The sequence below is a fragment of the Pelodiscus sinensis genome, chromosome 14, assembly GCF_052426305.1.
Source record: "Pelodiscus sinensis isolate ZL-2025 chromosome 14, ASM5242630v1, whole genome shotgun sequence".
NCBI classification, from domain to species: Eukaryota; Metazoa; Chordata; order Testudines; family Trionychidae; genus Pelodiscus; species Pelodiscus sinensis.
Window position 1 is genome coordinate 179,229 of NC_143065.1, and position 70,510 is coordinate 249,738.

Sequence of the window (70,510 nt, forward strand, 5' to 3'; positions counted from 1 at the left end):
CCTCCTGCCCCCCCAGTGCCGAGCACCCCCCCCGGCCCCTCACCCCCTCCTGCCCCCCCAGTGCCAAGCGCCCCCCCCGGCCCCTCACACCCAGCCTGCTCCTACACCTCACCCCTGTCCAGACACCCCACCCCCAGCCCGCTCCCCCACCTTCCCTCGCGCCCCCTCCTCCCCCGGGCCAGACACCAACAAGGGGCGGGCTGGGGGCGGGGCAGCTTCGCACTCGGACCCAGGATTCGCTCGCGCCCCCGCGCGCTCCTCGGACCTTCCTGTCATGGCGGCGCCGGCCGCCCAGTCAGACAACGCCCCCCTGCGGCAGCCCATTGGCCGAACCAGAGGCAGGATCCCCTTTGCTGACAGCCCATTGGGCGACACTATCCTCCGCCAAGGCTGTCTTCCGAAAGCCCATTGGCTGGCACACAGCCAGGAACCACCCCTAAGTCACAGACAATTCCAGGACAGAGCAGCCCATTAAGATCCACCCCGGACAGCCTATTGGTCGAGAGCAGTGGCAGGTCAGTCCCCCTAGTCACACCGCATTCGCAGACAGAGCTGTCCGTTAAGATGCAGCCGGGTCAGCCTATTGGGTGCCTCTGATTCAGAACACGCCCCTTAGTCACAGCCCATTCGCGGACAGAAGAGTCTGTTATAATCCACCCCGGACAACCTATTGGCCGCCAGCAGCCCCAGAACACGCCTTGAGTCACCGCCCATTGGCGCACGGAGCAGTCCGTTAAGAGTCACCTCGGACAGCCTCAGATTGGGCGCCACAGATTCCGAACACGCCCTTTACTCTCAGCCCATTCGCGGACAGAACAGTCTGTTACGATCAGTCCGGGACAGTCTCTCGGCCAGCCTTAGTGTAGGGATAACAGAGTCAAGTATGAAACAGGATTCCCCAAGTGGAAGTGACTCCCCAGAATTTGTTCCCCACAACTAAAAGTCTAAGGAGGAGAAGTTTGTTAAGTAGAAGAAGCATAGAAGTGTTTAGATTTATTCTTGTGAAAGTGTTTAGATTTAGTGTTATCAAGCTTGAGAATAATAATAATAATTATAAATCTAAACACTTATTATTTGTTAGGATTGTTTAATTATAAATCTAAACATTTTTGCCCCTCTAGAATATAATTGGTTAGGAATGTAATATTAGGTCATGTAACTTCAAACTGTTAAAAATATACTACTATGTAGCCAGAAACAGCTCCCCTCGCTGTGCGCCAGGGCACGCTCAAACTTACTGTTACACAATTGACAACCGTTCTCTTCAAAGCATTGTGAAGCACTTAACCCTAATCGCAAAGTGAAGCATTGTAACTATAACAGTAACTAACTCAGCGCTCAGAGAGAGAATGTTTTAAGAAATGCCACCCAGAAACTTTTGTAACTTTTTGTAACTACAACTCTTGTATTATTATGCAAAATACTGTATGGGAAACATTAATTAGGGAATGTACATAAGAGAGAGAGTGCTTGGACGATGAATGAATGGTTGTGAGAGGTGCCAGCCTGAGAATGCAGCAACAAAGGGCTGAAGAAGGCGTCAGGTGCCAGTGCAATTGGCTCCCCGTAGCCGTTTCTAACACACACATGAGCCGCTCTGATTTGGCTTCTAACACTTTTAGCTGCTCGGTTCTGCAAGCGCGGAGAGGAAGCCGCGTCCGATAGATGGAGGTTCTCCGCGACACATTTGGCAGCCTGGACCCCCTGCCTCTGGTCCAAAGAGTCTCAACCAACCCCCGACCCCATGACCCTTGTTCTCAGTGATTCCGCCAGCTGCTTGGTGCCTTTAGTACCCGGCCCCGCTTGCAAAGTCCCCCCCCAGCAGCATGACCCGAGAGCGAAACAAGAGACCCCCCCCCAGCAGCAAAACCCGAGAGCAGCGCGAAAGAACCCCCCCGGCATTGCGACCCGAGAGCGAAGCCAGAGACCCCCCCCAGCAGCAAGTCCCGAGGGCGGCGCCAGAGACCCTCCCCAGCAGCGTGACCCGAGAGCGAAGCCAGAGACCTCCCCCAGCAGAGTGACCCGAAAACGGTGCCAGAGACCCCCCCCAGCAGCAAGACCCGAGAGCGGCACCACAGACCCGCCCCCAGCAGTGCGACCCAAGAGTGGCGCCAGAGACCCTCCCCCCAGCAGCATCACCAGAGAACGGCGACAGAGACCTCCCCCCCCCCCCAGCAGCACGACCTGAGATGGGAGCCAGAGGCCCCCCCCAGCAGCATCACCCGAGAGTGGCGCCAGAGACCCCCCCCAGCAGCATGAGATGAAAGTGGCGACAGAGACCCCACCCCCAAGGAGCGCGACCCGAGACCGGCGCCGGAGACCCCCCCCAGAAGCATTACCCGAGAGTGGAGACAGAAACCCCACCCCCAGCACCGCTACCGGAGAGCGGCGCCAGAGACCTCCCCGAACAGCATCACCCGAGAGCGGCCCCAGACACCCACCCAGCAGCAAAACCCGAGAGAGGTGCCAGAGACCCCCCGCAGCAGCATCACCTGATAGCGGGGCCAGTGACACCCCCCGTCTGCAGCATGACCGGAGGGAGGCTCCAGAGACCACCCCCAGTAGTGCGACCCGAGAGCGGCGCCAGAGACCTCCCCCCAGCAGCGCGACCCGAGAGTGGAGACAGAGACCCCACCCCCAGCACCACTACCGAGAGCGGCACCAGACACCCCCCCTAACAGCGCGACCCGAAAGCGGTAACAGAGACCCCCCCCCAGCAGCACGACCGGAGAGCGAAGCCAGAGACCCCCCCAGCAGCATGATCCCAAGGAGGCGCCAGAGACCCCCCCAGTAGCGCGACTCGAGAGCGGCACCAGAGATTCCCCGCAGCAGCATAACCCGAGAGAGGCGCCAGACTCCCTCCCAGCAGCACGACCTGAGAGTGGCCCCAAAGACCCCTCCCCCCCAGCAGCGAGACCCGAGAGCAGCGCTAGAGACACCCCCAAGCTGCACGACCCGAGAGCGGCACCAGAATCCCTCCCTGCAGCGAGATCCGAGAGCGGCGTGACTGAAGAGACCTCTCACTCACTAAGGTCTGTGGCTGTGGGAATTCTATCCTTTAGCCCTTCCCCCCCGCCCCTCGCCTATGTATAGGGCCCTCTACAAGAACACTGAGTCAGTCAGCCATGACGCACCACCGCTCTCCCTTGCGCGACTGGCGTACCTGCAGAATTCCCGTTGGCTCCTGAGCCCTTAACCCGTGGAGATGCTCACCTGGAATGCCTGCACGTGAGCTATACAAGGACACGGCAGAAGCAGAGCAAGGACAAAGACACAGACAGAAACAGACAGACAGAACGTCTTGGCCAATACGAGAGAGCAACAAGAGAGAAACACATGAGAGGCAGACGGAAACCTTACCGCCTTGCGTCTTCCTCCTCGAGCCAAGCGTCTGCTGAGAAGGACACCGTGTTCCAGAGAAATCAGCACCCCTGACAAACGGAAGCCCTGTTTCTCCCACTACCAAGGAATCACCTCGCGAACCTCCGCTCGGACTCGCTGTCTAAGCAAACCTGACTTCCCTTCCTAGACCCGAGTGCGCCGTAAGCCGAGAGATTTCCAAACCCGACACTTATCTCCCTGTCAGCGATGGCTGCTCCGCTCCCAGCAGGACGGTTCTCGCCTCGCTTCGACCAAGCTCCCGAGCTCGCTGTTCTCGTTTCCGTTCCATCCCCAGACGGGAGGACACCGGGAGGGTTGACTTCTTATCGCTCGCTACCGAACACAGCAGAGGGGAAAAAACAAACAAACAACTTAGCTTTTCAGTCCGCAAGGACGCGGCATCGCTTCTCCTCCCACCATCGGCCACCCCCTCCCGCTGCCACTCCAGGAACTCGGAGAGAACGGAGGCCTTGAATATCTATCCACGCACTGTTGAACCGCCTACTGCCCCTTCACCAGTCCCCAAGCCACCAGGCTCCGTGCCCCAGCAGGAAGCTCTCTGCCTCAGAAGAAACATACTGCCAGGACGCTTGAAGATTTCAAAGCACGCACCTCTTACTCACACAGAGCCATGGGAAGGCCGAACGCTGAGGACCCTTCACGTGTTCCGAGAATCACGTCCAGGCAGCTCAAGTCCATCTCGGACGGTATCTTCTCAGCCCACTGCCCAGCCAGTTTCCCAGCTGTTACCCAGTCTGGAGCCAGCAAAGCCCTCGGGCAGGAGTGACAGCAAAGGGCTAGGACCCAGAAGCCGTGTCCAGGGGTCAGTCTGGAGTGCTGTACAAAGCCCAGGACCATCCACATATCCTGTGTGGTGCAACCTGCTGAGTGGAGACAAAGGCTCAGGGCTGCTCTCATACCCTGATCAGACACTTTACTGAATGTGGTGCAGGGAAAAGGTGGACTGATGGCTCCCATGAATGGGCGTGCAGACTGGAGTGAGGAAGGGCCCCGGGATAAGAATATGGATGGGGGTGCAGGCTGGGGGGAGGAAGGGCCCCGGGATAAGCATATGGACGGGGGTGCAGGCTGGGGAGAGGAAGGGCCCCGGGATAAGAGTATGGACGGGGTGCAGGCTGGGGTGAGGAAGCAGGAGGGGAGGGGGCTGCGCGGAGCCTGGAGTGCGGGATGAGGGGGCCATGGGCAGGAGGGGAGAGGGCTGTGCGGAGCCTGGAGTGCGGGATGAGGGGGCCGGGGGCAGGAGGGGAGAGGGCTGCGCGGAGCCTGGTGTGTGGGATGAGGGGGCCGGGGGCAGGAGGGGAGAGGGCTGCGCGGAGCCTGGAAATAACGAGCTTCTTACTTTGCCTGCTGTCAAAGGGCAAGACTGGGGCCACGTGGCGTGCGGAGCAGGGACAGCAGCTGGGGGCGATGGAATTACACGTGCATTACCTGCAATGACCACCGAGCGGCACTGTGGAGGCGCTACGGAATTACACGTGCATTACCGGCAATGACCACCGAGCGGCACTGTGGAGGCGCTTCGGAATTACACGTGCATTACCCGCAATGACCACCGAGCGGCACTGTGGAGGCGCTACGGAATTACACGTGCATTACCCGCAATGACCACCGAGCGGCACTGTGGAGGCGCTACGGAATTACACGTGCATTACCCGCAATGACCACCGAGCGGCACTGTGGAGGCGCTTCGGAATTACACGTGCATTACCGCCGGTGACTACCGAGTGTCACTGTTGCTCTGCTAAGGGCCGTTATTTCCTAATAAAAAAGATTGTTTTTAGGGTAGAAATGCCCCATTCCGAACTAAGAACACGCTGGGCGGGGCTATGCCGGGGGGCGGGGCTATGATAGGGGCGAGGCGCGCTGCGACGTGCCCCGGGAGGCCGCACTATGAGAACTACAAGTCCCAGGATGCGTCGCTAACACTTGGAGTGACACGAGCGCGGGACCAACCGCGTCGCTCCCTGGTCAATGCCCCGTTGTGATGTCACTTCCGCTGCACCCGCCCAACCGAACAGCGCCGGGCCTGCCCTGGCCCTGCAATGGCCGATGGGAGCTGCGGACAGGGGCACTCAGTTTCCCACAAGCCACTGCGGCTACTTTCCCTACTCCCCCTCAACCCGCCCCTCCCCATTGCTGGGCGGGGCTCCTGCCTCAGAGACGGCAGCGTCCGCAGCTGATGCTCCGCCCCCACTCGGGAGAGGAGACTCCGCGGCAACCCTTCCCCCCCAAACTCCTCCCAGCCCCGTGCAGTCTGATCCCCCCAAACTCCTCCCCGCCCCGTGCAGTCTGATCCCCCTCAAACTCCTCCCCCCCGTGCAGTCTGATCCCCCCAAACTTCCCCTCCGTCCCGTGCAGTCTGATCCTCCCCCCCGTGCAGTCTGATCCCCCCAAACTCCTCTCCCCCCGTGCAGTCTGATCCCCCTCAAACTCCTCCCTGCCCCGTGCAGTCTGATCCCCCCCCAAACTCCTCCCCCCCGTGCAGTCTGATCCTCCCCCCCGTGCAATCTGATCCCCCCAAACTCCTCTCCCCCCGTGCAGTCCGATCCCCCCAAACTCCTCCCCGCCCCGTGCAGTCTGATCCCCCCCAAACTCCTCTCCCCCCCGTGCAGTCTGATCCCCCCCACACTCCCCTCCGCCCCGTGCAGTCTGATCGCCCCCCCAAACTCCTGTCCGCCCCGTGCAGTCTGATCCCCCCCAAAGCTCCTCCCTGCCTCGTGCAGTCTGATCCTCCCCCCGTGCAGTCTGATCCCCCCCCCAAACTCCTCCCCGCTCCGTGCAGTCTGATCCTCCCCCCCGTGCAGTCTGATCCCCCCAAACTCCTCCCCGCTCCGTGCAGTCTGATCCCCCCAAACTCCTCCCCGCCCCGTGCAGTCCCATCCCCCCAAACTCCTCCCCGCCCCGTGCAGTCCGATGCCCCCCAAACTCCTCTCCGCCCCGTGTAGTCTGATCCCCTCCCCAAACTCCTCTCCGCCCCGTGCAGTCTGAACCCCTCCCCAAACTCCTCGCCGCCCCGTGGAGTCTGATCCTCCCCCCCGTGCAGTCTGATCCCCCCCAAACTCCTCCCCGCCACATGCAGTCTGATCCCCCCAAACTCCTCCCCGCCCCGTGCAGTCTGCTCCCCCCCCAAACTCCTCCCCGCCCCATGCAGTCTGAACCCCCCCAAACTCCTCCCCGCCCCGTGCAGTCTGCTCCCCCGCAAACTCCTCCCCGCCCCGTGCAGTCTGATCCCCCCCAAACTCCTCCCCCCGTGCAGTCTGATCCCCCCCCTACTCCTCCCCGCCCCGTGCAGTCTGATCTCCTACCCCCCACGAAACTCCTCTCCGCCCCCTGCAGTCTGATCCCCTACCCCCCTAACTCCTCTCCGCGCCATGCAGTCTGATCCCCCCTCACCAAACTCCTCCCCGCCCCGTGCAGTCTGCTTCCCCCCAAACTCCTCTCCGCCCCATGCAGTATGATCCCCCCTCACCAAACTCCTCTCCGCCCCGTGCAGTATGATCCCCCCTCACCAAACTCCTCCCCGCCCCGTGCAGTCTGCTTCCCCCCAAACTCCTCTCCGCCCCATGCAGTCTGATCCCCCCTCACCAAACTCCTCCCCGCCCCGTGCAGTCTGCTTCCCCCCAAACTCCTCTCCGCCCCATGCAGTCTGATCCCCCCTCACCAAACTCCTCCCCGCCCCGTGCAGTCTGCTTCCCCCCAAACTCCTCTCCGCCCCATGCAGTATGATCCCCCCTCACCAAACTCCTCTCCGCCCCGTGCAGTATGATCCCCCCTCACCAAACTCCTCCCCGCCCCGTGCAGTCTGCTTCCCCCCAAACTCCTCTCCGCTCCATGCAGTCTGATCCCCCACCACCCCCAAACTCCTCTCCGCCCCGTGCAGTCTGCTCCCCCCAACACCAAATTTCCCAGCCGGCTTGTGCAGGGACTGGCAGCGGGACAGGCTGATGCTGCTGTTGCCTTCGAAAGTGCAGCGGGGAGCGTGAGGCGGGTGGGTGGGGAGGGGGGCGGCTGCCTCTGCTGCGTCCCGTTCACAAGCCCAGAGGGGCCGTGCGAGGATTTTCCGGAGACCCCGAGGAGTTTTCTGCCGCTCACTTCTGTGTCCCAGCTGAGTTCCTGCCAGTCAGTGGCCCCGCCCCCAGATCAGGCCCCGCCCCTGCCATTAATGACGGAGCCTGGGACCCGTCTGTGTGCCACACAAACCCACGTGTCACTCGCCCGGGAGCCGATAGAACGTGCCCCGCGTTCCATCATTTGCATGCACCGCTCTCCCCCCGTGCAGTCTGATCCCCCCCAAACTCCTCCCCCCCCGTGCAGTCTGATCCTCCCCCCCGTGCAATCTGATCCCCCCAAACTCCTCTCCCCCCGTGCAATCTGATCCCCCCCAAACTCCTCCGCGCCCCGTGCAGTCCGATCCCCCCCAAACTCTTCCCCGCCCCGTGCAGTCCGATCCCCCCAAACTCCTCCCCGCCCCGTGCAGTCCGATCTCCCCCAAAACTCCTCCCCGCCCCGTGCAGTCCGATCCCCCCCCAAACTCCTCCCCACTCCGTGCAGTCCGATCCCCCCCAAACACCTCCCCGCCCTGTGCAGTCCGATCCCCCCAAACTCCTCCCCGCCCCGTGCAGTCTGATCCCCCTCCAAACTCCTCCTCCCCCGTGCAGTCTGATCGCTCCCCAAAACTCCTGTCCGCCCCGTGCAGTCTGATCCCCCCAAACTCCTCCCCGCCCCATGCAGTCTGATCCCCCCAAACTCCTCACCCCCGTGCAGTCTGATCCCCCCCAAACTCCTCCTCGCCCCGTGCAGTCTGATCCCCCCCTAAACTCCTCCTCGCCCCGTGCAGTCTGATCCCCCCCAAACTCCTCCCCGCCCCGTGCAGTCTGATCCCCCCCCAACTCCTCCCCGCCCCGTGCAGTCTGATCCCCCCCCAAACTCCTCCTCGCCCCGTGCAGTCTGATCTCCTACCCCCCACGAAACTCCTCTCCGCCCCCTGCAGTCTGATCCCCTACCCCCCTAACTCCTCTCCGCGCCATGCAGTCTGATCCCCCCTCACCAAACTCCTCCCCGCCCCGTGCAGTCTGCTTCCCCCCAAACTCCTCTCCGCCCCATGCAGTATGATCCCCCCTCACCAAACTCCTCCCCGCCCCGTGCAGCCCCTAAGTTTGCCCCCCAATTCTCAGCCACTCCCCCCCTCTCCCCACACGCCCCCCACCCAGGACGCTCTCGGCCTCTGCAGGAGGCACAGCCGGGCACTGGGCAGCACTGCGGGCAGCCAGGGCCAGAGCATCGCCCCCCGCCGAACTGCCCCCCCCCCGGGCACAGGGGGGATTCAGCGGGCACCCGGCCCCGCCCCCAGGCAGCGAGCAGCGCGGGGAGCAGGGCTCAGGCCGCCCCCCCCCCCGCGTGCGGGACACGTTCTGTGCGTGCCCCGCCCGCGGGAACCACCCCTCGAGGGCGCGCGGCTCCCCGGCGGGGGGAGGGGGCACGTGACACTCCCGCGCCCCGGTGGCCCGCAGCCCCCCCTCCCCGAGACACCCACGTGACTGGAGCCCGGGTCAGCTCCCGCGCCCCAAAGGGGGGGCCACAGCCCCGTTCCCCCGGCACCACGTGGGGGGGGTCACAGGGGCGCTGCTCCCCGGGGAGGCTGCAGCGCCGGGGGGGGGGCAGAAATCGCCCCCCCACCTCCGCCAGGGGCCGCCCCGCCGATGTCCAGCCTGGGGCCCGGAGAGAAGCAGGCGGGGGGGGCTCCACGTCACTGCCAGCTCCCGCCCCGCCCCCCAGGCTCCGCCCCTCAGCGCCCCCCGCAGCGTTTTCCCGCCCGCCTCGTCAGCGCGAGCGTCCCGGGAGTTTCCCGCCCAGCCAGCGCCGCCCGCGCCTGCGCTCTCCCGCGCCCTGTCCCCTCCTGCCCCCCCCCAGTGCCAAGGCCCCCCCCGGCCCCTCCCCCTCCCTCCTGCCCCCCCAGTGCCGAGCACCCCCCCGGCCCCTCACCCCCTCCTGCCCCCCCAGTGCCGAGCACCCCCCCCGGCCCCTCACCCCCTCCTGCCCCCCCAGTGCCAAGCGCCCCCCCCGGCCCCTCACACCCAGCCTGCTCCTACACCTCACCCCTGTCCAGACACCCCACCCCCAGCCCGCTCCCCCACCTTCCCTCGCGCCCCCTCCTCCCCCGGGCCAGACACCAACAAGGGGCGGGCTGGGGGCGGGGCAGCTTCGCACTCGGACCCAGGATTCGCTCGCGCCCCCGCGCGCTCCTCGGACCTTCCTGTCATGGCGGCGCCGGCCGCCCAGTCAGACAACGCCCCCCTGCGGCAGCCCATTGGCCGAACCAGAGGCAGGATCCCCTTTGCTGACAGCCCATTGGGCGACACTATCCTCCGCCAAGGCTGTCTTCCGAAAGCCCATTGGCTGGCACACAGCCAGGAACCACCCCTAAGTCACAGACAATTCCAGGACAGAGCAGCCCATTAAGATCCACCCCGGACAGCCTATTGGTCGAGAGCAGTGGCAGGTCAGTCCCCCTAGTCACACCGCATTCGCAGACAGAGCTGTCCGTTAAGATGCAGCCGGGTCAGCCTATTGGGTGCCTCTGATTCAGAACACGCCCCTTAGTCACAGCCCATTCGCGGACAGAAGAGTCTGTTATAATCCACCCCGGACAACCTATTGGCCGCCAGCAGCCCCAGAACACGCCTTGAGTCACCGCCCATTGGCGCACGGAGCAGTCCGTTAAGAGTCACCTCGGACAGCCTCAGATTGGGCGCCACAGATTCCGAACACGCCCTTTACTCTCAGCCCATTCGCGGACAGAACAGTCTGTTACGATCAGTCCGGGACAGTCTCTCGGCCAGCCTTAGTGTAGGGAGAACATAGTCAAGTATGAAACAGGATTCCCCAAGTGGAAGTGACTCCCCAGAATTTGTTCCCCACAACTAAAAGTCTAAGGAGGAGAAGTTTGTTAAGTAGAAGAAGCATAGAAGTGTTTAGATTTATTCTTGTGAAAGGGTTTAGATTTAGTGTTATCAAGCTTGAGAATAATAATAATAATTATAAATCTAAACACTTATTATTTGTTAGGATTGTTTAATTATAAATCTAAACATTTTTGCCCCTCTAGAATATAATTGGTTAGGAATGTAATATTAGGTCATGTAACTTCAAACTGTTAAAAATATACTACTATGTAGCCAGAAACAGCTCCCCTCGCTGTGCGCCAGGGCACGCTCAAACTTACTGTTACACAATTGACAACCGTTCTCTTCAAAGCATTGTGAAGCACTTAACCCTAATCGCAAAGTGAAGCATTGTAACTATAACAGTAACTAACTCAGCGCTCAGAGAGAGAATGTTTTAAGAAATGCCACCCAGAAACTTTTGTAACTTTTTGTAACTACAACTCTTGTATTATTATGCAAAATACTGTATGGGAAACATTAATTAGGGAATGTACATAAGAGAGAGAGTGCTTGGACGATGAATGAATGGTTGTGAGAGGTGCCAGCCTGAGAATGCAGCAACAAAGGGCTGAAGAAGGCGTCAGGTGCCAGTGCAATTGGCTCCCCGTAGCCGTTTCTAACACACACATGAGCCGCTCTGATTTGGCTTCTAACACTTTTAGCTGCTCGGTTCTGCAAGCGCGGAGAGGAAGCCGCGTCCGATAGATGGAGGTTCTCCGCGACACATTTGGCAGCCTGGACCCCCTGCCTCTGGTCCAAAGAGTCTCAACCAACCCCCGACCCCATGACCCTTGTTCTCAGTGATTCCGCCAGCTGCTTGGTGCCTTTAGTACCCGGCCCCGCTTGCAAAGTCCCCCCCCAGCAGCATGACCCGAGAGCGAAACAAGAGACCCCCCCCCAGCAGCAAAACCCGAGAGCAGCGCGAAAGAACCCCCCCGGCATTGCGACCCGAGAGCGAAGCCAGAGACCCCCCCCAGCAGCAAGTCCCGAGGGCGGCGCCAGAGACCCTCCCCAGCAGCGTGACCCGAGAGCGAAGCCAGAGACCTCCCCCAGCAGAGTGACCCGAAAACGGTGCCAGAGACCCCCCCCAGCAGCAAGACCCGAGAGCGGCACCACAGACCCGCCCCCAGCAGTGCGACCCAAGAGTGGCGCCAGAGACCCTCCCCCCAGCAGCATCACCAGAGAACGGCGACAGAGACCTCCCCCCCCCCCCAGCAGCACGACCTGAGATGGGAGCCAGAGGCCCCCCCCAGCAGCATCACCCGAGAGTGGCGCCAGAGACCCCCCCCAGCAGCATGAGATGAAAGTGGCGACAGAGACCCCACCCCCAAGGAGCGCGACCCGAGACCGGCGCCGGAGACCCCCCCCAGAAGCATTACCCGAGAGTGGAGACAGAAACCCCACCCCCAGCACCGCTACCGGAGAGCGGCGCCAGAGACCTCCCCGAACAGCATCACCCGAGAGCGGCCCCAGACACCCACCCAGCAGCAAAACCCGAGAGAGGTGCCAGAGACCCCCCGCAGCAGCATCACCTGATAGCGGGGCCAGTGACACCCCCCGTCTGCAGCATGACCGGAGGGAGGCTCCAGAGACCACCCCCAGTAGTGCGACCCGAGAGCGGCGCCAGAGACCTCCCCCCAGCAGCGCGACCCGAGAGTGGAGACAGAGACCCCACCCCCAGCACCACTACCGAGAGCGGCACCAGAGACCCCCCCTAACAGCGCGACCCGAAAGCGGTAACAGAGACCCCCCCCCAGCAGCACGACCGGAGAGCGAAGCCAGAGACCCCCCCAGCAGCATGATCCCAAGGAGGCGCCAGAGACCCCCCCAGTAGCGCGACTCGAGAGCGGCACCAGAGATTCCCCGCAGCAGCATAACCCGAGAGAGGCGCCAGACTCCCTCCCAGCAGCACGACCTGAGAGTGGCCCCAAAGACCCCTCCCCCCCAGCAGCGAGACCCGAGAGCAGCGCTAGAGACACCCCCAAGCTGCACGACCCGAGAGCGGCACCAGAATCCCTCCCTGCAGCGAGATCCGAGAGCGGCGTGACTGAAGAGACCTCTCACTCACTAAGGTCTGTGGCTGTGGGAATTCTATCCTTTAGCCCTTCCCCCCCGCCCCTCGCCTATGTATAGGGCCCTCTACAAGAACACTGAGTCAGTCAGCCATGACGCACCACCGCTCTCCCTTGCGCGACTGGCGTACCTGCAGAATTCCCGTTGGCTCCTGAGCCCTTAACCCGTGGAGATGCTCACCTGGAATGCCTGCACGTGAGCTATACAAGGACACGGCAGAAGCAGAGCAAGGACAAAGACACAGACAGAAACAGACAGACAGAACGTCTTGGCCAATACGAGAGAGCAACAAGAGAGAAACACATGAGAGGCAGACGGAAACCTTACCGCCTTGCGTCTTCCTCCTCGAGCCAAGCGTCTGCTGAGAAGGACACCGTGTTCCAGAGAAATCAGCACCCCTGACAAACGGAAGCCCTGTTTCTCCCACTACCAAGGAATCACCTCGCGAACCTCCGCTCGGACTCGCTGTCTAAGCAAACCTGACTTCCCTTCCTAGACCCGAGTGCGCCGTAAGCCGAGAGATTTCCAAACCCGACACTTATCTCCCTGTCAGCGATGGCTGCTCCGCTCCCAGCCGGACGGTTCTCGCCTCGCTTCGACCAAGCTCCCGAGCTCGCTGTTCTCGTTTCCGTTCCATCCCCAGACGGGAGGACACCGGGAGGGTTGACTTCTTATCGCTCGCTACCGAACACAGCTGAGGGGAAAAAACAAACAAACAACTTAGCTTTTCAGTCCGCAAGGACGCGGCATCGCTTCTCCTCCCACCATCGGCCACCCCCTCCCGCTGCCACTCCAGGAACTCGGAGAGAACGGAGGCCTTGAATATCTATCCACGCACTGTTGAACCGCCTACTGCCCCTTCACCAGTCCCCAAGCCACCAGGCTCCGTGCCCCAGCAGGAAGCTCTCTGCCTCAGAAGAAACATACTGCCAGGACGCTTGAAGATTTCAAAGCACGCACCTCTTACTCACACAGAGCCATGGGAAGGCCGAACGCTGAGGACCCTTCACGTGTTCCGAGAATCACGTCCAGGCAGCTCAAGTCCATCTCGGACGGTATCTTCTCAGCCCACTGCCCAGCCAGTTTCCCAGCTGTTACCCAGTCTGGAGCCAGCAAAGCCCTCGGGCAGGAGTGACAGCAAAGGGCTAGGACCCAGAAGCCGTGTCCAGGGGTCAGTCTGGAGTGCTGTACAAAGCCCAGGACCATCCACATATCCTGTGTGGTGCAACCTGCTGAGTGGAGACAAAGGCTCAGGGCTGCTCTCATACCCTGATCAGACACTTTACTGAATGTGGTGCAGGGAAAAGGTGGACTGATGGCTCCCATGAATGGGCGTGCAGACTGGAGTGAGGAAGGGCCCCGGGATAAGAATATGGATGGGGGTGCAGGCTGGGGGGAGGAAGGGCCCCGGGATAAGCATATGGACGGGGGTGCAGGCTGGGGAGAGGAAGGGCCCCGGGATAAGAGTATGGACGGGGTGCAGGCTGGGGTGAGGAAGCAGGAGGGGAGGGGGCTGCGCGGAGCCTGGTGTGTGGGATGAGGGGGCCATGGGCAGGAGGGGAGAGGGCTGCGCGGAGCCTGGTGTGTGGGATGAGGGGGCCGGGGGCAGGAGGGGAGAGGGCTGCGCGGAGCCTGGAAATAACGAGCTTCTTACTTTGCCTGCTGTCAAAGGGCAAGACTGGGGCCACGTGGCGTGCGGAGCAGGGACAGCAGCTGGGGGCGATGGAATTACACGTGCATTACCGGCAATGACCACCGAGCGGCACTGTGGAGGCGCTTCGGAATTACACGTGCATTACCCGCAATGACCACCGAGCGGCACTGTGGAGGCGCTACGGAATTACACGTGCATTACCCGCAATGACCACCGAGCGGCACTGTGGAGGCGCTACGGAATTACACGTGCATTACCCGCAATGACCACCGAGCGGCACTGTGGAGGCGCTTCGGAATTACACGTGCATTACCGCCGGTGACTACCGAGTGTCACTGTTGCTCTGCTAAGGGCCGTTATTTCCTAATAAAAAAGATTGTTTTTAGGGTAGAAATGCCCCATTCCGAACTAAGAACACGCTGGGCGGGGCTATGCCGGGGGGCGGGGCTATGATAGGGGCGAGGCGCGCTGCGACGTGCCCCGGGAGGCCGCACTATGAGAACTACAAGTCCCAGGATGCGTCGCTAACACTTGGAGTGACACGAGCGCGGGACCAACCGCGTCGCTCCCTGGTCAATGCCCCGTTGTGATGTCACTTCCGCTGCACCCGCCCAACCGAACAGCGCCGGGCCTGCCCTGGCCCTGCAATGGCCGATGGGAGCTGCGGACAGGGGCACTCAGTTTCCCACAAGCCACTGCGGCTACTTTCCCTACTCCCCCTCAACCCGCCCCTCCCCATTGCTGGGCGGGGCTCCTGCCTCAGAGACGGCAGCGTCCGCAGCTGATGCTCCGCCCCCACTCGGGAGAGGAGACTCCGCGGCAACCCTTCCCCCCCAAACTCCTCCCAGCCCCGTGCAGTCTGATCCCCCCAAACTCCTCCCCGCCCCGTGCAGTCTGATCCCCCTCAAACTCCTCCCCCCCGTGCAGTCTGATCCCCCCAAACTTCCCCTCCGCCCCGTGCAGTCTGATCCTCCCCCCCGTGCAGTCTGATCCCCCTCAAACTCCTCCCTGCCCCGTGCAGTCTGATCCCCCCCCAAACTCCTCCCCCCCGTGCAGTCTGATCCTCCCCCCCGTGCAATCTGATCCCCCCAAACTCCTCTCCCCCCGTGCAGTCCGATCCCCCCAAACTCCTCCCCGCCCCGTGCAGTCTGATCCCCCCCAAACTCCTCTCCCCCCCGTGCAGTCTGATCCCCCCCACACTCCCCTCCGCCCCGTGCAGTCTGATCGCCCCCCCAAACTCCTGTCCGCCCCGTGCAGTCTGATCCCCCCCAAAGCTCCTCCCTGCCTCGTGCAGTCTGATCCTCCCCCCGTGCAGTCTGATCCCCCCCCCCAAACTCCTCCCCGCTCCGTGCAGTCTGATCCTCCCCCCCGTGCAGTCTGATCCCCCCAAACTCCTCCCCGCTCCGTGCAGTCTGATCCCCCCAAACTCCTCCCCGCCCCGTGCAGTCCCATCCCCCCAAACTCCTCCCCGCCCCGTGCAGTCCGATCCCCCCCAAACTCCTCTCCGCCCCGTGTAGTCTGATCCCCTCCCCAAACTCCTCTCCGCCCCGTGCAGTCTGAACCCCTCCCCAAACTCCTCGCCGCCCCGTGGAGTCTGATCCTCCCCCCCGTGCAGTCTGATCCCCCCCAAACTCCTCCCCGCCACATGCAGTCTGATCCCCCCAAACTCCTCCCCGCCCCGTGCAGTCTGCTCCCCCCCCAAACTCCTCCCCGCCCCATGCAGTCTGAACCCCCCCAAACTCCTCCCCGCCCCGTGCAGTCTGCTCCCCCGCAAACTCCTCCCCGCCCCGTGCAGTCTGATCCCCCCCAAACTCCTCCCCGCCCCGTGCAGTCTGATCTCCTACCCCCCACGAAACTCCTCTCCGCCCCCTGCAGTCTGATCCCCTACCCCCCTAACTCCTCTCCGCGCCATGCAGTCTGATCCCCCCTCACCAAACTCCTCCCCGCCCCGTGCAGTCTGCTTCCCCCCAAACTCCTCTCCGCCCCATGCAGTATGATCCCCCCTCACCAAACTCCTCTCCGCCCCGTGCAGTATGATCCCCCCTCACCAAACTCCTCCCCGCCCCGTGCAGTCTGCTTCCCCCCAAACTCCTCTCCGCCCCATGCAGTCTGATCCCCCCTCACCAAACTCCTCCCCGCCCCGTGCAGTCTGCTTCCCCCCAAACTCCTCTCCGCCCCATGCAGTATGATCCCCCCTCACCAAACTCCTCTCCGCCCCGTGCAGTATGATCCCCCCTCACCAAACTCCTCCCCGCCCCGTGCAGTCTGCTTCCCCCCAAACTCCTCTCCGCTCCATGCAGTCTGATCCCCCACCACCCCCAAACTCCTCTCCGCCCCGTGCAGTCTGCTCCCCCCAACACCAAATTTCCCAGCCGGCTTGTGCAGGGACTGGCAGCGGGACAGGCTGATGCTGCTGTTGCCTTCGAAAGTGCAGCGGGGAGCGTGAGGCGGGTGGGTGGGGAGGGGGGCGGCTGCCTCTGCTGCGTCCCGTTCACAAGCCCAGAGGGGCCGTGCGAGGATTTTCCGGAGACCCCGAGGAGTTTTCTGCCGCTCACTTCTGTGTCCCAGCTGAGTTCCTGCCAGTCAGTGGCCCCGCCCCCAGATCAGGCCCCGCCCCTGCCATTAATGACGGAGCCTGGGACCCGTCTGTGTGCCACACAAATCCACGTGTCACTCGCCCGGGAGCCGATAGAACGTGCCCCGCGTTCCATCATTTGCATGCACCGCTCTCCCCCCGTGCAGTCTGATCCCCCCCAAACTCCTCCCCCCCCGTGCAGTCTGATCCTCCCCCCCGTGCAATCTGATCCCCCCAAACTCCTCTCCCCCCGTGCAATCTGATCCCCCCCAAACTCCTCCGCGCCCCGTGCAGTCCGATCCCCCCCAAACTCTTCCCCGCCCCGTGCAGTCCGATCCCCCCAAACTCCTCCCCGCCCCGTGCAGTCTGATCCCCCCCCAAACTCCTCCCCACTCCGTGCAGTCCGATCCCCCCCAAACACCTCCCCGCCCTGTGCAGTCCGATCCCCCCAAACTCCTCCCCGCCCCGTGCAGTCTGATCCCCCTCCAAACTCCTCCTCCCCCGTGCAGTCTGATCGCTCCCCAAAACTCCTGTCCGCCCCGTGCAGTCTGATCCCCCCCAAACTCCTCCCCGCCCCATGCAGTCTGATCCCCCCAAACTCCTCACCCCCGTGCAGTCTGATCCCCCCCAAACTCCTCCTCGCCCCGTGCAGTCTGATCCCCCCCTAAACTCCTCCTCGCCCCGTGCAGTCTGATCCCCCCCAAACTCCTCCCCGCCCCGTGCAGTCTGATCCCCCCCCAACTCCTCCCCGCCCCGTGCAGTCTGATCCCCCCCCAAACTCCTCCTCGCCCCGTGCAGTCTGATCTCCTACCCCCCACGAAACTCCTCTCCGCTCCCTGCAGTCTGATCCCCTACCCCCCTAACTCCTCTCCGCGCCATGCAGTCTGATCCCCCCTCACCAAACTCCTCCCCGCCCCGTGCAGTCTGCTTCCCCCCAAACTCCTCTCCGCCCCATGCAGTATGATCCCCCCTCACCAAACTCCTCCCCGCCCCGTGCAGCCCCTAAGTTTGCCCCCCAATTCTCAGCCACTCCCCCCCTCTCCCCACACGCCCCCCACCCAGGACGCTCTCGGCCTCTGCAGGAGGCACAGCCGGGCACTGGGCAGCACTGCGGGCAGCCAGGGCCAGAGCATCGCCCCCCGCCGAACTGCCCCCCCCCCGGGCACAGGGGGGATTCAGCGGGCACCCGGCCCCGCCCCCAGGCAGCGAGCAGCGCGGGGAGCAGGGCTCAGGCCGCCCCCGCCCCCCCGCGTGCGGGACACGTTCTGTGCGTGCCCCGCCCGCGGGAACCACCCCTCGAGGGCGCGCGGCTCCCCGGCGGGGGGAGGGGGCACGTGACACTCCCGCGCCCCGGTGGCCCGCAGCCCCCCCTCCCCGAGACACCCACGTGACTGGAGCCCGGGTCAGCTCCCGCGCCCCAAAGGGGGGGCCACAGCCCCGTTCCCCCGGCACCACGTGGGGGGGGTCACAGGGGCGCTGCTCCCCGGGGAGGCTGCAGCGCCGGGGGGGGGGGCAGAAATCGCCCCCCCACCTCCGCCAGGGGCCGCCCCGCCGATGTCCAGCCTGGGGCCCGGAGAGAAGCAGGCGGGGGGGGGGGGGGGGGCTCCACGTCACTGCCAGCTCCCGCCCCGCCCCCCAGGCTCCGCCCCTCAGCGCCCCCCGCAGCGTTTTCCCGCCCGCCTCGTCAGCGCGAGCGTCCCGGGAGTTTCCCGCCCAGCCAGCGCCGCCCGCGCCTGCGCTCTCCCGCGCCCTGTCCCCTCCTGCCCCCCCCAGTGCCAAGGCCCCCCCCGGCCCCTCACACCCAGCCTGCTCCTACACCTCACCCCTGTCCAGACACCCCACCCCCAGCCCGCTCCCCCACCTTCCTTCGCGCCCCCTCCTCCCCCGGGCCAGACACCAACAAGGGGCGGGCTGGGGGCGGGGAGCTTCGCACTCGGACCCAGGATTCGCTCGCGCCCCCGCGCGCTCCTCGGACCTTCCTGTCATGGCGGCGCCGGCCGCCCAGTCAGACAACGCCCCCCTGCGGCAGCCCATTGGCCGAACCAGAGGCAGGATCCCCTTTGCTGACAGCCCATTGGGCGACACTATCCTCCGCCAAGGCTGTCTTCCGAAAGCCCATTGGCTGGCACACAGCCAGGAACCACCCCTAAGTCACAGACAATTCCAGGACAGAGCAGCCCATTAAGATCCACCCCGGACAGCCTATTGGTCGAGAGCAGTGGCAGGTCAGTCCCCCTAGTCACACCGCATTCGCAGACAGAGCTGTCCGTTAAGATGCAGCCGGGTCAGCCTATTGGGTGCCTCTGATTCAGAACACGCCCCTTAGTCACAGCCCATTCGCGGACAGAAGAGTCTGTTATAATCCACCCCGGACAACCTATTGGCCGCCAGCAGCCCCAGAACACGCCTTGAGTCACCGCCCATTGGCGCACGGAGCAGTCCGTTAAGAGTCACCTCGGACAGCCTCAGATTGGGCGCCACAGATTCCGAACACGCCCTTTACTCTCAGCCCATTCGCGGACAGAACAGTCTGTTACGATCAGTCCGGGACAGTCTCTCGGCCAGCCTTAGTGTAGGGAGAACATAGTCAAGTATGAAACAGGATTCCCCAAGTGGAAGTGACTCCCCAGAATTTGTTCCCCACAACTAAAAGTCTAAGGAGGAGAAGTTTGTTAAGTAGAAGAAGCATAGAAGTGTTTAGATTTATTCTTGTGAAAGGGTTTAGATTTAGTGTTATCAAGCTTGAGAATAATAATAATAATTATAAATCTAAACACTTATTATTTGTTAGGATTGTTTAATTATAAATCTAAACATTTTTGCCCCTCTAGAATATAATTGGTTAGGAATGTAATATTAGGTCATGTAACTTCAAACTGTTAAAAATATACTACTATGTAGCCAGAAACAGCTCCCCTCGCTGTGCGCCAGGGCACGCTCAAACTTACTGTTACACAATTGACAACCGTTCTCTTCAAAGCATTGTGAAGCACTTAACCCTAATCGCAAAGTGAAGCATTGTAACTATAACAGTAACTAACTCAGCGCTCAGAGAGAGAATGTTTTAAGAAATGCCACCCAGAAACTTTTGTAACTTTTTGTAACTACAACTCTTGTATTATTATGCAAAATACTGTATGGGAAACATTAATTAGGGAATGTACATAAGAGAGAGAGTGCTTGGACGATGAATGAATGGTTGTGAGAGGTGCCAGCCTGAGAATGCAGCAACAAAGGGCTGAAGAAGGCGTCAGGTGCCAGTGCAATTGGCTCCCCGTAGCCGTTTCTAACACACACATGAGCCGCTCTGATTTGGCTTCTAACACTTTTAGCTGCTCGGTTCTGCAAGCGCGGAGAGGAAGCCGCGTCCGATAGATGGAGGTTCTCCGCGACACATTTGGCAGCCTGGACCCCCTGCCTCTGGTCCAAAGAGTCTCAACCAACCCCCGACCCCATGACCCTTGTTCTCAGTGATTCCGCCAGCTGCTTGGTGCCTTTAGTACCCGGCCCCGCTTGCAAAGTCCCCCCCCAGCAGCATGACCCGAGAGCGAAACAAGAGACCCCCCCCCAGCAGCAAAACCCGAGAGCAGCGCGAAAGAACCCCCCCGGCATTGCGACCCGAGAGCGAAGCCAGAGACCCCCCCCAGCAGCAAGTCCCGAGGGCGGCGCCAGAGACCCTCCCCAGCAGCGTGACCCGAGAGCGAAGCCAGAGACCTCCCCCAGCAGAGTGACCCGAAAACGGTGCCAGAGACCCCCCCCAGCAGCAAGACCCGAGAGCGGCACCACAGACCCGCCCCCAGCAGTGCGACCCAAGAGTGGCGCCAGAGACCCTCCCCCCAGCAGCATCACCAGAGAACGGCGACAGAGACCTCCCCCCCCCCCAGCAGCACGACCTGAGATGGGAGCCAGAGGCCCCCCCCAGCAGCATCACCCGAGAGTGGCGCCAGAGACCCCCCCCAGCAGCATGAGATGAAAGTGGCGACAGAGACCCCACCCCCAAGGAGCGCGACCCGAGACCGGCGCCGGAGACCCCCCCCAGAAGCATTACCCGAGAGTGGAGACAGAAACCCCACCCCCAGCACCGCTACCGGAGAGCGGCGCCAGAGACCTCCCCGAACAGCATCACCCGAGAGCGGCCCCAGACACCCACCCAGCAGCAAAACCCGAGAGAGGTGCCAGAGACCCCCCGCAGCAGCATCACCTGATAGCGGGGCCAGTGACACCCCCCGTCTGCAGCATGACCGGAGGGAGGCTCCAGAGACCACCCCCAGTAGTGCGACCCGAGAGCGGCGCCAGAGACCTCCCCCCAGCAGCGCGACCCGAGAGTGGAGACAGAGACCCCACCCCCAGCACCACTACCGAGAGCGGCACCAGAGACCCCCCCTAACAGCGCGACCCGAAAGCGGTAACAGAGACCCCCCCCCAGCAGCACGACCAGAGAGCGAAGCCAGAGACCCCCCCAGCAGCATGATCCCAAGGAGGCGCCAGAGACCCCCCCAGTAGCGCGACTCGAGAGCGGCACCAGAGATTCCCCGCAGCAGCATAACCCGAGAGAGGCGCCAGACTCCCTCCCAGCAGCACGACCTGAGAGTGGCCCCAAAGACCCCTCCCCCCCAGCAGCGAGACCCGAGAGCAGCGCTAGAGACACCCCCAAGCTGCACGACCCGAGAGCGGCACCAGAATCCCTCCCTGCAGCGAGATCCGAGAGCGGCGTGACTGAAGAGACCTCTCACTCACTAAGGTCTGTGGCTGTGGGAATTCTATCCTTTAGCCCTTTCCCCCCCTCTCGCCTATGTATCGGGTCCTCTACAAGAACACCGAGTCATTCAGCCATGATGCACCACCGCTCTCCCTTGCGTGACTTGCGAACCTGCTGAATTCCCGTTGGCTCCTGAGCCCTTAACCCTTGGAGATGCTCACCTGGAATGCCTGCAAGTGTGCTGTACAAGGACACGGCAGAAGCAGAGGAAGGACAAAGACATAGACAGAAACAGACAGACAGGACGTATTGGCCAATACGAGAGAGCAACAAGAGAGAAACACATAAGAGGCAGTCAGAAACCTTACCACCTTGCGTCTTCCTCCTCGAGCCAAGCGTCTGCTGAGAAGGACACCGTGTTCCAGAGAAACCAGCACCCCTGACAAACGGGAGCCCTGTTTCTCCCACTACCAAGGAAGCACCTCGGGAACCTCCGCTCGGACTCGCTGTCTAAGCAAACGTGACTTCCCTTCCTAGACCCGAGTGGGCCGTAAGCTGAGAGATTTCCAGACCCGACACTTATCTCCCGGTCAGCGATGGCTGCTCCGCTCCCAGCAGGACGGTTCTCGCCTCGCTTCCACCAAGCTCCCAAGCTCGCCGTTCTCTTTTCCGTTCCATCCCCAGACGGGAGGACACCGGGAGGGTTGACTTCTTATCGCTCGCTACCGAACACAGCTGAGGGGAAAAAACAAACAAACAACTTAGCTTTTCAGTCCGCAAGGACGCGGCATCGCTTCTCCTCCCACCATCGGCCACCCCCTCCCGCTGCCACTCCAGGAACTCGGAGAGAACGGAGGCCTTGAATATCTATCCACGCACTGTTGAACCGCCTACTGCCCCTTCACCAGTCCCCAAGCCACCAGGCTCCGTGCCCCAGCAGGAAGCTCTCTGCCTCAGAAGAAACATACTGCCAGGACGCTTGAAGATTTCAAAGCACGCACCTCTTACTCACACAGAGCCATGGGAAGGCCGAACGCTGAGGACCCTTCACGTGTTCCGAGAATCACGTCCAGGCAGCTCAAGTCCATCTCGGACGGTATCTTCTCAGCCCACTGCCCAGCCAGTTTCCCAGCTGTTACCCAGTCTGGAGCCAGCAAAGCCCTCGGGCAGGAGTGACAGCAAAGGGCTAGGACCCAGAAGCCGTGTCCAGGGGTCAGTCTGGAGTGCTGTACAAAGCCCAGGACCATCCACATATCCTGTGTGGTGCAACCTGCTGAGTGGAGACAAAGGCTCAGGGCTGCTCTCATACCCTGATCAGACACTTTACTGAATGTGGTGCAGGGAAAAGGTGGACTGATGGCTCCCATGAATGGGCGTGCAGACTGGAGTGAGGAAGGGCCCCGGGATAAGAATATGGATGGGGGTGCAGGCTGGGGGGAGGAAGGGCCCCGGGATAAGCATATGGACGGGGGTGCAGGCTGGGGAGAGGAAGGGCCCCGGGATAAGAGTATGGACGGGGTGCAGGCTGGGGTGAGGAAGCAGGAGGGGAGGGGGCTGCGCGGAGCCTGGTGTGTGGGATGAGGGGGCCATGGGCAGGAGGGGAGAGGGCTGCGCGGAGCCTGGTGTGTGGGATGAGGGGGCCGGGGGCAGGAGGGGAGAGGGCTGCGCGGAGCCTGGAAATAACGAGCTTCTTACTTTGCCTGCTGTCAAAGGGCAAGACTGGGGCCACGTGGCGTGCGGAGCAGGGACAGCAGCTGGGGGCGATGGAATTACACGTGCATTACCTGCAATGACCACCGAGCGGCACTGTGGAGGCGCTACGGAATTACACGTGCATTACCGGCAATGACCACCGAGCGGCACTGTGGAGGCGCTTCGGAATTACACGTGCATTACCCGCAATGACCACCGAGCGGCACTGTGGAGGCGCTACGGAATTACACGTGCATTACCGCCGGTGACTACCGAGTGTCACTGTTGCTCTGCTAAGGGCCGTTATTTCCTAATAAAAAAGATTGTTTTTAGGGTAGAAATGCCCCATTCCGAACTAAGAACACGCTGGGCGGGGCTATGCCGGGGGGCGGGGCTATGATAGGGGCGAGGCGCGCTGCGACGTGCCCCGGGAGGCCGCACTATGAGAACTACAAGTCCCAGGATGCGTCGCTAACACTTGGAGTGACACGAGCGCGGGACCAACCGCGTCGCTCCCTGGTCAATGCCCCGTTGTGATGTCACTTCCGCTGCACCCGCCCAACCGAACAGCGCCGGGCCTGCCCTGGCCCTGCAATGGCCGATGGGAGCTGCGGACAGGGGCACTCAGTTTCCCACAAGCCACTGCGGCTACTTTCCCTACTCCCCCTCAACCCGCCCCTCCCCATTGCTGGGCGGGGCTCCTGCCTCAGAGACGGCAGCGTCCGCAGCTGATGCTCCGCCCCCACTCGGGAGAGGAGACTCCGCGGCAACCCTTCCCCCCCAAACTCCTCCCAGCCCCGTGCAGTCTGATCCCCCCAAACTCCTCCCCGCCCCGTGCAGTCTGATCCCCCTCAAACTCCTCCCCCCCGTGCAGTCTGATCCCCCCAAACTTCCCCTCCGCCCCGTGCAGTCTGATCCTCCCCCCCGTGCAGTCTGATCCCCCCAAACTCCTCTCCCCCCGTGCAGTCTGATCCCCCTCAAACTCCTCCCCGCCCCGTGCAGTCTGATCCCCCCCAAACTCCTCTCCCCCCCGTGCAGTCTGATCCCCCCCACACTCCCCTCCGCCCCGTGCAGTCTGATCGCCCCCCCAAACTCCTGTCCGCCCCGTGCAGTCTGATCCCCCCCAAAGCTCCTCCCTGCCTCGTGCAGTCTGATCCTCCCCCCGTGCAGTCTGATCCCCCCCCCCAAACTCCTCCCCGCTCCGTGCAGTCTGATCCTCCCCCCCGTGCAGTCTGATCCCCCCAAACTCCTCCCCGCTCCGTGCAGTCTGATCCCCCCAAACTCCTCCCCGCCCCGTGCAGTCCCATCCCCCCAAACTCCTCCCCGCCCCGTGCAGTCCGATCCCCCCCAAACTCCTCTCCGCCCCGTGTAGTCTGATCCCCTCCCCAAACTCCTCTCCGCCCCGTGCAGTCTGAACCCCTCCCCAAACTCCTCGCCGCCCCGTGGAGTCTGATCCTCCCCCCCGTGCAGTCTGATCCCCCCCAAACTCCTCCCCGCCACATGCAGTCTGATCCCCCCAAACTCCTCCCCGCCCCGTGCAGTCTGCTCCCCCCCCAAACTCCTCCCCGCCCCATGCAGTCTGAACCCCCCCAAACTCCTCCCCGCCCCGTGCAGTCTGCTCCCCCGCAAACTCCTCCCCGCCCCGTGCAGTCTGATCCCCCCCAAACTCCTCCCCCCGTGCAGTCTGATCCCCCCCCAACTCCTCCCCGCCCCGTGCAGTCTGATCTCCTACCCCCCACGAAACTCCTCTCCGCCCCCTGCAGTCTGATCCCCTACCCCCCTAACTCCTCTCCGCGCCATGCAGTCTGATCCCCCCTCACCAAACTCCTCCCCGCCCCGTGCAGTCTGCTTCCCCCCAAACTCCTCTCCGCCCCATGCAGTATGATCCCCCCTCACCAAACTCCTCTCCGCCCCGTGCAGTATGATCCCCCCTCACCAAACTCCTCCCCGCCCCGTGCAGTCTGCTTCCCCCCAAACTCCTCTCCGCCCCATGCAGTCTGATGCCCCCTCACCAAACTCCTCCCCGCCCCGTGCAGTCTGCTTCCCCCCAAACTCCTCTCCGCCCCATGCAGTATGATCCCCCCTCACCAAACTCCTCTCCGCCCCGTGCAGTATGATCCCCCCTCACCAAACTCCTCCCCGCCCCGTGCAGTCTGCTTCCCCCCAAACTCCTCTCCGCTCCATGCAGTCTGATCCCCCACCACCCCCAAACTCCTCTCCGCCCCGTGCAGTCTGCTCCCCCCAACACCAAATTTCCCAGCCGGCTTGTGCAGGGACTGGCAGCGGGACAGGCTGATGCTGCTGTTGCCTTCGAAAGTGCAGCGGGGAGCGTGAGGCGGGTGGGTGGGGAGGGGGGCGGCTGCCTCTGCTGCGTCCCGTTCACAAGCCCAGAGGGGCCGTGCGAGGATTTTCCGGAGACCCCGAGGAGTTTTCTGCCGCTCACTTCTGTGTCCCAGCTGAGTTCCTGCCAGTCAGTGGCCCCGCCCCCAGATCAGGCCCCGCCCCTGCCATTAATGACGGAGCCTGGGACCCGTCTGTGTGCCACACAAACCCACGTGTCACTCGCCCGGGAGCCGATAGAACGTGCCCCGCGTTCCATCATTTGCATGCACCGCTCTCCCCCCGTGCAGTCTGATCCCCCCCAAACTCCTCCCCCCCGTGCAGTCTGATCCTCCCCCCCGTGCAATCTGATCCCCCCAAACTCCTCTCCCCCCGTGCAATCTGATCCCCCCCAAACTCCTCCGCGCCCCGTGCAGTCCGATCCCCCCCAAACTCTTCCCCGCCCCGTGCAGTCCGATCCCCCCAAACTCCTCCCCGCCCCGTGCAGTCTGATCCCCCCCCAAACTCCTCCCCACTCCGTGCAGTCCGATCCCCCCCAAACACCTCCCCGCCCTGTGCAGTCCGATCCCCCCAAACTCCTCCCCGCCCCGTGCAGTCTGATCCCCCTCCAAACTCCTCCTCCCCCGTGCAGTCTGATCGCTCCCCAAAACTCCTGTCCGCCCCGTGCAGTCTGATCCCCCCCAAACTCCTCCCCGCCCCATGCAGTCTGATCCCCCCAAACTCCTCACCCCCGTGCAGTCTGATCCCCCCCAAACTCCTCCTCGCCCCGTGCAGTCTGATCCCCCCCTAAACTCCTCCTCGCCCCGTGCAGTCTGATCCCCCCCAAACTCCTCCCCGCCCCGTGCAGTCTGATCCCCCCCAAACTCCTCCCCCCGTGCAGTCTGATCCCCCCCCAACTCCTCCCCGCCCCGTGCAGTCTGATCTCCTACCCCCCACGAAACTCCTCTCCGCCCCCTGCAGTCTGATCCCCTACCCCCCTAACTCCTCTCCGCGCCATGCAGTCTGATCCCCCCTCACCAAACTCCTCCCCGCCCCGTGCAGTCTGCTTCCCCCCAAACTCCTCTCCGCCCCATGCAGTATGATCCCCCCTCACCAAACTCCTCTCCGCCCCATGCAGTCTGCTTCCCCCCAAACTCCTCTCCGCCCCATGCAGTATGATCCCCCCTCACCAAACTCCTCTCCGCCCCGTGCAGTATGATCCCCCCTCACCAAACTCCTCCCCGCCCCGTGCAGTCTGCTTCCCCCCAAACTCCTCTCCGCGCCATGCAGTCTGATCCCCCCTCACCAAACTCCTCCCCGCCCCGTGCAGTCTGCTTCCCCCCAAACTCCTCTCCGCCCCATGCAGTATGATCCCCCCTCACCAAACTCCTCTCCGCCCCGTGCAGTATGATCCCCCCTCACCAAACTCCTCCCCGCCCCGTGCAGTCTGCTTCCCCCCAAACTCCTCTCCGCCCCATGCAGTCTGATCCCCCCTCACCAAACTCCTCCCCGCCCCGTGCAGTCTGCTTCCCCCCAAACTCCTCTCCGCCCCATGCAGTATGATCCCCCCTCACCAAACTCCTCTCCGCCCCGTGCAGTATGATCCCCCCTCACCAAACTCCTCCCCGCCCCGTGCAGTCTGCTTCCCCCCAAACTCCTCTCCGCTCCATGCAGTCTGATCCCCCACCACCCCCAAACTCCTCTCCGCCCCGTGCAGTCTGCTCCCCCCAACACCAAATTTCCCAGCCGGCTTGTGCAGGGACTGGCAGCGGGACAGGCTGATGCTGCTGTTGCCTTCGAAAGTGCAGCGGGGAGCGTGAGGCGGGTGGGTGGGGAGGGGGGCGGCTGCCTCTGCTGCGTCCCGTTCACAAGCCCAGAGGGGCCGTGCGAGGATTTTCCGGAGACCCCGAGGAGTTTTCTGCCGCTCACTTCTGTGTCCCAGCTGAGTTCCTGCCAGTCAGTGGCCCCGCCCCCAGATCAGGCCCCGCCCCTGCCATTAATGACGGAGCCTGGGACCCGTCTGTGTGCCACACAAACCCACGTGTCACTCGCCCGGGAGCCGATAGAACGTGCCCCGCGTTCCATCATTTGCATGCACCGCTCTCCCCCCGTGCAGTCTGATCCCCCCCAAACTCCTCCCCCCCCGTGCAGTCTGATCCTCCCCCCCGTGCAATCTGATCCCCCCAAACTCCTCTCCCCCCGTGCAATCTGATCCCCCCCAAACTCCTCCGCGCCCCGTGCAGTCCGATCCCCCCCAAACTCTTCCCCGCCCCGTGCAGTCCGATCCCCCCAAACTCCTCCCCGCCCCGTGCAGTCCGATCTCCCCCAAAACTCCTCCCCGCCCCGTGCAGTCTGATCCCCCCCCCAAACTCCTCCCCACTCCGTGCAGTCCGATCCCCCCCAAACACCTCCCCGCCCTGTGCAGTCCGATCCCCCCAAACTCCTCCCCGCCCCGTGCAGTCTGATCCCCCTCCAAACTCCTCCTCCCCCGTGCAGTCTGATCGCTCCCCAAAACTCCTGTCCGCCCCGTGCAGTCTGATCCCCCCCAAACTCCTCCCCGCCCCATGCAGTCTGATCCCCCCAAACTCCTCACCCCCGTGCAGTCTGATCCCCCCCAAACTCCTCCCCGCCCCGTGCAGTCTGATCCCCCCCTAAACTCCTCCCCGCCCCGTGCAGTCTGATCCCCCCCAAACTCCTCCCCGCCCCGTGCAGTCTGATCCCCCCCAACTCCTCCCCGCCCCGTGCAGTCTGATCCCCCCCCAAACTCCTCCTCGCCCCGTGCAGTCTGATCTCCTACCCCCCACGAAACTCCTCTCCGCCCCCTGCAGTCTGATCCCCTACCCCCCTAACTCCTCTCCGCGCCATGCAGTCTGATCCCCCCTCACCAAACTCCTCCCCGCCCCGTGCAGTCTGCTTCCCCCCAAACTCCTCTCCGCCCCATGCAGTATGATCCCCCCTCACCAAACTCCTCCCCGCCCCGTGCAGCCCCTAAGTTTGCCCCCCAATTCTCAGCCACTCCCCCCCTCTCCCCACACGCCCCCCACCCAGGACGCTCTCGGCCTCTGCAGGAGGCACAGCCGGGCACTGGGCAGCACTGCGGGCAGCCAGGGCCAGAGCATCGCCCCCCGCCGAACTGCCCCCCCCCCGGGCACAGGGGGGATTCAGCGGGCACCCGGCCCCGCCCCCAGGCAGCGAGCAGCGCGGGGAGCAGGGCTCAGGCCGCCCCGCCCCCCCGCGTGCGGGACACGTTCTGTGCGTGCCCCGCCCGCGGGAACCACCCCTCGAGGGCGCGCGGCTCCCCGGCGGGGGGAGGGGGCACGTGACACTCCCGCGCCCCGGTGGCCCGCAGCCCCCCCTCCCCGAGACACCCACGTGACTGGAGCCCGGGTCAGCTCCCGCGCCCCAAAGGGGGGGCCACAGCCCCGTTCCCCCGGCACCACGTGGGGGGGGTCACAGGGGCGCTGCTCCCCGGGGAGGCTGCAGCGCCGGGGGGGGGGGCAGAAATCGCCCCCCCACCTCCGCCAGGGGCCGCCCCGCCGATGTCCAGCCTGGGGCCCGGAGAGAAGCAGGCGGGGGGGGGGGGGGGCTCCACGTCACTGCCAGCTCCCGCCCCGCCCCCCAGGCTCCGCCCCTCAGCGCCCCCCGCAGCGTTTTCCCGCCCGCCTCGTCAGCGCGAGCGTCCCGGGAGTTTCCCGCCCAGCCAGCGCCGCCCGCGCCTGCGCTCTCCCGCGCCCTGTCCCCTCCTGCCCCCCCCAGTGCCAAGGCCCCCCCCGGCCCCTCACACCCAGCCTGCTCCTACACCTCACCCCTGTCTGGACACCCCACCCCCAGCCCGCTCCCCCACCTTCCTTCGCGCCCCCTCCTCCCCCGGGCCAGACACCAACAAGGGGCGGGCTGGGGGCGGGGAGCTTCGCACTCGGACCCAGGATTCGCTCGCGCCCCCGCGCGCTCCTCGGACCTTCCTGTCATGGCGGCGCCGGCCGCCCAGTCAGACAACGCCCCCCTGCGGCAGCCCATTGGCCGAACCAGAGGCAGGATCCCCTTTGCTGACAGCCCATTGGGCGACACTATCCTCCGCCAAGGCTGTCTTCCGAAAGCCCATTGGCTGGCACACAGCCAGGAACCACCCCTAAGTCACAGACAATTCCAGGACAGAGCAGCCCATTAAGATCCACCCCGGACAGCCTATTGGTCGAGAGCAGTGGCAGGTCAGTCCCCCTAGTCACACCGCATTCGCAGACAGAGCTGTCCGTTAAGATGCAGCCGGGTCAGCCTATTGGGTGCCTCTGATTCAGAACACGCCCCTTAGTCACAGCCCATTCGCGGACAGAAGAGTCTGTTATAATCCACCCCGGACAACCTATTGGCCGCCAGCAGCCCCAGAACACGCCTTGAGTCACCGCCCATTGGCGCACGGAGCAGTCCGTTAAGAGTCACCTCGGACAGCCTCAGATTGGGCGCCACAGATTCCGAACACGCCCTTTACTCTCAGCCCATTCGCGGACAGAACAGTCTGTTACGATCAGTCCGGGACAGTCTCTCGGCCAGCCTTAGTGTAGGGATAACATAGTCAAGTATGAAACAGGATTCCCCAAGTGGAAGTGACTCCCCAGAATTTGTTCCCCACAACTAAAAGTCTAAGGAGGAGAAGTTTGTTAAGTAGAAGAAGCATAGAAGTGTTTAGATTTATTCTTGTGAAAGTGTTTAGATTTAGTGTTATCAAGCTTGAGAAGTGTTTAGATTTATAATTATTATTATTATTATTATTTGTTAGGATTGTTTAATTATAAATCTAAACATTTTTGCCCCTCTAGAATATAATTGGTTAGGAATGTAATATTAGGTCATGTAACTTCAAACTGTTAAAAATATACTACTATGTAGCCAGAAACAGCTCCCCTCGCTGTGCGCCAGGGCACGCTCAAACTTACTGTTACACAATTGACAACCGTTCTCTTCAAAGCATTGTGAAGCACTTAACCCTAATCGCAAAGTGAAGCATTGTAACTATAACAGTAACTAACTCAGCGCTCAGAGAGAGAATGTTTTAAGAAATGCCACCCAGAAACTTTTGTAACTTTTTGTAACTACAACTCTTGTATTATTATGCAAAATACTGTATGGGAAACATTAATTAGGGAATGTACATAAGAGAGAGAGTGCTTGGACGATGAATGAATGGTTGTGAGAGGTGCCAGCCTGAGAATGCAGCAACAAAGGGCTGAAGAAGGCGTCAGGTGCCAGTGCAATTGGCTCCCCGTAGCCGTTTCTAACACACACATGAGCCGCTCTGATTTGGCTTCTAACACTTTTAGCTGCTCGGTTCTGCAAGCGCGGAGAGGAAGCCGCGTCCGATAGATGGAGGTTCTCCGCGACACATTTGGCAGCCTGGACCCCCTGCCTCTGGTCCAAAGAGTCTCAACCAACCCCCGACCCCATGACCCTTGTTCTCAGTGATTCCGCCAGCTGCTTGGTGCCTTTAGTACCCGGCCCCGCTTGCAAAGTCCCCCCCCAGCAGCATGACCCGAGAGCGAAACAAGAGACCCCCCCCCAGCAGCAAAACCCGAGAGCAGCGCGAAAGAACCCCCCCGGCATTGCGACCCGAGAGCGAAGCCAGAGACCCCCCCCAGCAGCAAGTCCCGAGGGCGGCGCCAGAGACCCTCCCCAGCAGCGTGACCCGAGAGCGAAGCCAGAGACCTCCCCCAGCAGAGTGACCCGAAAACGGTGCCAGAGACCCCCCCCAGCAGCAAGACCCGAGAGCGGCACCACAGACCCGCCCCCAGCAGTGCGACCCAAGAGTGGCGCCAGAGACCCTCCCCCCAGCAGCATCACCAGAGAACGGCGACAGAGACCTCCCCCCCCCCCAGCAGCACGACCTGAGATGGGAGCCAGAGGCCCCCCCCAGCAGCATCACCCGAGAGTGGCGCCAGAGACCCCCCCCAGCAGCATGAGATGAAAGTGGCGACAGAGACCCCACCCCCAAGGAGCGCGACCCGAGACCGGCGCCGGAGACCCCCCCCAGAAGCATTACCCAAGAGTGGAGACAGAAACCCCACCCCCAGCACCGCTACCGGAGAGCGGCGCCAGAGACCTCCCCGAACAGCATCACCCGAGAGCGGCCCCAGACACCCACCCAGCAGCAAAACCCGAGAGAGGTGCCAGAGACCCCCCGCAGCAGCATCACCTGATAGCGGGGCCAGTGACACCCCCCGTCTGCAGCATGACCGGAGGGAGGCTCCAGAGACCACCCCCAGTAGTGCGACCCGAGAGCGGCGCCAGAGACCTCCCCCCAGCAGCGCGACCCGAGAGTGGAGACAGAGACCCCACCCCCAGCACCACTACCGAGAGCGGCACCAGAGACCCCCCCTAACAGCGCGACCCGAAAGCGGTAACAGAGACCCCCCCCAGCAGCACGACCGGAGAGCGAAGCCAGAGACCCCCCCAGCAGCATGATCCCAAGGAGGCGCCAGAGACCCCCCCAGTAGCGCGACTCGAGAGCGGCACCAGAGATTCCCCGCAGCAGCATAACCCGAGAGAGGCGCCAGACTCCCTCCCAGCAGCACGACCTGAGAGTGGCCCCAAAGACCCCTCCCCCCCAGCAGCGAGACCCGAGAGCAGCGCTAGAGACACCCCCAAGCTGCACGACCCGAGAGCGGCACCAGAATCCCTCCCTGCAGCGAGATCCGAGAGCGGCGTGACTGAAGAGACCTCTCACTCACTAAGGTCTGTGGCTGTGGGAATTCTATCCTTTAGCCCTTTCCCCCCCTCTCGCCTATGTATCGGGTCCTCTACAAGAACACCGAGTCATTCAGCCATGATGCACCACCGCTCTCCCTTGCGTGACTTGCGAACCTGCTGAATTCCCGTTGGCTCCTGAGCCCTTAACCCTTGGAGATGCTCACCTGGAATGCCTGCAAGTGTGCTGTACAAGGACACGGCAGAAGCAGAGGAAGGACAAAGACATAGACAGAAACAGACAGACAGGACGTATTGGCCAATACGAGAGAGCAACAAGAGAGAAACACATAAGAGGCAGTCAGAAACCTTACCACCTTGCGTCTTCCTCCTCGAGCCAAGCGTCTGCTGAGAAGGACACCGTGTTCCAGAGAAACCAGCACCCCTGACAAACGGGAGCCCTGTTTCTCCCACTACCAAGGAAGCACCTCGGGAACCTCCGCTCGGACTCGCTGTCTAAGCAAACGTGACTTCCCTTCCTAGACCCGAGTGGGCCGTAAGCTGAGAGATTTCCAGACCCGACACTTATCTCCCGGTCAGCGATGGCTGCTCCGCTCCCAGCAGGACGGTTCTCGCCTCGCTTCGACCAAGCTCCCAAGCTCGCCGTTCTCTTTTCCGTTCCGTCCCCAGACGGGAGGACACCGGGAGGGTTGACTTCTTATCGCTCGCTACCGAACACAGCTGAGGGGAAAAAACAAACAAACAACTTAGCTTTTCAGTCCGCAAGGACGCGGCATCGCTTCTCCTCCCACCATCGGCCACCCCCTCCCGCTGCCACTCCAGGAACTCGGAGAGAACGGAGGCCTTGAATATCTATCCACGCACTGTTGAACCGCCTACTGCCCCTTCACCAGTCCCCAAGCCACCAGGCTCCGTGCCCCAGCAGGAAGCTCTCTGCCTCAGAAGAAACATACTGCCAGGACGCTTGAAGATTTCAAAGCACGCACCTCTTACTCACACAGAGCCATGGGAAGGCCGAACGCTGAGGACCCTTCACGTGTTCCGAGAATCACGTCCAGGCAGCTCAAGTCCATCTCGGACGGTATCTTCTCAGCCCACTGCCCAGCCAGTTTCCCAGCTGTTACCCAGTCTGGAGCCAGCAAAGCCCTCGGGCAGGAGTGACAGCAAAGGGCTAGGACCCAGAAGCCGTGTCCAGGGGTCAGTCTGGAGTGCTGTACAAAGCCCAGGACCATCCACATATCCTGTGTGGTGCAACCTGCTGAGTGGAGACAAAGGCTCAGGGCTGCTCTCATACCCTGATCAGACACTTTACTGAATGTGGTGCAGGGAAAAGGTGGACTGATGGCTCCCATGAATGGGCGTGCAGACTGGAGTGAGGAAGGGCCCCGGGATAAGAATATGGATGGGGGTGCAGGCTGGGGGGAGGAAGGGCCCCGGGATAAGCATATGGACGGGGGTGCAGGCTGGGGAGAGGAAGGGCCCCGGGATAAGAGTATGGACGGGGTGCAGGCTGGGGTGAGGAAGCAGGAGGGGAGGGGGCTGCGCGGAGCCTGGTGTGTGGGATGAGGGGGCCATGGGCAGGAGGGGAGAGGGCTGCGCGGAGCCTGGTGTGTGGGATGAGGGGGCCGGGGGCAGGAGGGGAGAGGGCTGCGCGGAGCCTGGAAATAACGAGCTTCTTACTTTGCCTGCTGTCAAAGGGCAAGACTGGGGCCACGTGGCGTGCGGAGCAGGGACAGCAGCTGGGGGCGATGGAATTACACGTGCATTACCTGCAATGACCACCGAGCGGCACTGTGGAGGCGCTACGGAATTACACGTGCATTACCGGCAATGACCACCGAGCGGCACTGTGGAGGCGCTTCGGAATTACACGTGCATTACCCGCAATGACCACCGAGCGGCACTGTGGAGGCGCTACGGAATTACACGTGCATTACCGCCGGTGACTACCGAGTGTCACTGTTGCTCTGCTAAGGGCCGTTATTTCCTAATAAAAAAGATTGTTTTTAGGGTAGAAATGCCCCATTCCGAACTAAGAACACGCTGGGCGGGGCTATGCCGGGGGGCGGGGCTATGATAGGGGCGAGGCGCGCTGCGACGTGCCCCGGGAGGCCGCACTATGAGAACTACAAGTCCCAGGATGCGTCGCTAACACTTGGAGTGACACGAGCGCGGGACCAACCGCGTCGCTCCCTGGTCAATGCCCCGTTGTGATGTCACTTCCGCTGCACCCGCCCAACCGAACAGCGCCGGGCCTGCCCTGGCCCTGCAATGGCCGATGGGAGCTGCGGACAGGGGCACTCAGTTTCCCACAAGCCACTGCGGCTACTTTCCCTACTCCCCCTCAACCCGCCCCTCCCCATTGCTGGGCGGGGCTCCTGCCTCAGAGACGGCAGCGTCCGCAGCTGATGCTCCGCCCCCACTCGGGAGAGGAGACTCCGCGGCAACCCTTCCCCCCCAAACTCCTCCCAGCCCCGTGCAGTCTGATCCCCCCAAACTCCTCCCCGCCCCGTGCAGTCTGATCCCCCTCAAACTCCTCCCCCCCGTGCAGTCTGATCCCCCCAAACTTCCCCTCCGCCCCGTGCAGTCTGATCCTCCCCCCCGTGCAGTCTGATCCCCCCAAACTCCTCCCCGCCCCGTGCAGTCTGATCCCCCTCAAACTCCTCCCCCCCGTGCAGTCTGATCCCCCCAAACTTCCCCTCCGCCCCGTGCAGTCTGATCCTCCCCCCGTGCAGTCTGATCCCCCCAAACTCCTCTCCCCCCGTGCAGTCTGATCCCCCTCAAACTCCTCCCTGCCCCGTGCAGTCTGATCCCCCCCCAAACTCCTCCCCCCCGTGCAGTCTGATCCTCCCCCCCGTGCAATCTGATCCCCCCAAACTCCTCTCCCCCCGTGCAGTCCGATCCCCCCAAACTCCTCCCCGCCCCGTGCAGTCTGATCCCCCCCAAACTCCTCTCCCCCCCGTGCAGTCTGATCCCCCCCACACTCCCCTCCGCCCCGTGCAGTCTGATCGCCCCCCCAAACTCCTGTCCGCCCCGTGCAGTCTGATCCCCCCCAAAGCTCCTCCCTGCCTCGTGCAGTCTGATCCTCCCCCCGTGCAGTCTGATCCCCCCCCAAACTCCTCCCCGCTCCGTGCAGTCTGATCCTCCCCCCCGTGCAGTCTGATCCCCCCAAACTCCTCCCCGCCCCGTGCAGTCCCATCCCCCCAAACTCCTCCCCGCCCCGTGCAGTCCGATCCCCCCCAAACTCCTCTCCGCCCCGTGTAGTCTGATCCCCTCCCCAAACTCCTCTCCGCCCCGTGCAGTCTGAACCCCTCCCCAAACTCCTCGCCGCCCCGTGGAGTCTGATCCTCCCCCCCGTGCAGTCTGATCCCCCCCAAACTCCTCCCCGCCACATGCAGTCTGATCCCCCCAAACTCCTCCCCGCCCCGTGCAGTCTGCTCCCCCCCAAAACTCCTCCCCGCCCCATGCAGTCTGAACCCCCCCAAACTCCTCCCCGCCCCGTGCAGTCTGCTCCCCCGCAAACTCCTCCCCGCCCCGTGCAGTCTGATCCCCCCCAAACTCCTCCCCCCGTGCAGTCTGATCCCCCCCCAACTCCTCCCCGCCCCGTGCAGTCTGATCTCCTACCCCCCACGAAACTCCTCTCCGCCCCCTGCAGTCTGATCCCCTACCCCCCTAACTCCTCTCCGCGCCATGCAGTCTGATCCCCCCTCACCAAACTCCTCCCCGCCCCGTGCAGTCTGCTTCCCCCCAAACTCCTCTCCGCCCCATGCAGTATGATCCCCCCTCACCAAACTCCTCTCCGCCCCATGCAGTCTGATCCCTCCTCCCCGCCCCGTGCAGTCTGCTTCCCCCCAAACTCCTCTCCGCCCCATGCAGTCTGATCCCCCCTCACCAAACTCCTCCCCGCCCCGTGCAGTCTGCTTCCCCCCAAACTCCTCTCCGCCCCATGCAGTCTGATCCCCCCTCACCAAACTCCTCCCCGCCCCGTGCAGTCTGCTTCCCCCCAAACTCCTCTCCGCCCCATGCAGTATGATCCCCCCTCACCAAACTCCTCTCCGCCCCGTGCAGTATGATCCCCCCTCACCAAACTCCTCCCCGCCCCGTGCAGTCTGCTTCCCCCCAAACTCCTCTCCGCTCCATGCAGTCTGATCCCCCACCACCCCCAAACTCCTCTCCGCCCCGTGCAGTCTGCTCCCCCCAACACCAAATTTCCCAGCCGGCTTGTGCAGGGACTGGCAGCGGGACAGGCTGATGCTGCTGTTGCCTTCGAAAGTGCAGCGGGGAGCGTGAGGCGGGTGGGTGGGGAGGGGGGCGGCTGCCTCTGCTGCGTCCCGTTCACAAGCCCAGAGGGGCCGTGCGAGGATTTTCCGGAGACCCCGAGGAGTTTTCTGCCGCTCACTTCTGTGTCCCAGCTGAGTTCCTGCCAGTCAGTGGCCCCGCCCCCAGATCAGGCCCCGCCCCTGCCATTAATGACGGAGCCTGGGACCCGTCTGTGTGCCACACAAACCCACGTGTCACTCGCCCGGGAGCCGATAGAACGTGCCCCGCGTTCCATCATTTGCATGCACCGCTCTCCCCCCGTGCAGTCTGATCCCCCCCAAACTCCTCCCCCCCCGTGCAGTCTGATCCTCCCCCCCGTGCAATCTGATCCCCCCAAACTCCTCTCCCCCCGTGCAATCTGATCCCCCCCAAACTCCTCCGCGCCCCGTGCAGTCCGATCCCCCCCAAACTCTTCCCCGCCCCGTGCAGTCCGATCCCCCCAAACTCCTCCCCGCCCCGTGCAGTCCGATCTCCCCCAAAACTCCTCCCCGCCCCGTGCAGTCTGATCCCCCCCCCAAACTCCTCCCCACTCCGTGCAGTCCGATCCCCCCCAAACACCTCCCCGCCCTGTGCAGTCCGATCCCCCCAAACTCCTCCCCGCCCCGTGCAGTCTGATCCCCCTCCAAACTCCTCCTCCCACCTTGCAGTCTGATCGCTCCCCAAAACTCCTGTCCGCCCCGTGCAGTCTGATCCCCCCCAAACTCCTCCCCGCCCCATGCAGTCTGATCCCCCCAAACTCCTCACCCCCGTGCAGTCTGATCCCCCCCAAACTCCTCCCCCCGTGCAGTCTGATCCCCCCCTAAACTCCTCCCCGCCCCGTGCAGTCTGATCCCCCCCCAACTCCTCCCCGCCCCGTGCAGTCTGATCCCCCCCCAACTCCTCCCCGCCCCGTGCAGTCTGATCCCCCCCAACTCCTCCCCGCCCCGTGCAGTCTGATCCCCCCCCAAACTCCTCCTCGCCCCGTGCAGTCTGATCTCCTACCCCCCACGAAACTCCTCTCCGCCCCCTGCAGTCTGATCCCCTACCCCCCTAACTCCTCTCCGCGCCATGCAGTCTGATCCCCCCTCACCAAACTCCTCCCCGCCCCGTGCAGTCTGCTTCCCCCCAAACTCCTCTCCGCCCCATGCAGTATGATCCCCCCTCACCAAACTCCTCCCCGCCCCGTGCAGCCCCTAAGTTTGCCCCCCAATTCTCAGCCACTCCCCCCCTCTCCCCACACGCCCCCCACCCAGGACGCTCTCGGCCTCTGCAGGAGGCACAGCCGGGCACTAGGCAGCACTGCGGGCAGCCAGGGCCAGAGCATCGCCCCCCGCCGAACTGCCCCCCCCCCGGGCACAGGGGGGATTCAGCGGGCACCCGGCCCCGCCCCCAGGCAGCGAGCAGCGCGGGGAGCAGGGCTCAGGCCGCCCCGCCCCCCCGCGTGCGGGACACGTTCTGTGCGTGCCCCGCCCGCGGGAACCACCCCTCGAGGGCGCGCGGCTCCCCGGCGGGGGGAGGGGGCACGTGACACTCCCGCGCCCCGGTGGCCCGCAGCCCCCCCTCCCCGAGACACCCACGTGACTGGAGCCCGGGTCAGCTCCCGCGCCCCAAAGGGGGGGCCACAGCCCCGTTCCCCCGGCACCACGTGGGGGGGGTCACAGGGGCGCTGCTCCCCGGGAGGCTGCAGCGCCGGGGGGGGGGGGCAGAAATCGCCCCCCCACCTCCGCCAGGGGCCGCCCCGCCGATGTCCAGCCTGGGGCCCGGAGAGAAGCAGGCGGGGGGGGGGGGGGGCTCCACGTCACTGCCAGCTCCCGCCCCGCCCCCCAGGCTCCGCCCCTCAGCGCCCCCCGCAGCGTTTTCCCGCCCGCCTCGTCAGCGCGAGCGTCCCGGGAGTTTCCCGCCCAGCCAGCGCCGCCCGCGCCTGCGCTCTCCCGCGCCCTGTCCCCTCCTGCCCCCCCCAGTGCCAAGGCCCCCCCCGGCCCCTCCCCCTCCCTCCTGCCCCCCCAGTGCCGAGCACCCCCCCGGCCCCTCACCCCCCCCTGCCCCCCCAGTACCGAGCACCCCCCCGGCCCCTCACCCCCTCCTGCCCCCCCAGTGCCAAGCGCCCCCCCCGGCCCCTCACACCCAGCCTGCTCCTACACCTCACCCCTGTCCAGACACCCCACCCCCAGCCCGCTCCCCCACCTTCCCTCGCGCCCCCTCCTCCCCCGGGCCAGACACCAACAAGGGGCGGGCTGGGGGCGGGGAGCTTCGCACTCGGACCCAGGATTCGCTCGCGCCCCCGCGCGCTCCTCGGACCTTCCTGTCATGGCGGCGCCGGCCGCCCAGTCAGACAACGCCCCCCTGCGGCAGCCCATTGGCCGAACCAGAGGCAGGATCCCCTTTGCTGACAGCCCATTGGGCGACACTATCCTCCGCCAAGGCTGTCTTCCGAAAGCCCATTGGCTGGCACACAGCCAGGAACCACCCCTAAGTCACAGACAATTCCAGGACAGAGCAGCCCATTAAGATCCACCCCGGACAGCCTATTGGTCGAGAGCAGTGGCAGGTCAGTCCCCCTAGTCACACCGCATTCGCAGACAGAGCTGTCCGTTAAGATGCAGCCGGGTCAGCCTATTGGGTGCCTCTGATTCAGAACACGCCCCTTAGTCACAGCCCATTCGCGGACAGAAGAGTCTGTTATAATCCACCCCGGACAACCTATTGGCCGCCAGCAGCCCCAGAACACGCCTTGAGTCACCGCCCATTGGCGCACGGAGCAGTCCGTTAAGAGTCACCTCGGACAGCCTCAGATTGGGCGCCACAGATTCCGAACACGCCCTTTACTCTCAGCCCATTCGCGGACAGAACAGTCTGTTACGATCAGTCCGGGACAGTCTCTCGGCCAGCCTTAGTGTAGGGATAACATAGTCAAGTATGAAACAGGATTCCCCAAGTGGAAGTGACTCCCCAGAATTTGTTCCCCACAACTAAAAGTCTAAGGAGGAGAAGTTTGTTAAGTAGAAGAAGCATAGAAGTGTTTAGATTTATTCTTGTGAAAGGGTTTAGATTTAGTGTTATCAAGCTTGAGAAGTGTTTAGATTTATAATTATTATTATTATTATTATTATTATTTGTTAGGATTGTTTAATTATAAATCTAAACATTTTTGCCCCTCTAGAATATAATTGGTTAGGAATGTAATATTAGGTCATGTAACTTCAAACTGTTAAAAATATACTACTATGTAGCCAGAAACAGCTCCCCTCGCTGTGCGCCAGGGCACGCTCAAACTTACTGTTACACAATTGACAACCGTTCTCTTCAAAGCATTGTGAAGCACTTAACCCTAATCGCAAAGTGAAGCATTGTAACTATAACAGTAACTAACTCAGCGCTCAGAGAGAGAATGTTTTAAGAAATGCCACCCAGAAACTTTTGTAACTTTTTGTAACTACAACTCTTGTATTATTATGCAAAATACTGTATGGGAAACATTAATTAGGGAATGTACATAAGAGAGAGAGTGCTTGGACGATGAATGAATGGTTGTGAGAGGTGCCAGCCTGAGAATGCAGCAACAAAGGGCTGAAGAAGGCGTCAGGTGCCAGTGCAATTGGCTCCCCGTAGCCGTTTCTAACACACACATGAGCCGCTCTGATTTGGCTTCTAACACTTTTAGCTGCTCGGTTCTGCAAGCGCGGAGAGGAAGCCGCGTCCGATAGATGGAGGTTCTCCGCGACACATTTGGCAGCCTGGACCCCCTGCCTCTGGTCCAAAGAGTCTCAACCAACCCCCGACCCCATGACCCTTGTTCTCAGTGATTCCGCCAGCTGCTTGGTGCCTTTAGTACCCGGCCCCGCTTGCAAAGTCCCCCCCCAGCAGCATGACCCGAGAGCGAAACAAGAGACCCCCCCCCAGCAGCAAAACCCGAGAGCAGCGCGAAAGAACCCCCCCGGCATTGCGACCCGAGAGCGAAGCCAGAGACCCCCCCCAGCAGCAAGTCCCGAGGGCGGCGCCAGAGACCCTCCCCAGCAGCGTGACCCGAGAGCGAAGCCAGAGACCTCCCCCAGCAGAGTGACCCGAAAACGGTGCCAGAGACCCCCCCCAGCAGCAAGACCCGAGAGCGGCACCACAGACCCGCCCCCAGCAGTGCGACCCAAGAGTGGCGCCAGAGACCCTCCCCCCAGCAGCATCACCAGAGAACGGCGACAGAGACCTCCCCCCCCCCCAGCAGCACGACCTGAGATGGGAGCCAGAGGCCCCCCCCAGCAGCATCACCCGAGAGTGGCGCCAGAGACCCCCCCCAGCAGCATGAGATGAAAGTGGCGACAGAGACCCCACCCCCAAGGAGCGCGACCCGAGACCGGCGCCGGAGACCCCCCCCAGAAGCATTACCCGAGAGTGGAGACAGAAACCCCACCCCCAGCACCGCTACCGGAGAGCGGCGCCAGAGACCTCCCCGAACAGCATCACCCGAGAGCGGCCCCAGACACCCACCCAGCAGCAAAACCCGAGAGAGGTGCCAGAGACCCCCCGCAGCAGCATCACCTGATAGCGGGGCCAGTGACACCCCCCGTCTGCAGCATGACCGGAGGGAGGCTCCAGAGACCACCCCCAGTAGTGCGACCCGAGAGCGGCGCCAGAGACCTCCCCCCAGCAGCGCGACCCGAGAGTGGAGACAGAGACCCCACCCCCAGCACCACTACCGAGAGCGGCACCAGAGACCCCCCCTAACAGCGCGACCCGAAAGCGGTAACAGAGACCCCCCCCCAGCAGCACGACCGGAGAGCGAAGCCAGAGACCCCCCCAGCAGCATGATCCCAAGGAGGCGCCAGAGACCCCCCCAGTAGCGCGACTCGAGAGCGGCACCAGAGATTCCCCGCAGCAGCATAACCCGAGAGAGGCGCCAGACTCCCTCCCAGCAGCACGACCTGAGAGTGGCCCCAAAGACCCCTCCCCCCCAGCAGCGAGACCCGAGAGCAGCGCTAGAGACACCCCCAAGCTGCACGACCCGAGAGCGGCACCAGAATCCCTCCCTGCAGCGAGATCCGAGAGCGGCGTGACTGAAGAGACCTCTCACTCACTAAGGTCTGTGGCTGTGGGAATTCTATCCTTTAGCCCTTCCCCCCCGCCCCTCGCCTATGTATAGGGCCCTCTACAAGAACACTGAGTCAGTCAGCCATGACGCACCACCGCTCTCCCTTGCGCGACTGGCGTACCTGCAGAATTCCCGTTGGCTCCTGAGCCCTTAACCCGTGGAGATGCTCACCTGGAATGCCTGCACGTGAGCTATACAAGGACACGGCAGAAGCAGAGCAAGGACAAAGACACAGACAGAAACAGACAGACAGAACGTCTTGGCCAATACGAGAGAGCAACAAGAGAGAAACACATGAGAGGCAGACGGAAACCTTACCGCCTTGCGTCTTCCTCCTCGAGCCAAGCGTCTGCTGAGAAGGACACCGTGTTCCAGAGAAATCAGCACCCCTGACAAACGGAAGCCCTGTTTCTCCCACTACCAAGGAATCACCTCGCGAACCTCCGCTCGGACTCGCTGTCTAAGCAAACCTGACTTCCCTTCCTAGACCCGAGTGCGCCGTAAGCCGAGAGATTTCCAAACCCGACACTTATCTCCCTGTCAGCGATGGCTGCTCCGCTCCCAGCCGGACGGTTCTCGCCTCGCTTCGACCAAGCTCCCGAGCTCGCTGTTCTCGTTTCCGTTCCATCCCCAGACGGGAGGACACCGGGAGGGTTGACTTCTTATCGCTCGCTACCGAACACAGCAGAGGGGAAAAAACAAACAAACAACTTAGCTTTTCAGTCCGCAAGGACGCGGCATCGCTTCTCCTCCCACCATCGGCCACCCCCTCCCGCTGCCACTCCAGGAACTCGGAGAGAACGGAGGCCTTGAATATCTATCCACGCACTGTTGAACCGCCTACTGCCCCTTCACCAGTCCCCAAGCCACCAGGCTCCGTGCCCCAGCAGGAAGCTCTCTGCCTCAGAAGAAACATACTGCCAGGACGCTTGAAGATTTCAAAGCACGCACCTCTTACTCACACAGAGCCATGGGAAGGCCGAACGCTGAGGACCCTTCACGTGTTCCGAGAATCACGTCCAGGCAGCTCAAGTCCATCTCGGACGGTATCTTCTCAGCCCACTGCCCAGCCAGTTTCCCAGCTGTTACCCAGTCTGGAGCCAGCAAAGCCCTCGGGCAGGAGTGACAGCAAAGGGCTAGGACCCAGAAGCCGTGTCCAGGGGTCAGTCTGGAGTGCTGTACAAAGCCCAGGACCATCCACATATCCTGTGTGGTGCAACCTGCTGAGTGGAGACAAAGGCTCAGGGCTGCTCTCATACCCTGATCAGACACTTTACTGAATGTGGTGCAGGGAAAAGGTGGACTGATGGCTCCCATGAATGGGCGTGCAGACTGGAGTGAGGAAGGGCCCCGGGATAAGAATATGGATGGGGGTGCAGGCTGGGGGGAGGAAGGGCCCCGGGATAAGCATATGGACGGGGGTGCAGGCTGGGGAGAGGAAGGGCCCCGGGATAAGAGTATGGACGGGGTGCAGGCTGGGGTGAGGAAGCAGGAGGGGAGGGGGCTGCGCGGAGCCTGGTGTGTGGGATGAGGGGGCCATGGGCAGGAGGGGAGAGGGCTGCGCGGAGCCTGGTGTGTGGGATGAGGGGGCCGGGGGCAGGAGGGGAGAGGGCTGCGCGGAGCCTGGAAATAACGAGCTTCTTACTTTGCCTGCTGTCAAAGGGCAAGACTGGGGCCACGTGGCGTGCGGAGCAGGGACAGCAGCTGGGGGCGATGGAATTACACGTGCATTACCTGCAATGACCACCGAGCGGCACTGTGGAGGCGCTACGGAATTACACGTGCATTACCGGCAATGACCACCGAGCGGCACTGTGGAGGCGCTTCGGAATTACACGTGCATTACCCGCAATGACCACCGAGCGGCACTGTGGAGGCGCTACGGAATTACACGTGCATTACCGGCAATGACCACCGAGCGGCACTGTGGAGGCGCTACGGAATTACACGTGCATTACCCGCAATGACCACCGAGCGGCACTGTGGAGGCGCTACGGAATTACACGTGCATTACCCGCAATGACCACCGAGCGGCACTGTGGAGGCGCTACGGAATTACACGTGCATTACCCGCAATGACCACCGAGCGGCACTGTGGAGGCGCTTCGGAATTACACGTGCATTACCGCCGGTGACTACCGAGTGTCACTGTTGCTCTGCTAAGGGCCGTTATTTCCTAATAAAAAAGATTGTTTTTAGGGTAGAAATGCCCCATTCCGAACTAAGAACACGCTGGGCGGGGCTATGCCGGGGGGCGGGGCTATGATAGGGGCGAGGCGCGCTGCGACGTGCCCCGGGAGGCCGCACTATGAGAACTACAAGTCCCAGGATGCGTCGCTAACACTTGGAGTGACACGAGCGCGGGACCAACCGCGTCGCTCCCTGGTCAATGCCCCGTTGTGATGTCACTTCCGCTGCACCCGCCCAACCGAACAGCGCCGGGCCTGCCCTGGCCCTGCAATGGCCGATGGGAGCTGCGGACAGGGGCACTCAGTTTCCCACAAGCCACTGCGGCTACTTTCCCTACTCCCCCTCAACCCGCCCCTCCCCATTGCTGGGCGGGGCTCCTGCCTCAGAGACGGCAGCGTCCGCAGCTGATGCTCCGCCCCCACTCGGGAGAGGAGACTCCGCGGCAACCCTTCCCCCCCAAACTCCTCCCAGCCCCGTGCAGTCTGATCCCCCCAAACTCCTCCCCGCCCCGTGCAGTCTGATCCCCCTCAAACTCCTCCCCCCCGTGCAGTCTGATCCCCCCAAACTTCCCCTCCGCCCCGTGCAGTCTGATCCTCCCCCCCGTGCAGTCTGATCCCCCCAAACTCCTCTCCCCCCGTGCAGTCTGATCCCCCTCAAACTCCTCCCCGCCCCGTGCAGTCTGATCCCCCCCAAACTCCTCTCCCCCCCGTGCAGTCTGATCCCCCCCACACTCCCCTCCGCCCCGTGCAGTCTGATCGCCCCCCCAAACTCCTGTCCGCCCCGTGCAGTCTGATCCTCCCCCCCGTGCAGTCTGATCCCCCCAAACTCCTCCCCGCTCCGTGCAGTCTGATCCCCCCAAACTCCTCCCCGCCCCGTGCAGTCCCATCCCCCCAAACTCCTCCCCGCCCCGTGCAGTCCGATCCCCCCCAAACTCCTCTCCGCCCCGTGTAGTCTGATCCCCTCCCCAAACTCCTCTCCGCCCCGTGCAGTCTGAACCCCTCCCCAAACTCCTCGCCGCCCCGTGGAGTCTGATCCTCCCCCCCGTGCAGTCTGATCCCCCCCAAACTCCTCCCCGCCACATGCAGTCTGATCCCCCCAAACTCCTCCCCGCCCCGTGCAGTCTGCTCCCCCCCCAAACTCCTCCCCGCCCCATGCAGTCTGAACCCCCCCAAACTCCTCCCCGCCCCGTGCAGTCTGCTCCCCCGCAAACTCCTCCCCGCCCCGTGCAGTCTGATCCCCCCCAAACTCCTCCCCCCGTGCAGTCTGATCCCCCCCCAACTCCTCCCCGCCCCGTGCAGTCTGATCTCCTACCCCCCACGAAACTCCTCTCCGCCCCCTGCAGTCTGATCCCCTACCCCCCTAACTCCTCTCCGCGCCATGCAGTCTGATCCCCCCTCACCAAACTCCTCCCCGCCCCGTGCAGTCTGCTTCCCCCCAAACTCCTCTCCGCCCCATGCAGTATGATCCCCCCTCACCAAACTCCTCTCCGCCCCGTGCAGTATGATCCCCCCTCACCAAACTCCTCCCCGCCCCGTGCAGTCTGCTTCCCCCCAAACTCCTCTCCGCCCCATGCAGTCTGATGCCCCCTCACCAAACTCCTCCCCGCCCCGTGCAGTCTGCTTCCCCCCAAACTCCTCTCCGCCCCATGCAGTATGATCCCCCCTCACCAAACTCCTCTCCGCCCCGTGCAGTATGATCCCCCCTCACCAAACTCCTCCCCGCCCCGTGCAGTCTGCTTCCCCCCAAACTCCTCTCCGCTCCATGCAATCTGATCCCCCACCACCCCCAAACTCCTCTCCGCCCCGTGCAGTCTGCTCCCCCCAACACCAAATTTCCCAGCCGGCTTGTGCAGGGACTGGCAGCGGGACAGGCTGATGCTGCTGTTGCCTTCGAAAGTGCAGCGGGGAGCGTGAGGCGGGTGGGTGGGGAGGGGGGCGGCTGCCTCTGCTGCGTCCCGTTCACAAGCCCAGAGGGGCCGTGCGAGGATTTTCCGGAGACCCCGAGGAGTTTTCTGCCGCTCACTTCTGTGTCCCAGCTGAGTTCCTGCCAGTCAGTGGCCCCGCCCCCAGATCAGGCCCCGCCCCTGCCATTAATGACGGAGCCTGGGACCCGTCTGTGTGCCACACAAACCCACGTGTCACTCGCCCGGGAGCCGATAGAACGTGCCCCGCGTTCCATCATTTGCATGCACCGCTCTCCCCCCGTGCAGTCTGATCCCCCCCAAACTCCTCCCCCCCCGTGCAGTCTGATCCTCCCCCCCGTGCAATCTGATCCCCCCAAACTCCTCTCCCCCCGTGCAATCTGATCCCCCCCAAACTCCTCCGCGCCCCGTGCAGTCCGATCCCCCCCAAACTCTTCCCCGCCCCGTGCAGTCCGATCCCCCCAAACTCCTCCCCGCCCCGTGCAGTCTGATCCCCCCCCAAACTCCTCCCCACTCCGTGCAGTCCGATCCCCCCCAAACACCTCCCCGCCCTGTGCAGTCCGATCCCCCCCAAACTCCTCCCCGCCCCGTGCAGTCTGATCCCCCTCCAAACTCCTCCTCCCCCGTGCAGTCTGATCGCTCCCCAAAACTCCTGTCCGCCCCGTGCAGTCTGATCCCCCCCAAACTCCTCCCCGCCCCATGCAGTCTGATCCCCCCAAACTCCTCACCCCCGTGCAGTCTGATCCCCCCCAAACTCCTCCTCGCCCCGTGCAGTCTGATCCCCCCCTAAACTCCTCCTCGCCCCGTGCAGTCTGATCCCCCCCAAACTCCTCCCCGCCCCGTGCAGTCTGATCCCCCCCCAAACTCCTCCTCGCCCCGTGCAGTCTGATCTCCTACCCCCCACGAAACTCCTCTCCGCCCCCTGCAGTCTGATCCCCTACCCCCCTAACTCCTCTCCGCGCCATGCAGTCTGATCCCCCCTCACCAAACTCCTCCCCGCCCCGTGCAGTCTGCTTCCCCCCAAACTCCTCTCCGCCCCATGCAGTATGATCCCCCCTCACCAAACTCCTCCCCGCCCCGTGCAGCCCCTAAGTTTGCCCCCCAATTCTCAGCCACTCCCCCCCTCTCCCCACACGCCCCCCACCCAGGACGCTCTCGGCCTCTGCAGGAGGCACAGCCGGGCACTGGGCAGCACTGCGGGCAGCCAGGGCCAGAGCATCGCCCCCCGCCGAACTGCCCCCCCCCCGGGCACAGGGGGGATTCAGCGGGCACCCGGCCCCGCCCCCAGGCAGCGAGCAGCGCGGGGAGCAGGGCTCAGGCCGCCCCCCCCCCCGCGTGCGGGACACGTTCTGTGCGTGCCCCGCCCGCGGGAACCACCCCTCGAGGGCGCGCGGCTCCCCGGCGGGGGGAGGGGGCACGTGACACTCCCGCGCCCCGGTGGCCCGCAGCCCCCCCTCCCCGAGACACCCACGTGACTGGAGCCCGGGTCAGCTCCCGCGCCCCAAAGGGGGGGCCACAGCCCCGTTCCCCCGGCACCACGTGGGGGGGGTCACAGGGGCGCTGCTCCCCGGGGAGGCTGCAGCGCCGGGGGGGGGGCAGAAATCGCCCCCCCACCTCCGCCAGGGGCCGCCCCGCCGATGTCCAGCCTGGGGCCCGGAGAGAAGCAGGCGGGGGGGGGGGGGGGGGGGGGGGCTCCACGTCACTGCCAGCTCCCGCCCCGCCCCCCAGGCTCCGCCCCTCAGCGCCCCCCGCAGCGTTTTCCCGCCCGCCTCGTCAGCGCGAGCGTCCCGGGAGTTTCCCGCCCAGCCAGCGCCGCCCGCGCCTGCGCTCTCCCGCGCCCTGTCCCCTCCTGCCCCCCCCCAGTGCCAAGGCCCCCCCCGGCCCCTCCCCCTCCCTCCTGCCCCCCCAGTGCCGAGCACCCCCCCGGCCCCTCACCCCCTCCTGCCCCCCCAGTGCCGAGCACCCCCCCCGGCCCCTCACCCCCTCCTGCCCCCCCAGTGCCAAGCGCCCCCCCCCGGCCCCTCACACCCAGCCTGCTCCTACACCTCACCCCTGTCCAGACACCCCACCCCCAGCCCGCTCCCCCACCTTCCCTCGCGCCCCCTCCTCCCCCGGGCCAGACACCAACAAGGGGCGGGCTGGGGGCGGGGCAGCTTCGCACTCGGACCCAGGATTCGCTCGCGCCCCCGCGCGCTCCTCGGACCTTCCTGTCATGGCGGCGCCGGCCGCCCAGTCAGACAACGCCCCCCTGCGGCAGCCCATTGGCCGAACCAGAGGCAGGATCCCCTTTGCTGACAGCCCATTGGGCGACACTATCCTCCGCCAAGGCTGTCTTCCGAAAGCCCATTGGCTGGCACACAGCCAGGAACCACCCCTAAGTCACAGACAATTCCAGGACAGAGCAGCCCATTAAGATCCACCCCGGACAGCCTATTGGTCGAGAGCAGTGGCAGGTCAGTCCCCCTAGTCACACCGCATTCGCAGACAGAGCTGTCCGTTAAGATGCAGCCGGGTCAGCCTATTGGGTGCCTCTGATTCAGAACACGCCCCTTAGTCACAGCCCATTCGCGGACAGAAGAGTCTGTTATAATCCACCCCGGACAACCTATTGGCCGCCAGCAGCCCCAGAACACGCCTTGAGTCACCGCCCATTGGCGCACGGAGCAGTCCGTTAAGAGTCACCTCGGACAGCCTCAGATTGGGCGCCACAGATTCCGAACACGCCCTTTACTCTCAGCCCATTCGCGGACAGAACAGTCTGTTACGATCAGTCCGGGACAGTCTCTCGGCCAGCCTTAGTGTAGGGATAACAGAGTCAAGTATGAAACAGGATTCCCCAAGTGGAAGTGACTCCCCAGAATTTGTTCCCCACAACTAAAAGTCTAAGGAGGAGAAGTTTGTTAAGTAGAAGAAGCATAGAAGTGTTTAGATTTATTCTTGTGAAAGTGTTTAGATTTAGTGTTATCAAGCTTGAGAAGTGTTTAGATTTATAATTATTATTATTATTATTATTTGTTAGGATTGTTTAATTATAAATCTAAACATTTTTGCCCCTCTAGAATATAATTGGTTAGGAATGTAATATTAGGTCATGTAACTTCAAACTGTTAAAAATATACTACTATGTAGCCAGAAACAGCTCCCCTCGCTGTGCGCCAGGGCACGCTCAAACTTACTGTTACACAATTGACAACCGTTCTCTTCAAAGCATTGTGAAGCACTTAACCCTAATCGCAAAGTGAAGCATTGTAACTATAACAGTAACTAACTCAGCGCTCAGAGAGAGAATGTTTTAAGAAATGCCACCCAGAAACTTTTGTAACTTTTTGTAACTACAACTCTTGTATTATTATGCAAAATACTGTATGGGAAACATTAATTAGGGAATGTACATAAGAGAGAGAGTGCTTGGACGATGAATGAATGGTTGTGAGAGGTGCCAGCCTGAGAATGCAGCAACAAAGGGCTGAAGAAGGCGTCAGGTGCCAGTGCAATTGGCTCCCCGTAGCCGTTTCTAACACACACATGAGCCGCTCTGATTTGGCTTCTAACACTTTTAGCTGCTCGGTTCTGCAAGCGCGGAGAGGAAGCCGCGTCCGATAGATGGAGGTTCTCCGCGACACATTTGGCAGCCTGGACCCCCTGCCTCTGGTCCAAAGAGTCTCAACCAACCCCCGACCCCATGACCCTTGTTCTCAGTGATTCCGCCAGCTGCTTGGTGCCTTTAGTACCCGGCCCCGCTTGCAAAGTCCCCCCCCAGCAGCATGACCCGAGAGCGAAACAAGAGACCCCCCCCCAGCAGCAAAACCCGAGAGCAGCGCGAAAGAACCCCCCCGGCATTGCGACCCGAGAGCGAAGCCAGAGACCCCCCCCAGCAGCAAGTCCCGAGGGCGGCGCCAGAGACCCTCCCCAGCAGCGTGACCCGAGAGCGAAGCCAGAGACCTCCCCCAGCAGAGTGACCCGAAAACGGTGCCAGAGACCCCCCCCAGCAGCAAGACCCGAGAGCGGCACCACAGACCCGCCCCCAGCAGTGCGACCCAAGAGTGGCGCCAGAGACCCTCCCCCCAGCAGCATCACCAGAGAACGGCGACAGAGACCTCCCCCCCCCCCAGCAGCACGACCTGAGATGGGAGCCAGAGGCCCCCCCCAGCAGCATCACCCGAGAGTGGCGCCAGAGACCCCCCCCAGCAGCATGAGATGAAAGTGGCGACAGAGACCCCACCCCCAAGGAGCGCGACCCGAGACCGGCGCCGGAGACCCCCCCCAGAAGCATTACCCGAGAGTGGAGACAGAAACCCCACCCCCAGCACCGCTACCGGAGAGCGGCGCCAGAGACCTCCCCGAACAGCATCACCCGAGAGCGGCCCCAGACACCCACCCAGCAGCAAAACCCGAGAGAGGTGCCAGAGACCCCCCGCAGCAGCATCACCTGATAGCGGGGCCAGTGACACCCCCCGTCTGCAGCATGACCGGAGGGAGGCTCCAGAGACCACCCCCAGTAGTGCGACCCGAGAGCGGCGCCAGAGACCTCCCCCCAGCAGCGCGACCCGAGAGTGGAGACAGAGACCCCACCCCCAGCACCACTACCGAGAGCGGCACCAGAGACCCCCCCTAACAGCGCGACCCGAAAGCGGTAACAGAGACCCCCCCCCCAGCAGCACGACCGGAGAGCGAAGCCAGAGACCCCCCCAGCAGCATGATCCCAAGGAGGCGCCAGAGACCCCCCCAGTAGCGCGACTCGAGAGCGGCACCAGAGATTCCCCGCAGCAGCATAACCCGAGAGAGGCGCCAGACTCCCTCCCAGCAGCACGACCTGAGAGTGGCCCCAAAGACCCCTCCCCCCCAGCAGCGAGACCCGAGAGCAGCGCTAGAGACACCCCCAAGCTGCACGACCCGAGAGCGGCACCAGAATCCCTCCCTGCAGCGAGATCCGAGAGCGGCGTGACTGAAGAGACCTCTCACTCACTAAGGTCTGTGGCTGTGGGAATTCTATCCTTTAGCCCTTCCCCCCCGCCCCTCGCCTATGTATAGGGCCCTCTACAAGAACACTGAGTCAGTCAGCCATGACGCACCACCGCTCTCCCTTGCGCGACTGGCGTACCTGCAGAATTCCCGTTGGCTCCTGAGCCCTTAACCCGTGGAGATGCTCACCTGGAATGCCTGCACGTGAGCTATACAAGGACACGGCAGAAGCAGAGCAAGGACAAAGACACAGACAGAAACAGACAGACAGAACGTATTGGCCAATACGAGAGAGCAACAAGAGAGAAACACATGAGAGGCAGACGGAAACCTTACCGCCTTGCGTCTTCCTCCTCGAGCCAAGCGTCTGCTGAGAAGGACACCGTGTTCCAGAGAAATCAGCACCCCTGACAAACGGAAGCCCTGTTTCTCCCACTACCAAGGAATCACCTCGCGAACCTCCGCTCGGACTCGCTGTCTAAGCAAACCTGACTTCCCTTCCTAGACCCGAGTGCGCCGTAAGCCGAGAGATTTCCAAACCCGACACTTATCTCCCTGTCAGCGATGGCTGCTCCGCTCCCAGCCGGACGGTTCTCGCCTCGCTTCGACCAAGCTCCCGAGCTCGCTGTTCTCGTTTCCGTTCCATCCCCAGACGGGAGGACACCGGGAGGGTTGACTTCTTATCGCTCACTACCGAACACAGCAGAGGGGAAAAAACAAACAAACAACTTAGCTTTTCAGTCCGCAAGGACGCGGCATCGCTTCTCCTCCCACCATCGCACCGCTGCCTCCCACCATCGGCCACCCCCTCCCGCTGACACTCCAGGAACGCGGAGAGAACGGAGGCCTTGAATATCTATCCACGCTCTGTTGAACTGCCTATGCCCCTTCACCAGTCCCCAAGCCACCAGGCTCCGTGACCCAGCAGGAAGCTCTCTGCCTCAGAAGAAACATACTGCCAGGACGCTTAAAGATTTCAAAGCACGCACCTCTTACTCACACAGAGCCATGGGAAGGCCGAACGCTGAGGACCCTTCACATGTTCCGAGAATCACGTCCAGGCAGCTCAAGTACATCTCGGACGATTTATTCTCCGCCCACGGCCACGCACTGATTCCTCTGCAAGGGTGGCCGAAAAAGCCCAGCGTTAGCTCTCACTCACTAAAGTCTGTGGCTGTGGGAATTCTATCCTTTAGCCCTTTCCCCCCCTCTCGCCTATGTATCGGGTCCTCTACAAGAACACCGAGTCATTCAGCCATGATGCACCACCGCTCTCCCTTGCGCGACTTGCGAACCTGCTGAATTCCCGTTGGCTCCTGAGCCCTTAACCCTTGGAGATGCTCACCTGGAATGCCTGCAAGTGTGCTGTACAAGGACACGGCAGAAGCAGAGGAAGGACAAAGACATAGACAGAAACAGACAGACAGGACGTATTGGCCAATACGAGAGAGCAACAAGAGAGAAACACATAAGAGGCAGTCAGAAACCTTACCACCTTGCGTCTTCCTCCTCGAGCCAAGCGTCTGCTGAGAAGGACACCGTGTTCCAGAGAAACCAGCACCCCTGACAAACGGGAGCCCTGTTTCTCCCACTACCAAGGAAGCACCTCGGGAACCTCCGCTCGGACTCGCTGTCTAAGCAAACGTGACTTCCCTTCCTAGACCCGAGTGGGCCATAAGCTGAGAGATTTCCAGACCCGACACTTATCTCCCGGTCAGCGATGGCTGCTCCGCTCCCAGCAGGACGGTTCTCGCCTCGCTTCGACCAAGCTCCCAAGCTCGCCGTTCTCTTTTCCGTTCCATCCCCAGACGGGAGGACACCGGGAGGGTTGACTTCTTATCGCTCGCTACCGAACACAGCTGAGGGGAAAAAACAAACAAACAACTTAGCTTTTCAGTCCGCAAGGACGCGGCATCGCTTCTCCTCCCACCATCGGCCACCCCCTCCCGCTGCCACTCCAGGAACTCGGAGAGAACGGAGGCCTTGAATATCTATCCACGCACTGTTGAACCGCCTACTGCCCCTTCACCAGTCCCCAAGCCACCAGGCTCCGTGCCCCAGCAGGAAGCTCTCTGCCTCAGAAGAAACATACTGCCAGGACGCTTGAAGATTTCAAAGCACGCACCTCTTACTCACACAGAGCCATGGGAAGGCCGAACGCTGAGGACCCTTCACGTGTTCCGAGAATCACGTCCAGGCAGCTCAAGTCCATCTCGGACGGTATCTTCTCAGCCCACTGCCCAGCCAGTTTCCCAGCTGTTACCCAGTCTGGAGCCAGCAAAGCCCTCGGGCAGGAGTGACAGCAAAGGGCTAGGACCCAGAAGCCGTGTCCAGGGGTCAGTCTGGAGTGCTGTACAAAGCCCAGGACCATCCACATATCCTGTGTGGTGCAACCTGCTGAGTGGAGACAAAGGCTCAGGGCTGCTCTCATACCCTGATCAGACACTTTACTGAATGTGGTGCAGGGAAAAGGTGGACTGATGGCTCCCATGAATGGGCGTGCAGACTGGAGTGAGGAAGGGCCCCGGGATAAGAATATGGATGGGGGTGCAGGCTGGGGGGAGGAAGGGCCCCGGGATAAGCATATGGACGGGGGTGCAGGCTGGGGAGAGGAAGGGCCCCGGGATAAGAGTATGGACGGGGTGCAGGCTGGGGTGAGGAAGCAGGAGGGGAGGGGGCTGCGCGGAGCCTGGTGTGTGGGATGAGGGGGCCATGGGCAGGAGGGGAGAGGGCTGCGCGGAGCCTGGTGTGTGGGATGAGGGGGCCGGGGGCAGGAGGGGAGAGGGCTGCGCGGAGCCTGGAAATAACGAGCTTCTTACTTTGCCTGCTGTCAAAGGGCAAGACTGGGGCCACGTGGCGTGCGGAGCAGGGACAGCAGCTGGGGGCGATGGAATTACACGTGCATTACCTGCAATGACCACCGAGCGGCACTGTGGAGGCGCTACGGAATTACACGTGCATTACCGGCAATGACCACCGAGCGGCACTGTGGAGGCGCTTCGGAATTACACGTGCATTACCCGCAATGACCACCGAGCGGCACTGTGGAGGCGCTACGGAATTACACGTGCATTACCCGCAATGACCACCGAGCGGCACTGTGGAGGCGCTACGGAATTACACGTGCATTACCCGCAATGACCACCGAGCGGCACTGTGGAGGCGCTTCGGAATTACACGTGCATTACCGCCGGTGACTACCGAGTGTCACTGTTGCTCTGCTAAGGGCCGTTATTTCCTAATAAAAAAGATTGTTTTTAGGGTAGAAATGCCCCATTCCGAACTAAGAACACGCTGGGCGGGGCTATGCCGGGGGGCGGGGCTATGATAGGGGCGAGGCGCGCTGCGACGTGCCCCGGGAGGCCGCACTATGAGAACTACAAGTCCCAGGATGCGTCGCTAACACTTGGAGTGACACGAGCGCGGGACCAACCACGTCGCTCCCTGGTCAATGCCCCGTTGTGATGTCACTTCCGCTGCACCCGCCCAACCGAACAGCGCCGGGCCTGCCCTGGCCCTGCAATGGCCGATGGGAGCTGCGGACAGGGGCACTCAGTTTCCCACAAGCCACTGCGGCTACTTTCCCTACTCCCCCTCAACCCGCCCCTCCCCATTGCTGGGCGGGGCTCCTGCCTCAGAGACTGCAGCATCCGCAGCTGATGCTCCGCCCCCACTCGGGAGAGGAGACTCCGCGGCAACCCTTCCCCCCCAAACTCCTCCCAGCCCCGTGCAGTCTGATCCCCCCAAACTCCTCCCCGCCCCGTGCAGTCTGATCCCCCTCAAACTCCTCCCCCCCGTGCAGTCTGATCCCCCCAAACTTCCCCTCCGCCCCGTGCAGTCTGATCCTCCCCCCCGTGCAGTCTGATCCCCCCAAACTCCTCTCCCCCCGTGCAGTCTGATCCCCCTCAAACTCCTCCCTGCCCCGTGCAGTCTGATCCCCCCCCAAACTCCTCCCCCCCGTGCAGTCTGATCCTCCCCCCCGTGCAATCTGATCCCCCCAAACTCCTCTCCCCCCGTGCAGTCCGATCCCCCCAAACTCCTCCCCGCCCCGTGCAGTCTGATCCCCCCCAAACTCCTCTCCCCCCCGTGCAGTCTGATCCCCCCCACACTCCCCTCCGCCCCGTGCAGTCTGATCGCCCCCCCAAACTCCTGTCCGCCCCGTGCAGTCTGATCCCCCCCAAAGCTCCTCCCTGCCTCGTGCAGTCTGATCCTCCCCCCGTGCAGTCTGATCCCCCCCCAAACTCCTCCCCGCTCCGTGCAGTCTGATCCTCCCCCCCGTGCAGTCTGATCCCCCCAAACTCCTCCCCGCCCCGTGCAGTCCCATCCCCCCAAACTCCTCCCCGCCCCGTGCAGTCCGATCCCCCCCAAACTCCTCTCCGCCCCGTGTAGTCTGATCCCCTCCCCAAACTCCTCTCCGCCCCGTGCAGTCTGAACCCCTCCCCAAACTCCTCGCCGCCCCGTGGAGTCTGATCCTCCCCCCCGTGCAGTCTGATCCCCCCCAAACTCCTCCCCGCCACATGCAGTCTGATCCCCCCAACTCCTCCCCGCCCCGTGCAGTCTGCTCCCCCCCCAAACTCCTCCCCGCCCCATGCAGTCTGAACCCCCCCAAACTCCTCCCCGCCCCGTGCAGTCTGCTCCCCCGCAAACTCCTCCCCGCCCCGTGCAGTCTGATCCCCCCCAAACTCCTCCCCCCGTGCAGTCTGATCCCCCCCCAACTCCTCCCCGCCCCGTGCAGTCTGATCTCCTACCCCCCACGAAACTCCTCTCCGCCCCCTGCAGTCTGATCCCCTACCCCCCTAACTCCTCTCCGCGCCATGCAGTCTGATCCCCCCTCACCAAACTCCTCCCCGCCCCGTGCAGTCTGCTTCCCCCCAAACTCCTCTCCGCCCCATGCAGTATGATCCCCCCTCACCAAACTCCTCTCCGCCCCGTGCAGTATGATCCCCCCTCACCAAACTCCTCCCCGCCCCGTGCAGTCTGCTTCCCCCCAAACTCCTCTCCGCCCCATGCAGTCTGATCCCCCCTCACCAAACTCCTCCCCGCCCCGTGCAGTCTGCTTCCCCCCAAACTCCTCTCCGCCCCATGCAGTATGATCCCCCCTCACCAAACTCCTCTCCGCCCCGTGCAGTATGATCCCCCCTCACCAAACTCCTCCCCGCCCCGTGCAGTCTGCTTCCCCCCAAACTCCTCTCCGCTCCATGCAGTCTGATCCCCCACCACCCCCAAACTCCTCTCCGCCCCGTGCAGTCTGCTCCCCCCAACACCAAATTTCCCAGCCGGCTTGTGCAGGGACTGGCAGCGGGACAGGCTGATGCTGCTGTTGCCTTCGAAAGTGCAGCGGGGAGCGTGAGGCGGGTGGGTGGGGAGGGGGGCGGCTGCCTCTGCTGCGTCCCGTTCACAAGCCCAGAGGGGCCGTGCGAGGATTTTCCGGAGACCCCGAGGAGTTTTCTGCCGCTCACTTCTGTGTCCCAGCTGAGTTCCTGCCAGTCAGTGGCCCCGCCCCCAGATCAGGCCCCGCCCCTGCCATTAATGACGGAGCCTGGGACCCGTCTGTGTGCCACACAAACCCACGTGTCACTCGCCCGGGAGCCGATAGAACGTGCCCCGCGTTCCATCATTTGCATGCACCGCTCTCCCCCCGTGCAGTCTGATCCTCCCCCCCGTGCAATCTGATCCCCCCCAAACTCCTCCGCGCCCCGTGCAGTCCGATCCCCCCCAAACTCTTCCCCGCCCCGTGCAGTCCGATCCCCCCAAACTCCTCCCCGCCCCGTGCAGTCTGATCCCCCCCCAAACTCCTCCCCACTCCGTGCAGTCCGATCCACCCCAAACACCTCCCCGCCCTGTGCAGTCCGATCCCCCCCAAACTCCTCCCCGCCCCGTGCAGTCTGATCCCCCTCCAAACTCCTCCTCCCCCGTGCAGTCTGATCGCTCCCCAAAACTCCTGTCCGCCCCGTGCAGTCTGATCCCCCCCAAACTCCTCCCCGCCCCATGCAGTCTGATCCCCCCCAAACTCCTCACCCCCGTGCAGTCTGATCCCCCCCAAACTCCTCCTCGCCCCGTGCAGTCTGATCCCCCCCTAAACTCCTCCTCGCCCCGTGCAGTCTGATCCCCCCCAAACTCCTCCCCGCCCCGTGCAGTCTGATCCCCCCCCAACTCCTCCCCGCCCCGTGCAGTCTGATCCCCCCCCAAACTCCTCCTCGCCCCGTGCAGTCTGATCTCCTACCCCCCACGAAACTCCTCTCCGCCCCCTGCAGTCTGATCCCCTACCCCCCTAACTCCTCTCCGCGCCATGCAGTCTGATCCCCCCTCACCAAACTCCTCCCCGCCCCGTGCAGTCTGCTTCCCCCCAAACTCCTCTCCGCCCCATGCAGTATGATCCCCCCTCACCAAACTCCTCCCCGCCCCGTGCAGCCCCTAAGTTTGCCCCCCAATTCTCAGCCACTCCCCCCCTCTCCCCACACGCCCCCCACCCAGGACGCTCTCGGCCTCTGCAGGAGGCACAGCCGGGCACTGGGCAGCACTGCGGGCAGCCAGGGCCAGAGCATCGCCCCCCGCCGAACTGCCCCCCCCCCGGGCACAGGGGGGATTCAGCGGGCACCCGGCCCCGCCCCCAGGCAGCGAGCAGCGCGGGGAGCAGGGCTCAGGCCGCCCCGCCCCCCCGCGTGCGGGACACGTTCTGTGCGTGCCCCGCCCGCGGGAACCACCCCTCGAGGGCGCGCGGCTCCCCGGCGGGGGGAGGGGGCACGTGACACTCCCGCGCCCCGGTGGCCCGCAGCCCCCCTCCCCGAGACACCCACGTGACTGGAGCCCGGGTCAGCTCCCGCGCCCCAAAGGGGGGGCCACAGCCCCGTTCCCCCGGCACCACGTGGGGGGGGTCACAGGGGCGCTGCTCCCCGGGGAGGCTGCAGCGCCGGGGGGGGGGGCAGAAATCGCCCCCCCACCTCCGCCAGGGGCCGCCCCGCCGATGTCCAGCCTGGGGCCCGGAGAGAAGCAGGCGGGGGGGGGGGGGGGCTCCACGTCACTGCCAGCTCCCGCCCCGCCCCCCAGGCTCCGCCCCTCAGCGCCCCCCGCAGCGTTTTCCCGCCCGCCTCGTCAGCGCGAGCGTCCCGGGAGTTTCCCGCCCAGCCAGCGCCGCCCGCGCCTGCGCTCTCCCGCGCCCTGTCCCTTCCTGCCCCCCCCAGTGCCAAGGCCCCCCCCGGCCCCTCCCCCTCCCTCCTGCCCCCCCAGTGCCGAGCACCCCCCCGGCCCCTCACCCCCCCCTGCCCCCCCAGTGCCGAGCACCCCCCCCGGCCCCTCACCCCCTCCTGCCCCCCCAGTGCCAAGCGCCCCCCCCGGCCCCTCACACCCAGCCTGCTCCTACACCTCACCCCTGTCCAGACACCCCACCCCCAGCCCGCTCCCCCACCTTCCCTCGCGCCCCCTCCTCCCCCGGGCCAGACACCAACAAGGGGCGGGCTGGGGGCGGGGCAGCTTCGCACTCGGACCCAGGATTCGCTCGCGCCCCCGCGCGCTCCTCGGACCTTCCTGTCATGGCGGCGCCGGCCGCCCAGTCAGACAACGCCCCCCTGCGGCAGCCCATTGGCCGAACCAGAGGCAGGATCCCCTTTGCTGACAGCCCATTGGGCGACACTATCCTCCGCCAAGGCTGTCTTCCGAAAGCCCATTGGCTGGCACACAGCCAGGAACCACCCCTAAGTCACAGACAATTCCAGGACAGAGCAGCCCATTAAGATCCACCCCGGACAGCCTATTGGTCGAGAGCAGTGGCAGGTCAGTCCCCCTAGTCACACCGCATTCGCAGACAGAGCTGTCCGTTAAGATGCAGCCGGGTCAGCCTATTGGGTGCCTCTGATTCAGAACACGCCCCTTAGTCACAGCCCATTCGCGGACAGAAGAGTCTGTTATAATCCACCCCGGACAACCTATTGGCCGCCAGCAGCCCCAGAACACGCCTTGAGTCACCGCCCATTGGCGCACGGAGCAGTCCGTTAAGAGTCACCTCGGACAGCCTCAGATTGGGCGCCACAGATTCCGAACACGCCCTTTACTCTCAGCCCATTCGCGGACAGAACAGTCTGTTACGATCAGTCCGGGACAGTCTCTCGGCCAGCCTTAGTGTAGGGATAACATAGTCAAGTATGAAACAGGATTCCCCAAGTGGAAGTGACTCCCCAGAATTTGTTCCCCACAACTAAAAGTCTAAGGAGGAGAAGTTTGTTAAGTAGAAGAAGCATAGAAGTGTTTAGATTTATTCTTGTGAAAGTGTTTAGATTTAGTGTTATCAAGCTTGAGAAGTGTTTAGATTTATAATTATTATTATTATTATCATTTGTTAGGATTGTTTAATTATAAATCTAAACATTTTTGCCCCTCTAGAATATAATTGGTTAGGAATGTAATATTAGGTCATGTAACTTCAAACTGTTAAAAATATACTACTATGTAGCCAGAAACAGCTCCCCTCGCTGTGCGCCAGGGCACGCTCAAACTTACTGTTACACAATTGACAACCGTTCTCTTCAAAGCATTGTGAAGCACTTAACCCTAATCGCAAAGTGAAGCATTGTAACTATAACAGTAACTAACTCAGCGCTCAGAGAGAGAATGTTTTAAGAAATGCCACCCAGAAACTTTTGTAACTTTTTGTAACTACAACTCTTGTATTATTATGCAAAATACTGTATGGGAAACATTAATTAGGGAATGTACATAAGAGAGAGAGTGCTTGGACGATGAATGAATGGTTGTGAGAGGTGCCAGCCTGAGAATGCAGCAACAAAGGGCTGAAGAAGGCGTCAGGTGCCAGTGCAATTGGCTCCCCGTAGCCGTTTCTAACACACACATGAGCCGCTCTGATTTGGCTTCTAACACTTTTAGCTGCTCGGTTCTGCAAGCGCGGAGAGGAAGCCGCGTCCGATAGATGGAGGTTCTCCGCGACACATTTGGCAGCCTGGACCCCCTGCCTCTGGTCCAAAGAGTCTCAACCAACCCCCGACCCCATGACCCTTGTTCTCAGTGATTCCGCCAGCTGCTTGGTGCCTTTAGTACCCGGCCCCGCTTGCAAAGTCCCCCCCCAGCAGCATGACCCGAGAGCGAAACAAGAGACCCCCCCCCAGCAGCATGACCCGAGGGCGGCGCCAAAGAACCCCCCCGGCATTGCGACCCGAGAGCGAAGCCAGAGACCTCCCCCAGCAGAGTGACCCGAAAACGGTGCCAGAGACCCCCCCCAGCAGCAAGACCCGAGAGCGGCACCACAGACCCGCCCCCAGCAGTGCGACCCAAGAGTGGCGCCAGAGACCCTCCCCCCAGCAGCATCACCAGAGAACGGCGACAGAGACCTCCCCCCCCCCCAGCAGCACGACCTGAGATGGGAGCCAGAGGCCCCCCCCAGCAGCATCACCCGAGAGTGGCGCCAGAGACCCCCCCCAGCAGCATGAGATGAAAGTGGCGACAGAGACCCCACCCCCAAGGAGCGCGACCCGAGACCGGCGCCGGAGACCCCCCCCAGAAGCATTACCCGAGAGTGGAGACAGAAACCCCACCCCCAGCACCGCTACCGGAGAGCGGCGCCAGAGACCTCCCCGAACAGCATCACCCGAGAGCGGCCCCAGACACCCACCCAGCAGCAAAACCCGAGAGAGGTGCCAGAGACCCCCCGCAGCAGCATCACCTGATAGCGGGGCCAGTGACACCCCCCGTCTGCAGCATGACCGGAGGGAGGCTCCAGAGACCTCCCCCCAGCAGCGCGACCCGAGAGTGGAGACAGAGACCCCACCCCCAGCACCACTACCGAGAGCGGCACCAGAGACCCCCCCTAACAGCGCGACCCGAAAGCGGTAACAGAGACCCCCCCCCCAGCAGCACGACCGGAGAGCGAAGCCAGAGACCCCCCCAGCAGCATGATCCCAAGGAGGCGCCAGAGACCCCCCCAGTAGCGCGACTCGAGAGCGGCACCAGAGATTCCCCGCAGCAGCATAACCCGAGAGAGGCGCCAGACTCCCTCCCAGCAGCACGACCTGAGAGTGGCCCCAAAGACCCCTCCCCCCCAGCAGCGAGACCCGAGAGCAGCGCTAGAGACACCCCCAAGCTGCACGACCCGAGAGCGGCACCAGAATCCCTCCCTGCAGCGAGATCCGAGAGCGGCGTGACTGAAGAGACCTCTCACTCACTAAGGTCTGTGGCTGCGGGAATTCTATCCTTTAGCCCTTCCCCCCCGCCCCTCGCCTATGTATAGGGCCCTCTACAAGAACACTGAGTCAGTCAGCCATGACGCACCACCGCTCTCCCTTGCGCGACTGGCGTACCTGCAGAATTCCCGTTGGCTCCTGAGCCCTTAACCCGTGGAGATGCTCACCTGGAATGCCTGCACGTGAGCTATACAAGGACACGGCAGAAGCAGAGCAAGGACAAAGACACAGACAGAAACAGACAGACAGAACGTATTGGCCAATACGAGAGAGCAACAAGAGAGAAACACATGAGAGGCAGACGGAAACCTTACCGCCTTGCGTCTTCCTCCTCGAGCCAAGCGTCTGCTGAGAAGGACACCGTGTTCCAGAGAAATCAGCACCCCTGACAAACGGAAGCCCTGTTTCTCCCACTACCAAGGAATCACCTCGCGAACCTCCGCTCGGACTCGCTGTCTAAGCAAACCTGACTTCCCTTCCTAGACCCGAGTGCGCCATAAGCCGAGAGATTTCCAAACCCGACACTTATCTCCCTGTCAGCGATGGCTGCTCCGCTCCCAGCCGGACGGTTCTCGCCTCGCTTCGACCAAGCTCCCGAGCTCGCTGTTCTCGTTTCCGTTCCATCCCCAGACGGGAGGACACCGGGAGGGTTGACTTCTTATCGCTCACTACCGAACACAGCAGAGGGGAAAAAACAAACAAACAACTTAGCTTTTCAGTCCGCAAGGACGCGGCATCGCTTCTCCTCCCACCATCGCACCGCTGCCTCCCACCATCGGCCACCCCCTCCCGCTGACACTCCAGGAACGCGGAGAGAACGGAGGCCTTGAATATCTATCCACGCTCTGTTGAACTGCCTATGCCCCTTCACCAGTCCCCAAGCCACCAGGCTCCGTGACCCAGCAGGAAGCTCTCTGCCTCAGAAGAAACATACTGCCAGGACGCTTAAAGATTTCAAAGCACGCACCTCTTACTCACACAGAGCCATGGGAAGGCCGAACGCTGAGGACCCTTCACATGTTCCGAGAATCACGTCCAGGCAGGTCAAGTACATCTCGGACGATTTATTCTCCGCCCACGGCCACGCACTGATTCCTCTGCAAGGGTGGCCGAAAAAGCCCAGCGTTAGCTCTCACTCACTAAAGTCTGTGGCTGTGGGAATTCTATCCTTTAGCCCTTTCCCCCCCTCTCGCCTATGTATCGGGTCCTCTACAAGAACACCGAGTCATTCAGCCATGATGCACCACCGCTCTCCCTTGCGTGACTTGCGAACCTGCTGAATTCCCGTTGGCTCCTGAGCCCTTAACCCTTGGAGATGCTCACCTGGAATGCCTGCAAGTGTGCTGTACAAGGACACGGCAGAAGCAGAGGAAGGACAAAGACATAGACAGAAACAGACAGACAGGACGTATTGGCCAATACGAGAGAGCAACAAGAGAGAAACACATAAGAGGCAGTCAGAAACCTTACCACCTTGCGTCTTCCTCCTCGAGCCAAGCGTCTGCTGAGAAGGACACCGTGTTCCAGAGAAACCAGCACCCCTGACAAACGGGAGCCCTGTTTCTCCCACTACCAAGGAAGCACCTCGGGAACCTCCGCTCGGACTCGCTGTCTAAGCAAACGTGACTTCCCTTCCTAGACCCGAGTGGGCCGTAAGCTGAGAGATTTCCAGACCCGACACTTATCTCCCGGTCAGCGATGGCTGCTCCGCTCCCAGCAGGACGGTTCTCGCCTCGCTTCGACCAAGCTCCCAAGCTCGCCGTTCTCTTTTCCGTTCCATCCCCAGACGGGAGGACACCGGGAGGGTTGACTTCTTATCGCTCGCTACCGAACACAGCTGAGGGGAAAAAACAAACAAACAACTTAGCTTTTCAGTCCGCAAGGACGCGGCATCGCTTCTCCTCCCACCATCGGCCACCCCCTCCCGCTGCCACTCCAGGAACTCGGAGAGAACGGAGGCCTTGAATATCTATCCACGCACTGTTGAACCGCCTACTGCCCCTTCACCAGTCCCCAAGCCACCAGGCTCCGTGCCCCAGCAGGAAGCTCTCTGCCTCAGAAGAAACATACTGCCAGGACGCTTGAAGATTTCAAAGCACGCACCTCTTACTCACACAGAGCCATGGGAAGGCCGAACGCTGAGGACCCTTCACGTGTTCCGAGAATCACGTCCAGGCAGCTCAAGTCCATCTCGGACGGTATCTTCTCAGCCCACTGCCCAGCCAGTTTCCCAGCTGTTACCCAGTCTGGAGCCAGCAAAGCCCTCGGGCAGGAGTGACAGCAAAGGGCTAGGACCCAGAAGCCGTGTCCAGGGGTCAGTCTGGAGTGCTGTACAAAGCCCAGGACCATCCACATATCCTGTGTGGTGCAACCTGCTGAGTGGAGACAAAGGCTCAGGGCTGCTCTCATACCCTGATCAGACACTTTACTGAATGTGGTGCAGGGAAAAGGTGGACTGATGGCTCCCATGAATGGGCGTGCAGACTGGAGTGAGGAAGGGCCCCGGGATAAGAATATGGATGGGGGTGCAGGCTGGGGGGAGGAAGGGCCCCGGGATAAGAGTATGGACGGGGTGCAGGCTGGGGTGAGGAAGCAGGAGGGGAGGGGGCTGCGCGGAGCCTGGTGTGTGGGATGAGGGGGCCATGGGCAGGAGGGGAGAGGGCTGCGCGGAGCCTGGTGTGTGGGATGAGGGGGCCGGGGGCAGGAGGGGAGAGGGCTGCGCGGAGCCTGGAAATAACGAGCTTCTTACTTTGCCTGCTGTCAAAGGGCAAGACTGGGGCCACGTGGCGTGCGGAGCAGGGACAGCAGCTGGGGGCGATGGAATTACACGTGCATTACCTGCAATGACCACCGAGCGGCACTGTGGAGGCGCTACGGAATTACACGTGCATTACCGGCAATGACCACCGAGCGGCACTGTGGAGGCGCTTCGGAATTACACGTGCATTACCCGCAATGACCACCGAGCGGCACTGTGGAGGCGCTACGGAATTACACGTGCATTACCCGCAATGACCACCGAGCGGCACTGTGGAGGCGCTACGGAATTACACGTGCATTACCCGCAATGACCACCGAGCGGCACTGTGGAGGCGCTACGGAATTACACGTGCATTACCGCCGGTGACTACCGAGTGTCACTGTTGCTCTGCTAAGGGCCGTTATTTCCTAATAAAAAAGATTGTTTTTAGGGTAGAAATGCCCCATTCCGAACTAAGAACACGCTGGGCGGGGCTATGCCGGGGGGCGGGGCTATGATAGGGGCGAGGCGCGCTGCGACGTGCCCCGGGAGGCCGCACTATGAGAACTACAAGTCCCAGGATGCGTCGCTAACACTTGGAGTGACACGAGCGCGGGACCAACCGCGTCGCTCCCTGGTCAATGCCCCGTTGTGATGTCACTTCCGCTGCACCCGCCCAACCGAACAGCGCCGGGCCTGCCCTGGCCCTGCAATGGCCGATGGGAGCTGCGGACAGGGGCACTCAGTTTCCCACAAGCCACTGCGGCTACTTTCCCTACTCCCCCTCAACCCGCCCCTCCCCATTGCTGGGCGGGGCTCCTGCCTCAGAGACGGCAGCGTCCGCAGCTGATGCTCCGCCCCCACTCGGGAGAGGAGACTCCGCGGCAACCCTTCCCCCCCAAACTCCTCCCAGCCCCGTGCAGTCTGATCCCCCCAAACTCCTCCCCGCCCCGTGCAGTCTGATCCCCCTCAAACTCCTCCCCCCCGTGCAGTCTGATCCCCCCAAACTTCCCCTCCGCCCCGTGCAGTCTGATCCTCCCCCCCGTGCAGTCTGATCCCCCCAAACTCCTCTCCCCCCGTGCAGTCTGATCCCCCTCAAACTCCTCCCTGCCCCGTGCAGTCTGATCCCCCCCCAAACTCCTCCCCCCCGTGCAGTCTGATCCTCCCCCCGTGCAATCTGATCCCCCCAAACTCCTCTCCCCCCGTGCAGTCCGATCCCCCCAAACTCCTCCCCGCCCCGTGCAGTCTGATCCCCCCCAAACTCCTCTCCCCCCCGTGCAGTCTGATCCCCCCCACACTCCCCTCCGCCCCGTGCAGTCTGATCGCCCCCCCAAACTCCTGTCCGCCCCGTGCAGTCTGATCCCCCCCAAAGCTCCTCCCTGCCTCGTGCAGTCTGATCCTCCCCCCGTGCAGTCTGATCCCCCCCCCCAAACTCCTCCCCGCTCCGTGCAGTCTGATCCTCCCCCCCGTGCAGTCTGATCCCCCCAAACTCCTCCCCGCTCCGTGCAGTCTGATCCCCCCAAACTCCTCCCCGCCCCGTGCAGTCCCATCCCCCCAAACTCCTCCCCGCCCCGTGCAGTCCGATCCCCCCCAAACTCCTCTCCGCCCCGTGTAGTCTGATCCCCTCCCCAAACTCCTCTCCGCCCCGTGCAGTCTGAACCCCTCCCCAAACTCCTCGCCGCCCCGTGGAGTCTGATCCTCCCCCCCGTGCAGTCTGATCCCCCCCAAACTCCTCCCCGCCACATGCAGTCTGATCCCCCCAAACTCCTCCCCGCCCCGTGCAGTCTGCTCCCCCCCCAAACTCCTCCCCGCCCCATGCAGTCTGAACCCCCCCAAACTCCTCCCCGCCCCGTGCAGTCTGCTCCCCCGCAAACTCCTCCCCGCCCCGTGCAGTCTGATCCCCCCCAAACTCCTCCCCCCGTGCAGTCTGATCCCCCCCCAACTCCTCCCCGCCCCGTGCAGTCTGATCTCCTACCCCCCACGAAACTCCTCTCCGCCCCCTGCAGTCTGATCCCCTACCCCCCTAACTCCTCTCCGCGCCATGCAGTCTGATCCCCCCTCACCAAACTCCTCCCCGCCCCGTGCAGTCTGCTTCCCCCCAAACTCCTCTCCGCCCCATGCAGTATGATCCCCCCTCACCAAACTCCTCTCCGCCCCGTGCAGTATGATCCCCCCTCACCAAACTCCTCCCCGCCCCGTGCAGTCTGCTTCCCCCCAAACTCCTCTCCGCCCCATGCAGTCTGATCCCCCCTCACCAAACTCCTCCCCGCCCCGTGCAGTCTGCTTCCCCCCAAACTCCTCTCCGCCCCATGCAGTATGATCCCCCCTCACCAAACTCCTCTCCGCCCCGTGCAGTATGATCCCCCCTCACCAAACTCCTCCCCGCCCCGTGCAGTCTGCTTCCCCCCAAACTCCTCTCCGCTCCATGCAGTCTGATCCCCCACCACCCCCAAACTCCTCTCCGCCCCGTGCAGTCTGCTCCCCCCAACACCAAATTTCCCAGCCGGCTTGTGCAGGGACTGGCAGCGGGACAGGCTGATGCTGCTGTTGCCTTCGAAAGTGCAGCGGGGAGCGTGAGGCGGGTGGGTGGGGAGGGGGGCGGCTGCCTCTGCTGCGTCCCGTTCACAAGCCCAGAGGGGCCGTGCGAGGATTTTCCGGAGACCCCGAGGAGTTTTCTGCCGCTCACTTCTGTGTCCCAGCTGAGTTCCTGCCAGTCAGTGGCCCCGCCCCCAGATCAGGCCCCGCCCCTGCCATTAATGACGGAGCCTGGGACCCGTCTGTGTGCCACACAAACCCACGTGTCACTCGCCCGGGAGCCGATAGAACGTGCCCCGCGTTCCATCATTTGCATGCACCGCTCTCCCCCCGTGCAGTCTGATCCCCCCCAAACTCCTCCCCCCCCGTGCAGTCTGATCCTCCCCCCCGTGCAATCTGATCCCCCCAAACTCCTCTCCCCCCGTGCAATCTGATCCCCCCCAAACTCCTCCGCGCCCCGTGCAGTCCGATCCCCCCCAAACTCTTCCCCGCCCCGTGCAGTCCGATCCCCCCAAACTCCTCCCCGCCCCGTGCAGTCTGATCCCCCCCCAAACTCCTCCCCACTCCGTGCAGTCCGATCCCCCCCAAACACCTCCCCGCCCTGTGCAGTCCGATCCCCCCAAACTCCTCCCCGCCCCGTGCAGTCTGATCCCCCTCCAAACTCCTCCTCCCCCGTGCAGTCTGATCGCTCCCCAAAACTCCTGTCCGCCCCGTGCAGTCTGATCCCCCCCAAACTCCTCCCCGCCCCATGCAGTCTGATCCCCCCAAACTCCTCACCCCCGTGCAGTCTGATCCCCCCCAAACTCCTCCTCGCCCCGTGCAGTCTGATCCCCCCCTAAACTCCTCCTCGCCCCGTGCAGTCTGATCCCCCCCAAACTCCTCCCCGCCCCGTGCAGTCTGATCCCCCCCCAACTCCTCCCCGCCCCGTGCAGTCTGATCCCCCCCCAAACTCCTCCTCGCCCCGTGCAGTCTGATCTCCTACCCCCCACGAAACTCCTCTCCGCTCCCTGCAGTCTGATCCCCTACCCCCCTAACTCCTCTCCGCGCCATGCAGTCTGATCCCCCCTCACCAAACTCCTCCCCGCCCCGTGCAGTCTGCTTCCCCCCAAACTCCTCTCCGCCCCATGCAGTATGATCCCCCCTCACCAAACTCCTCCCCGCCCCGTGCAGCCCCTAAGTTTGCCCCCCAATTCTCAGCCACTCCCCCCCTCTCCCCACACGCCCCCCACCCAGGACGCTCTCGGCCTCTGCAGGAGGCACAGCCGGGCACTGGGCAGCACTGCGGGCAGCCAGGGCCAGAGCATCGCCCCCCGCCGAACTGCCCCCCCCCCCCGGGCACAGGGGGGATTCAGCGGGCACCCGGCCCCGCCCCCAGGCAGCGAGCAGCGCGGGGAGCAGGGCTCAGGCCGCCCCGCCCCCCCGCGTGCGGGACACGTTCTGTGCGTGCCCCGCCCGCGGGAACCACCCCTCGAGGGCGCGCGGCTCCCCGGCGGGGGGAGGGGGCACGTGACACTCCCGCGCCCCGGTGGCCCGCAGCCCCCCCTCCCCGAGACACCCACGTGACTGGAGCCCGGGTCAGCTCCCGCGCCCCAAAGGGGGGGCCACAGCCCCGTTCCCCCGGCACCACGTGGGGGGGGTCACAGGGGCGCTGCTCCCCGGGGAGGCTGCAGCGCCGGGGGGGGGGGGCAGAAATCGCCCCCCCACCTCCGCCAGGGGCCGCCCCGCCGATGTCCAGCCTGGGGCCCGGAGAGAAGCAGGCGGGGGGGGGGGGGGCTCCACGTCACTGCCAGCTCCCGCCCCGCCCCCCAGGCTCCGCCCCTCAGCGCCCCCCGCAGCGTTTTCCCGCCCGCCTCGTCAGCGCGAGCGTCCCGGGAGTTTCCCGCCCAGCCAGCGCCGCCCGCGCCTGCGCTCTCCCGCGCCCTGTCCCCTCCTGCCCCCCCCAGTGCCAAGGCCCCCCCCGGCCCCTCCCCCTCCCTCCTGCCCCCCCAGTGCCGAGCACCCCCCCGGCCCCTCACCCCCCCCTGCCCCCCCAGTGCCGAGCACCCCCCCCGGCCCCTCACCCCCTCCTGCCCCCCCAGTGCCAAGCGCCCCCCCCGGCCCCTCACACCCAGCCTGCTCCTACACCTCACCCCTGTCCAGACACCCCACCCCCAGCCCGCTCCCCCACCTTCCCTCGCGCCCCCTCCTCCCCCGGGCCAGACACCAACAAGGGGCGGGCTGGGGGCGGGGAGCTTCGCACTCGGACCCAGGATTCGCTCGCGCCCCCGCGCGCTCCTCGGACCTTCCTGTCATGGCGGCGCCGGCCGCCCAGTCAGACAACGCCCCCCTGCGGCAGCCCATTGGCCGAACCAGAGGCAGGATCCCCTTTGCTGACAGCCCATTGGGCGACACTATCCTCCGCCAAGGCTGTCTTCCGAAAGCCCATTGGCTGGCACACAGCCAGGAACCACCCCTAAGTCACAGACAATTCCAGGACAGAGCAGCCCATTAAGATCCACCCCGGACAGCCTATTGGTCGAGAGCAGTGGCAGGTCAGTCCCCCTAGTCACACCGCATTCGCAGACAGAGCTGTCCGTTAAGATGCAGCCGGGTCAGCCTATTGGGTGCCTCTGATTCAGAACACGCCCCTTAGTCACAGCCCATTCGCGGACAGAAGAGTCTGTTATAATCCACCCCGGACAACCTATTGGCCGCCAGCAGCCCCAGAACACGCCTTGAGTCACCGCCCATTGGCGCACGGAGCAGTCCGTTAAGAGTCACCTCGGACAGCCTCAGATTGGGCGCCACAGATTCCGAACACGCCCTTTACTCTCAGCCCATTCGCGGACAGAACAGTCTGTTACGATCAGTCCGGGACAGTCTCTCGGCCAGCCTTAGTGTAGGGATAACATAGTCAAGTATGAAACAGGATTCCCCAAGTGGAAGTGACTCCCCAGAATTTGTTCCCCACAACTAAAAGTCTAAGGAGGAGAAGTTTGTTAAGTAGAAGAAGCATAGAAGTGTTTAGATTTATTCTTGTGAAAGTGTTTAGATTTAGTGTTATCAAGCTTGAGAAGTGTTTAGATTTATAATTATTATTATTATTATTATTTGTTAGGATTGTTTAATTATAAATCTAAACATTTTTGCCCCTCTAGAATATAATTGGTTAGGAATGTAATATTAGGTCATGTAACTTCAAACTGTTAAAAATATACTACTATGTAGCCAGAAACAGCTCCCCTCGCTGTGCGCCAGGGCACGCTCAAACTTACTGTTACACAATTGACAACCGTTCTCTTCAAAGCATTGTGAAGCACTTAACCCTAATCGCAAAGTGAAGCATTGTAACTATAACAGTAACTAACTCAGCGCTCAGAGAGAGAATGTTTTAAGAAATGCCACCCAGAAACTTTTGTAACTTTTTGTAACTACAACTCTTGTATTATTATGCAAAATACTGTATGGGAAACATTAATTAGGGAATGTACATAAGAGAGAGAGTGCTTGGACGATGAATGAATGGTTGTGAGAGGTGCCAGCCTGAGAATGCAGCAACAAAGGGCTGAAGATGGCGTCAGGTGCCAGTGCAATTGGCTCCCCGTAGCCGTTTCTAACACACACATGAGCCGCTCTGATTTGGCTTCTAACACTTTTAGCTGCTCGGTTCTGCAAGCGCGGAGAGGAAGCCGCGTCCGATAGATGGAGGTTCTCCGCGACACATTTGGCAGCCTGGACCCCCTGCCTCTGGTCCAAAGAGTCTCAACCAACCCCCGACCCCATGACCCTTGTTCTCAGTGATTCCGCCAGCTGCTTGGTGCCTTTAGTACCCGGCCCCGCTTGCAAAGTCCCCCCCCAGCAGCATGACCCGAGAGCGAAACAAGAGACCCCCCCCCAGCAGCAAAACCCGAGAGCAGCGCGAAAGAACCCCCCCGGCATTGCGACCCGAGAGCGAAGCCAGAGACCCCCCCCAGCAGCAAGTCCCGAGGGCGGCGCCAGAGACCCTCCCCAGCAGCGTGACCCGAGAGCGAAGCCAGAGACCTCCCCCAGCAGAGTGACCCGAAAATGGTGCCAGAGACCCCCCCCAGCAGCAAGACCCGAGAGCGGCACCACAGACCCGCCCCCAGCAGTGCGACCCAAGAGTGGCGCCAGAGACCCTCCCCCCAGCAGCATCACCAGAGAACGGCGACAGAGACCTCCCCCCCCCCCAGCAGCACGACCTGAGATGGGAGCCAGAGGCCCCCCCCAGCAGCATCACCCGAGAGTGGCGCCAGAGACCCCCCCCAGCAGCATGAGATGAAAGTGGCGACAGAGACCCCACCCCCAAGGAGCGCGACCCGAGACCGGCGCCGGAGACCCCCCCCAGAAGCATTACCCGAGAGTGGAGACAGAAACCCCACCCCCAGCACCGCTACCGGAGAGCGGCGCCAGAGACCTCCCCGAACAGCATCACCCGAGAGCGGCCCCAGACACCCACCCAGCAGCAAAACCCGAGAGAGGTGCCAGAGACCCCCCGCAGCAGCATCACCTGATAGCGGGGCCAGTGACACCCCCCGTCTGCAG